Here is a 55303-nt window from a genome sequence, read left to right as displayed (position 1 = left end):
AAATACTTGATATTGAGCTCCGATGCATCCTGTTTCCATTGTTTCTACAACTTGGACTCCACATGTGGTAAATAAAATTGATCGAACATGATTTGGAAATGAGCACACACCTGTCTATATAAGGTCCTACAGTTGACAGTGCATGTCAGAGCAAAAACCAAGCCATGTGGTCGAAGGAATTGTCCGTAGAACTCAGACAGGATTGTGTCGAGGCACGGATTTTTCAGAAGGACCACCATCTCTGCAGCACTCCACCAATCAGGCCTTTTTGGTTGTGGCCAGAAGGAAACCACTCTAAAAGGCACATGACAGCCTGCTTGGAGTTTGCCAAAAGGCACCTGAAGGACTCAGACCATGAGAAACAAGATTCTCTGGTCTGATGAAAACAAAATTGAACTCTGGCCTGAATGCTAAGTGTCACGTCTGGGGGGGGGGAACAGGCAGTACCAATACCATTCTACGGTGAAGCGTGGTGGCAGCAGCTTGCTATGGGGATGTTAAGCGGCAGGGATGAGGAGACTAGTCCGGATCGAGGGAAAGATGAACGGAGTAAAGTACAAACAGCTAAAAGTTGACAAATTCATTTTCACACCGTCTGCTGCCTCAGTGTCCAGATATTTTTGTCAGATGTTACACTGAGGTATAATTACAAGCATTCCATAAGTGTCAGGCTTTTATTGACAATTACATGAAGTTGATGCAGAGTCAATATTTGCAGTGTTGACCCTTCAAGATCTCTGCAATCTGCCCTGGCATGCTGTCAATTAACTTCTGGGCCACATCCTGACTGATGGCAGCCCATTCTTGCATAATCAATGCTTGGAGCTTGTCAGAATTTGTGAGTTTTTGTTTGTCCACCTGCCTCTTGAGGATTGACCACAAGTTCTCAATGGGATTAAGGCCTGGGAGTGTCCTGGCCATGGACCCAAAATATCAATATTTTGTTCTCTGAGCCACTTAGTTATCACTTTTGCCTTATGGCAAGGTGCTCCATCATGCTAAAGGCATTGTTTGTCACAACTTTCTGGATGGTTGGGAGAAGTTGCTCTCGGAGGTGTTGGTACCATTCTTTATTCATGGCTGTGTTCTTAGGCAACATTGTGAGTGAGTCCAGTCCCTTGGCTGAGAAGCAACCTCAAACATGAATGGTCTCAGGATGCTTTACTGTTGGCATGACACAGGACTGATAGTAGCGCTCACCTTGTCTTCTCCGGACAAGCTTTTTCCGGATGCCACAAACAATCAGAAAGGGGATTCATCAGAGAAAATGACTTTACCCCAGTCCTCAGCAGTCCAATCCCTGTACCTTTTGCAGAATATCAGTCTTTCCCTGATGTTTTTCCTGGAGAGAAGTGGCTTTTTTTGCTGCCCTTCTTGACACCAGGCCATCCTCAAAGTCTTCACCTCACTGTGCGTGCAGATGCGCTCACACCTGCCTGCTGCCATTCCTGAGCAAGCTCTGTACTGGTGGTGCCCTGATCCAGCAGCTGAATAAACTTTAGGAGACGGTCCTGGCGCTTGCTGGACTTTCTTGGGCACCCTGAAGCCTTCACAACAATTGAACCATTCTCCTTGAAATTCTTGATCTGATAAATGGTTGATTTAGTTGCAATCTTACTGGCAGCAATAAAGCCCCTTGCCTGAAGCCCTTTTTGTGCAAAGCAATGATGACTGCACATGTTTCCTTGTAGGTAACCATGGTTGACAGAGGAAGAACAATGATTCCAAGTACCACCCTCCTTTTGAAGGTTCCAGTCTGTTATTCGAACTCAATCAGCATGACAGAGTGATCGCCAGCCTTGTCCTCGTCAACACTCACACCTGTGTTAGAGAGAATCACTGACATGATGTTAGTTGGTCCTTTTGTGGCAGGGCTGAAACGCAGTGGAAATGTTTTGGGGGGATTCAGTTCATTTGCATGACAAAGAGGGACTTTGCAATTAATTGCAATTCATCTGATCACTCTTCATATCATTCTGGAGGCAGCAGACTTTGTGAAAATTAATATTTGTGTTCATTCTCAAAACATTTGGCCACGACTGTACATGCCACCATTGACTGAGGCTGGCACTAAAACCACACTCAATGAGCTGTATTCCGCCGTAAGCAAACAGGAAAACGCTCATCCAGTGGCGGTGCTCCTAGTGGCCAGGGACTTAAATCAGTTTTACCTCATTTCTGTCAGCATGTTAAATGTGCAACCAGAGGGAAAACATTTCTAGACCACCTTTACTCCACATGTACAAAGCTCTCCCTCACCCTCCATTTGGCAAATCTGACCATAACTCTATCCTCCTGATTCCTGCTTACAAGCACAAATTAAAGCAGGAAGCACCAGTGACTCGGTCTATAAAAGAAATGGTCAGATGAAGCAGATGCTAAACTACAGGACTGTTTTGTTCCGGACGACTGTGTGATCACGCTCTCCGCAGCTGATGTGAGTAAGACCTTTAAACAGGACAACATTCACAAGCCCGATGGGCCAGACTGATTACCAGGACGTGTACTTCGAGCATGTGCTGACCAACTGGCTGAGTATGTAATACCAACATGTTTCAAGCAGACCACCATAGTCCCTGTGCCCAATAACACTAAGGTAACCTGCCTAAGTGACTACCGACCTGAAGCACTGACGTCTGAAGCCATGAAGTGCTTTGAAAGGCTGGCTCACATCAACACCATTATCCCAGAAACCCTAGACACACTCCAAATAGCATACCGCACCAACAGATCCACAGATGATGCAATCTCTATTGCACTCCACACTGCCTTTTCCCACTTGGACAAAAGGAACACCTATGTGAAAAATACTATTCATTGATAACAGCTCAGCATTCAACACCATAGTGCTCTCAAAGCTCATCACTAAACTAAGGACCCTGGGACTAAACACCACCTCCCTCTGAAACTGGATCCTGGACTTCCTGATGGGCCGCCCCCCAGGTGGTAAGGGTAGGTAACAACACATCCGCCACGCTGATCCTCAACACGGGGGCCCCTCAGGTTGTGCGTGCTCAGTCCCCTCCTGTACTCCCTGTTCACTCATGACTGCACGGCCAGGCATGACTCCAACACCATCATTAAGTTTGCTGATGACAACAATGGTGGCCTGATCACCGACAACAATGAGACAGCCTATAGGGAGGTCAGAGACCTGACCATGTGGTGCAAGGTCAACAACCTCTCCCTCAATGTGATCAAGACAAAGGAGATGATTGTGGACTACAGGAAAAGGAGGACTGAGCACGCTCCCCATTCTCATCAACGGGGCTGTAGTGGAGCAGGTTGAGAGCTTCAAGTTCCTTGGTGTCCACATCACCAACAAACTAACATGGTCCAAGCACACCAAGACCGTTGTGGAGAGGGCACAACAAAACCTATTCCCCCTCAAGAGACTTTAGACTTTAGTTCATGGGTCCTCAGAACATCAAAAGGTTTTACAGCTGCACCATCGAGAGCATCCTGACAGGTTGCATCATTGTCTGATATAGAAACTGCTCGGCCTCTGACCGCAAGGCACTACAGAGGGTAGTGCGTACAGCCCAGTTCATCACTGGGGCCAAGCTTCCTGCCATCCAGGACCTCTGTACCAGACGGCGGCAGAGGAAGGCCCTAATAATTGTCAAAGACTCCAGCCACCCTAGTCATAGACTATTGTCTATACTACCGAATGGGAAGCGGTACCGGAGCGCCAAGTCTAGGTCCAAGAGGCTTCTAAACAGCTTCTACCCCCAAGCCGTAAGACTCCTGAACACCTGATCAAATGGCTACCCAGACTATTTGCATTGCCCCCCCCCACGCTCTTCTGTTACTCTTTTATTATCTATGCATAGGTCACTTTAATAACTAACTACATGTACATCATTATCTCAATTACCTCAACGCCGGTCCCCCCCCGCACATTGACTCCGTACCGGTACCCCCTTTACATAGCCCCGTTATTGTTATTTACTGCTGCTCTTTAATTATTTGTTATTTTTATCTCTTACTTTTTGGGGGATTTTATTCTAAGTATGATTTTAGCCTTCTAAGTGAGATAATGGCGTTTCATATAAACCTGGGCCCAGTCAGTAACCATGCCCACGTGAGCCCAGACATTGTGTTGGCGTGATGGAACGTCCCAAAGACCAGAGTGCTTAAAAGGACTTGCTAACGAAATTTACATTAGACCAAAACATGCCGGGTTGCTGCCGGCGTGCAAAGTGATCCTAGCTGTACCCTGAATAATCAACCATTGAGACCAGAGAACGTGAGGCCGAGGTCCACACATTGAAATGGTTAGAACCTTTGTAAAACCAGACCAAAACATGAAACTTTGCATGTAAAGTAGCCTAGGACATTCAACCAAAGATGAGAGGGAAGGACAGATCCCTCTGAACACCATGTGCTACACCTGAAGTAACCATTCTACAGAACACTCCAGAACGGAAGAAAGCCTACAACTAGGAAGGACATTGTGACCTCTGGTGGACAACCAGAGACTTACATTGAAGCACTTCCCATAGACGGATCGAGTGGTTTCAACAGACGACAGAGAAAGACATCTACGTGTAAATACAGTGCCTTGCGAAAGTATTCGGCCCCCTTGAACTTTGCGACCTTTTGCCACATTTCAGGCTTCAAACATAAAGATATAAAACTGTATTTTTTTGTTAAGAATCAACAACAAGTGGGACACAATCATGAAGTGGAACAACATTTATTGGATATTTCAAACTTTTTTAACAAACCAAAAACGGAGAAATTGGGCGTGCAAAATTTTTTGTTAGTCCCCTAAGGACCTGTTTTCATTGTATTATGTATGTAATCAATAACCTATGCTGTGTGTGTTTACATATTCTGTGTGATTTAGTTAGTTAGTTAGTTAATAAATAATTAAGCCAATTTGTGTATCGTTGATTCGTCACTTAGGTTAGGGTTATGCAGATATCCAAGGATTATGCAACGTTCAGAATGAGACTGGTGAGGTAATAATTTATAATTGACTGTTATTTATGTAAGAGATCTTTAGAGTTTAAGTCGGGAGATAGTAACTTGGTAAACAACTGTTCCTGTGATGCCCCAAATTCCTAATGAGTTAATTGTTACATGATTAATTTAAACATGCTATGTAATTATTCGATAAAAAGCAGTCATCACATTAATGATAGTCACGCCAACAGACAGGTGTGCCTATACAAATAATGTCCAATCAATCAATTGTATTTACCAGAGGTGGACTCCAATAAAGTTGTAGAAACATCTCAAGGATGAGATCAATGGAAAAAAGGATGCACCTGAGCTCAATTTTGAGTCTCATAGCAAAGGGTCTGAATACTTATGTAAATAAGTTTTATTTTAATGCATGCCAATTATTGACTCATGAGCCAATGCACTTTGCGTCTAAAGGTCTATACCCAGAAAGCAACTAGCCAATAACAGCCCTGACTGACAGTTTGACTACCTTTCTAAAAGGGACATTTAGGTCAAAGTTTTGACCTTCTAACAGTTGTGGGCTCCGGTTACCTTTTGGCCCAAACAGCTTATACCAGTGTTTCTCAAACTACTATTTAGAGTACATCCAACTGTTCCAGTTAATAGTCCACTGACAGCAGTGGGATTCAAACCCACGCCCCCGAAGAGATTGGTGCCTTGATCCAGCGACTTAGACCGCTCGGCTGTCACACCCCCTAGGGATCTCTCACTCTCCCTCTCTCTGCCTCTGCCTCTCTGCCTCTCTGCACCTCTGCCTCTCTGCACCTCTGCACCTCTGCGCCTCTGCCTCTCTGCGCCTCTGCCTCTCTGCGCCTCTGCCTCTCTGCGCCTCTGCCTCTCTGCGCCTCTGCCTCTCTGCGCCTCTGCCTCTCTGCGCCTCTGCGCCTCTGCCTCTCTGCGCCTCTGCCTCTCTGCACCTCTGCCTCTCTCTGCCTCTCTGCGCCTCTGCCTCTCTGCGCCTCTGCCTCTCTGCACCTCTGCCTCTCTCTGCACCTCTGCACCTCTGCCTCTCTCTGCCTCTCTGCGCCTCTGCCTCTCTCTGCCTCTCTGCGCCTCTGCCTCTCTGCGCCTCTGCCTCTCTGCACCTCTGCCTCTCTGCACCTCTGCCTCTCTCTGCCTCTCTGCACCTCTGCCTCTCTCTGCCTCTCTGCACCTCTGCCTCTGCCTCTCTGCACCTCTGCCTCTCTCTGCCTCTCTGCGCCTCTGCCTCTCTGCACCTCTGCCTCTCTCTGCCTCTCTGCGCCTCTGCCTCTCTGCACCTCTGCCTCTCTCTGCCTCTCTGCGCCTCTGCCTCTCTGCACCTCTGCCTCTCTGCACCTCTGCCTCTCTCTGCCTCTCTGCGCCTCTGCCTCTGCTCCCTTGGATTCCCCTCCGGACCCGTTTACCCTGTCCCAACCCAGCACACTCCAACCTCAGCCTCCACATCTGGTTTCCTACAACTCATCCAAGCTTCCCTGGATCTGCACTCCATATCTCCCTGTGTTACATAAATACCTTGGTTCATTCATCTCTGTTTCCTCGTCTGAGTCTCCTCTTGGGTCCCCCTGTTCTGCTCCGCTTAACAGTGGCTTCTGCATTATGTCACATGGATGACGCTGGAGAGACGAAGAAGGTAGGGGGAGTAAAACATTTAATAAATAACGAACATGGAACAAAAAAGGAACAGCATCAGCAAACAGGTGACACAAAGAAAAGACAATCAATGCATCAGCAGGGAACAGAGCTGGGGAACTGACAAATACAGGGGAGGTAATAAACAGGTGATGAGTGAGTCCAGGAGAATACAATATCGCTGATGTGTGTAACAAGGGAAGGCAGGTGTGCGTAATTGATGATGGCAGGAGTGCGTGATGCAGGGCAGCCTGGCGCCATCGTGCGCCAGGGGGGAATAGCGGGAGCAGATGTGACAGTACCCCCCCCTCTAGAACAGCTAGATTCAGGCAAGAGTGTCACAGGGTGGTATTGAATGTGTCACTGTCAGTCACCTTGATTACACAAAATGATCTTTACACCTACGCTGTAAAATGTAATTCATAGGCTGGGTTGTAGCAACCTCATGATGGGTACAGGGAACATTTGAGTATCATTTAGTAGACTTAACCTATCGATGTTTCATTGCCCAGGGTGAATGGAATATGTATGACACTCATCCAATATCTGTAATAGAAATAAGGCCATGCTCATAAAAAATCATCATCCTCCCTCATCTTAAACGGCACTGACCGCCAATGAACCTGACCACAAAGTCACAAAAAATGCTGATCTCCAGAAGACACAGGTGTAGACAATATGAGAGCCAGTCATCCCTCTGAAGTTCTTTACCAGGTCTTATTCAGTCCTCTAGTCAGTTATCTACAGTACTTGACCCATAATATCACACCATTAAGCCCTTACAACCGCCAACCGCTACCGCCTGGACGGACGGACGGACGCACGCACACACGCACACACAGAGAGAGAACATTCAAGAATAGCAAAGCACCCTTTACTGGCTCAAACAGCCAACCAATCAACATGTTACCCAACCGTTGGGGGGGGTGGAATTGAAGATAGGGAACTGCAGTTGGCTTTGTGCCTCACGGATTGAGTGCCTCTCTCGGCGGGCATATGCTCACATGCCCCCCTCCGTGCAAAGCGAGCTAGCACAGGTAACAAAAGTTCATACAGGCGCTCTCTCCTACAGAGTTGCGCATACAGACCCAGCTGGCTCCTCCTGAGTCATTGCAGATAGCCTTGGAGATGGCTTTGGAGAGGGAGCTGGTGTGGGCTGGAGCTTCAGCTGGGGCTTTGATGGGGGTGCAGGGAGACAGACCCACTGTGCGGGCTGGGGGGCAGAGCAGCCCAGAGCTGGAAAAGCCTGCATGGGTGGCTGAAATGACTGAACTCATTCATGCTGTGTCACTACAGGCGGCACGAAACGCCCTGATCCCAGGGTCTGCTGGGGGTGTGGCCAGCCAGGCCATCTGCGCCGGGATTGCCCCATGTCCCCCAGAGCTCAGGGAAACGGCTCGGGGTCCGCATAGACCGGGTAGTGTGGACCCCTGGCTCTCTTTCCCAACCACCATCATCTTCAGGAGGAGCCCACCGGCACAGACGGGGAAGCAAGGCTCCACTTCCCCCAGAAGCAGATGAGGGCAAGCTGATGGAGCCTTTTGCTGTGGTGGGCTGGACCTGTGTTGGGGACATTTGTCATGCCCCTGTCACTGTGGAGGGGGGACACTGGGTCCACACTGCCCTGGTGGACACTGGGTCCACACTAACCCTGGTGAGGCCGGATATTATGCGAGGTTGGACTCAGTTTGAGTCCACAACTGTGCAGCTCCACACAGTCCACAGGTGAGCTGGCACCCATGAAAGGGAAGGGACTAATGACTCTGACAGTAGGGGGCAGGTCTGTGCATCATCCTGTGTGGGTGGCGGCTGTGCAGGACCCTTGTATCCTGGGGTTGGACTTTCTTAGGACACAGGCTGCCAGTTAGACCTGAATGGGGGCACACTAAGCTTCCAGGGAGGGCCGGTAGTCACCATGCCCCCTCCCCGAATGTCACATTCACTCAACCCAACAAACCCTTTACTCCAACAGTTAAAGCAGCAGAGACTCATGGCTGCCCCCCCCCCTCCCCCACATCTGTGTGTGACTTTCCCCAGCCCCTCTGTCACCTACGGCTGTGTGTTACATTCCCCCAGCTACCTCCACGACACATCCATTCGTGAGCCCGGGCCGCGCCCCCCCAGCCCAGCTACCCCAGATGGGAGAGTAGAGGACACTGTCTGCAGTGAGGGAGATATGGGGAGGAACTGTGTTGGTCTTGACCCCGAGCAGCAGGAACGATTGTGGCAGTTGTTGTTTGAATTCAGAGACAGCTTTGCGCTGAGTTAGGAAGAGGTGGGTCAGACTCATCTGGTGCAGCCTGAGATTGACACAGGTGATGCTCGGCCCATCAAGATGCGTCCCCGCCGTATCCCGCTGGCACGCCAGGAGGCGGCAGACAAGGCTGTGTTGGAGATGCAGCGGGCAGACTTCAACGAGCCCTCAGATAGCCCCCAGTCATCATGGTTCCTAAGAAAGCTGAGGTTCTGTGCAAACTACAGGCGGCTGACTGAGGTAACCAGGAAGGACTCATACCCCATACCCCGTATCGATGAGTCGCTGGACCTGGTTAGGGGGTCCTCCTGGTTCTCCTCACTAGACCTCAGCAGTGGCTACTGGCAGGTGCCCCTCTCCCCAGAGGCCAGAGCCAAAACTGTGTTCTCCACCAACAGAGGACACTGGCAGTTCCTGTGCTTCGGCCTGCGCAACGCTCCAGCTACTTTTGAGTGTTTGATTGACAGGGTGCTGGATGACATCCTCTGACAGCAGTGTCTGGTATACCTCGATGACATCCTGGCCCATGGCAGCTCCTTCCAATCAGCCCGGGGGGCGCTACGGCATGTGCTGGAGCGGGTGGCTGCCTCAGCTCTGAAGCTCCACCCCGAGAAGTGCCACTTCATGAGGAGAGAGGTGTCCTGCTTGGGCCACCGAGTGGGGAAGGAGGGTATCAGCACCATGGAGGACAAAGGTGGGGGCTATCCGAGACTGGCCCACCTCCACCGACCAGCATCAGCTGGAGAGATTCCTGGGCCTGCCCTCGTACTACAGGAGGTTTGTCCTAGGCCTGCCCTCGTACTACAGGAAGTTTGTCCTAGGCCTGCCCTCGTACTACAGGAGGTTTGTCCTAGGCCTGCCCTCGTACTACAGGAGGTTTGTCCTAGGCCTGCCCTCGTACTACAGGAGGTTTGTCCTAGGCCTGCCCTCGTACTACAGGAGGATTGTCCTAGGCCTGCCCTCGTACTACAGGAGGTTTGTCCTAGGCCTGCCCTCGTACTACAGGAGGTTTGTCCTAGGCCTGCCCTCGTACTACAGGAGGTTTGTCCTAGGCCTGCCCTCGTACTACAGGAGGTTTGTCCTAGGCCTGCCCTCGTACTACAGGAGGTTTGTCCTAGGCCTGCCCTCGTACTACAGGAGGATTGTCCTAGGCCTGCCCTCGTACTACAGGAGGTTTGTCCTAGGCCTGCCCTCGTACTACAGGAGGTTTGTCCTAGGCCTGCCCTCGTACTACAGGAGGTTTGTCCTAGGCCTGCCCTCGTACTACAGGAGGTTTGTCCTAGGCCTGCCCTCGTACTACAGGAGGTTTGTACGGGGCTTCTCAAGCGTCGCCCCTGAACCGCCTGCTGCCACAGGACAAGGCCTTAACTTGGACAGTGGAGTGTGAGGAGGCCTTCAACACCCTCAAACGTGCACTGATCGGGGCCCCCGTGCTCGCCCCCCTGACCTCACCTTGCCCTTATCCTGGACACAGACACAAGCAATGTGGGCATGGGTGGGGTGCTGGCTCAGGTGGGGCCAGAGGGGGAGAGAGTGGTGGCGTACTTCAGCAAAACATTTGACAAACATGAGCGCCGCTACTGTGTCACCTGGCGGGAGCTCTTGGCTGTTGTGGCTTCCATCAAACACTTCAAGTACTTCCTGGGTGGCCCGCCCTTTACTGTAAGGACTGACCACTCTGCTCTCCAGTGGCTCATGTCCTTCAGAGAGCCAGAGGGGCAGGTGGCATGCTGGTTGGAGGAGCTTCAGCCGTACGACTTCACAGTGGTGCACAGGGCAGGGGCACGCCACTCCAACGCCGACGCCATGTCCCGTCGGCCCTGTATTGCAGACGTGTTCCGTGAGCGGAGAGAGGGACGTGAGAGAGAGCTGTGTGCAGAGGGGGTCTGTGCCACAGTGTGTCGGGCGAGCGGGCCTGTCTGCTGTGAGCTGCAGACTGTCGATGTGGCTGAATGGGGGCAGCAGCAGGGACGGGACACTGACCTACAGCCAGTGTTAGAGTGGGTAGAGGCGCAGCTGAGGCCACCGTGGGAAGAGGTTGCAGCGCTCTCACTCGCGACCAAAGGGTTGTGGTCAAAGTTTGAGAGATGGCTGATGGCGTGCTACAGTGGGCATGGAAGGAGTCAGCTACAGGAGAGGAGAGGTGGCAGGTGGTGGTCTCAAAAGCACTGCGGGAGGCTGTGCTCCAGAGCACTCATGGGGGGGGTGGGGACTGGACACTTTGGGGTCACAAAAACACTCCGCCGCCTCCGTCAGGAGTTTTACTGGGGGCAGCACAAGAGGGATGTGGAGGACTTTTGCCGCCACTGTGACAACTGCACAGCGAGAAAGGATCCCCCAGGCTGCTCTCATGCTCAGCTCCAACAGTTCCCAGTGGGGGCTCCCATGGAGAGGGTGAGAGTGGATGTAGTTGGGCTGTTCCCCACCACAGACAGTGGAAACCCCTTGGTGCTCATAGCCATGGACTATTGGCCCCGAGGCCTATGCTCTGCCTGACCAGGAGGCAGAGACCATCGTCGACACTCAGCGGGGATGTAATGGAGCATTGGAAGTTAAGACCAGGTTTAGCCATTGTTCTCTCTCTTACGTCTGGCCTTCACAAGAGGTCACGGTGGTTTTATTGGGTGTCCATTTATTTGGCGTGGGCTACGGCCAAACAGCAGCCTGTGTGAAGTTGGGTTAATAAACCGTAAATTCGTAAACTCAAGCCTCTGTCTGGACAATTGTTCCTTTATGATCTAGCCAGGTCATTACAATACATAAAAAAGTTGTACTTTAAATGCAAATGTTTAATAGCATTCTTTTTCATAACAAACCAATGCATTTTTTATATACATTGTGGTTAAAGTAGAGTATGATTTAATTTAATAATTTAATGAGAATTGTTTTAACACCAGCCATAGTAAAACTATTGCAAACTGTTTGTCTTTAAAAAATACAAAACATTTTTTTTTTAAAGAGCCGTTTGGGAGCCAAAAGCTCTTTTTGTTGATCTGAACCGAACGAGCTGGCTCACTGAAAAGGGCCGGAATGCCCATCACTATTAAGGGGAAGTGTGTCTGCACTCGTGCGGCAGCGGCAGGTGCACGAGACAAAACTTTACTAGCATCATAGCATACATATCGGTGAATCGTTGTGACATATCGAATAGGATTTCTAGTGTAATCAATGTGTGATAACTACGTAAAAAATGTATCAACGTGTTAAATGATTATGTGACGTGCAGTCAGTCATATTCAGGTCCCGATTGGTGAACAAGCTTATTTGACATGTCAAATAGTGTTATTTGACGTATATCTTGTTTGACAAGCAAAGACCCAAATGGCGTTCCATATCCGAATGCACTCTGTGACTTGAGGAGTTATCAGGTTGGGGGTAACTATTGTGACAATTCCAAAATGTCTATTTTAACACTACTTCCTACCCCCATGGGCACTTATGAAGATCTGAGAGGATTGGTGTATACAGTGTTGCCAACTAATTTTCAGGGTAAGTTGCTAGAGGCAGGTTGATTTGTTGCTAAAAGTTGCTAAACGACGTTGTGATGTCTTTGCGTGATAACGTCAAATGCGTCATTACGTAGAATACACAATAACGTTACTCAAATTGACTGGCCATCTCTGCAAAAAATATGATTTGACATTTGTTCAGGTACAGACTCACACTCTTTTCTGTACTTCTGGCTGTACAGTTTTGATTGAGACATGGTGATTGATGTTGTAAGCTCTGTTCAAGATCAAACATTCGTGACCAACTATATTCCTTGGGTTTGGCTGTCAAATCCGTGCTGCTGCAGTCATCCAACAATGATTTGCAATTTGCTGAAATTGCTTCTGGCCTGCTGCTGCATGTGCACGAGCTGAGCGCCTGCTGCAAACGTCACTCACAATGCACTTTTGCAGCCAGGCACGTGTGTTGTGACTGAGTGTGTGACAGAGAATATCGTTTTTTGTGTCATTTAGAGGGAAAATGCATGCATTTGAGTCACTTTTCAAAAGTTGCTAAAAGTTCCAAATACATTTTTAAAAGTAGCTAAATTTGTTGCTAGGTGCTGTTTGAAAAAAGGTTGCCAGGGTAGTCTGAAAAGTTGCTAAATCTAGCAACAAATTTGCTAAATTGGCATCACTGGGTGTATATGTGAAAATCAACAAGCAGCCCAATAGTCAGTACATGTAAAACTTTGAAAAATTAAATAATTATGGGTGTCTCTCTTTTGTAATGGGCTCTTACACCCTCTAGTGGTACAACTCGTATTGTGCAGAAATTGCATTGATAGGATGCTTGATAGTACAACAAGCTTTTCCTTTGGAACAATTAAAATATTTGAACACCAGAATCGTTGATAAACAAGTATATGACTCGTTTGTCTGTGGTCCACAAAACAACGATGCATATCACACTTGTAATAATATGTTGTTGATGGAGGACATTTCATCAATGGGGACCTCCAGCCAAAGCCTCAAGCCCATGATGGCGTCACCGGTCTCAGGTGTTACCGGAAGCGCAGGTGAGTTGTTGCAAAATGCCTGCGAAATTTGCGCTACATTCAACTTTTTAGATTTATGAAATGAGATTCAGTAGTCTATTCGTTTCAAGTGGGGGTGCTTCAGTGGTTTGTTTGGAAAAGGAAGGAAGTTCGTAGCAGGAAAAGCGAAGGGAGGTCTATAATTATCTCAAGTCATTTATCAGAATTGACCGTCATTTTCCCAAGGACAGTAGTGAGGATTTTACGCGCCTTGGAATGTCCGGACTGTTTTAGAATTGCTTGAAAATATAAAAACAAAATAAAAAGTATTAAAGAGAAACTTCTACAGTAATTGATATATTTTAAGATGCTAGTGGAAACGTTGAGTTGAATCATTTTACACGACAGCACTACCAACCAGTAACGTTACGTAAGTTACTTCTAAACTTTCCAAACACCATTGCCTGCTATATAGGCCTCTGTTATTACGGAAAATGTGTAGACCAACTTCTGTACTGAATGGGACATGATCATGTGTGTGTGGGTTACGTTTACATGGTTCATATACAGGTAAATTGGAAAAAAAAGCCACATTGTCAAAAAAAGGGCTAAGGAAAATTCACTTTGAAATTGTATTGATGGGCTTGTATTTCTGTCACTCATATTGACCCTACAGTGGTAGACTCCAAAGTAGTCCAATATATCAGCCATTGATGTATTAGGCCAGGGTTCCCCAATGGGCGGTCGGAAATTTATTTGTACCCCCCCCCCAGATTAAAAAAACTGTTACCCAGTATTCCCATACATTAATGGCATATGTGATTGTATCCCAATGTAATCAATGTTTTAATTATTGTTTTTGCCAAATACTATATCTGTTTGGGATTCTTGCAGTAAATTTTCTGGCCCCATGACCATCAGCTCAAGTAAATATCATCCCATGGCTGAATGTAATTGGGGAGCCCTTTATTAGGATAATTCCAAAAAGCATCTGCTCTGTGTTCCAGGAAGATTTGTATAGCTACTGTAATTGTCCCTAGAGACAACAATTGTATACGTCAAAGCTGAACTTCAGCTCTTTCTCATGTTTATCACAGCATCAAATACCTCACTAATGTGTCGTTAACCCTGTAGCTACTCAACCAATAATTCGGAAGACAATATCTCACCCTTAGTTTTGTTAATCTGACGCAAACCCAACCCATTTAACACAACATACACTCTTAACAAATCAATTGCTGTTACATTGAATGGTGCAATCCTCACCTTTTTATGGTTTTATTCCATAAGAAAATCCTCTGCCTGTGGTCTAGTTTCCCAGACACAGATGAAGTCCAATTTAATCCGTGTCTAGGAAACCAGTGTCTATCGATACAATACTGAAAAGACAATGACATACTTTCATAGAGATCTGAAATGTATTGTGTTCTTCCCTGTCAATTCATTTGACTGTAGGACTCATCCACTCTATTTGTCTAGGCTACGATCTGAGTGATGGACAGAGACATTGAAGAGCAGGACCCCCTCGCTGTAGACCCTGTAGACAGAGATGGGAGACAGATGGGGGGTGCGGGAGGTGATGATGACGGGAATAGGAAGGTTGGATGCTGCGAGAGGTTCCATCGCTCCATCTCCAAGTGGATGCTTCCGGAAGAACTCCACGAACAGTACCGGGAGCGAGCCAACTGCTGCCCCCCTCCCATCTTCATCATCCTCATCAGCATCGGAGAGGTGAGGGTTAAAACGCATCATGGTTTATACGCATCCTACTAATGGCAGCGCAGCATTGACAACAAGTAGCCTCTTTTGCATCTGCATACGTTGTTATGATTGTGTTATACCTGAGTGAATTTTCGATTTCAGGAAATGCTCTGGACATGGTATTTAAAGAGAGAGGTGCAGCTGATATTATATCTCCACCATGGTTCATTGGACAAAGCCTATGGTGAAATGAATTTAAAAAAAATAAATGCCAGAAATAAGGTCTGTGGTAAACACAGGCTTAGGAGATCTTATATGTTTTGTTCTATGAGATAATCTTAATCAGCTAATGTCACTTTTTGTGAGTTTTGAAGCACATAAAGTACAAAGGCTTCATAATTCATAAAGGTCATTTTAACTGACCTATTATCTCTTGGAATACAACGTCTCTCCTTGGCCTGTGTTAACCTCAGACCTTATTTTCTATGTTTATCCCAAAACCCTATTCTTTCCCCATTAATTTCCCCCATAGGAATGGCTGAACGAACCAGAGGGAACTCATTTCCGTTTTTTAGGACTACAAGCTGGCGAGCTCGATTAAATGGCCAACCATTGGTATTTGTGTATTCACACTCTCTGAGTTTGGATGTGGCTAAGGTCCAAACTGAAGAGCTCTTGTACCAGACATTCCTCTCTCTCCTACTACTGTGGGAGGTCTCGGCCAGCTTATCCATCTCAATGTCTGAATTCATCCAAGATTCTTAGAGCAATCCCTAGACCTATGCGTTGGCTCAATGAAAATAGAGTTTGAGCACAATTAACATTGGGACCAGGGTTTAAGGCTATCCTCCCAAGGAATTGATTGTAATCATACACCACGTACACCGTGCCCATGACATTTCCCAGATATTTTAGTAGTATGGTGAGCTTGTTATGGCAAAATAATTGAGATGTGTGTTAGTTATTAAAGGTGAAATGAGTCTGTGAGTAGAAAAATGTGCGACGTCGACACAGTTTGTTAAAGGAATTTGTCTAGTGTTCTCTCTGCTCTTCTCATTAACTTTGTTGCCATTGTGTGTTATCACTTTGGAGTATGTTTGTATTCTGCTATAATGGTCTGCTCTGCCCATACTGCAACACAATGCAAAAGGCTGACTCATGGCTACATTTAAAGCAACTGTTTTAGCCTTTCAGGACCCCTCCTGTCATTATGTAGCTAGTCACTGATCTAACCTGTGTCTGTCTGGACAGCTAGCAGTGTTTATCTACTATGCGGTGTGGAAGCCCCAGAAGCAGTGGGTCACCCTGGGTGAGGGCATCTGGAACAGCCCTCTCACTTACAAGTCTGACCGGCGGGAGGAGGCGTGGCGCTTCGTCTCCTACATGTTTGTCCACGCTGGGTAAGGGTCACCCCACCTCACACAGATGCCCAAACCCACTGGAGATTTACCATTGACCAAACCTTTTAGTCCAGGACTAGGCGTAATCCACAGGAGGCTGCTGAAGGGAGGACGGCTCATAATAAGAGCGAATGGAATGGCATCAAACGCATGGAAGCCATGTGTTTGAAACCATTCCACTGATTCTGCTCCAGCCATTACCATGAGCCTGCCCTCCCCAATTAAGGTGCCACCAACCTCCTGTGGCTTAATCTGTGTCCAAAAGAGTAGAGCATTGCAGGTCATTCCTCTTGCCACATCTCACTGAAATGATTCACTCTCTCCCATATCATCTGTTTATATAACACTTGGCCACTGCTAAAGCAGTTCTGGGTTCTTCAGAGTTTGAGGTCACGATTCAATCCAAGTGAAAGGCTTTAAAAGGCCATTTCCCAAATGTTCACAGAGCTTGCATTCACTGTAAACACGTCGGCTCAAGCAAAAAGAACCTTTTAAAAGTAAATTGCAGTGTGCACGTTGTTTGTGTTTGTGAGTCTTTCCACAGGTTCTGATTCATTGGTAAGACATTCACTCGGCTATCCACTCAATCATACTCTCACACTGGCGGCGCTAGGGGGTAGCAAGATGGTGGTGGAAGCCCCCTCTAGAATAGGCCTGTTTTAAATTGTCAATATATAACCAAAGTTAAAATATTTCAATCAAATCAATCAAACGTAATTATAAAACCATTTTTACATCAGCTAATGTCACAAAGTGCTAAATCCACAGGATTTCTCTCTCAAAATCCTGTTCTCACGAACGTGCTCCGACTGCTCAGCAAGACGGCACAGCCTACATAACGCCGTGCCTCCTCATTTTCTAAGCCAGAATTTCATGAATTTGAATGGTTGTAAAATCCTGTTAATTGAGATTCTGTATCTTCGGACTATGTAAAAGTTGCTTATAGCTAGCTATACCCTATGAAAGTCTCGCCTACTTCCTGGTGCAAGTCTTGTGCTGTTTTTGAATGGGCTTCAATCTTATATTATCAAATTCAAGAAAATGTGGTCATTTAAGATATGTACAATTATATTCGTATTCATGGCTTAATTTACTTCTACCTGATGCCTTTTATGAAGATTTTAGATAGCATTTTTTCTCCAGAATTGTGGAATGTACCCTATAATGACTTTTTACCAGAAATAATTTAAGAGGATCTTCTCAGGCAAAATAATGTTTTTGAGGATGTGTTGAAATGTACTTTGCTTGCAAATACGTGCCAACCAAGCCGTCAGCTAAAAGCTAAACGTTTTGCAGTTAACATCAACTGTGTTGTTTCATATAGGCAGCCTGACCTTACGTATCCACGTAACATGATGTGGGTGATGAAACAATGGAGCCTCATTTCATTTTTAGTGAAGTGGGCGGGGGGGACAGTTGGGTGACGCGAGGGAGCGTGAACAGGGTGGGACCAAAGTTGTGGAAAGCTGAACTTTATGCATATACTCTGCGATATTGTGTCGATTTTGACCAATAAAAGCTGACTATAGCTTCTAGCCCCTACTGGATTGGCTGTTGACGCGTTCTAGTTTTTCTAGCAGCCACATAAGAAGCTGGTGGTTATCCGATTTAACGTTGATATTTCAACATCAACAAAAATATTTAACCTTTATTTAATTAGGCAAGTCAGTTAAGAACAAATTCTTATTTACAATGACGGCCTAGGAACAGTGGGTTAACTGCCTTGTTCAGGGGGGATTCGATCTAGCAACCTTTCGGTTACTGGCCCAATGCTCTAACCACTAGGCAACCTGCCGCCCTATTAGCTGGAAAATATTTAATGCTAGAATGCAAAGTTGTTTTCACTTTGGTTGCCAATTTTACCAGCTGACACTTCTGCTTATGATAGATTTTCTGTGGCTTCAATGTCAATGATTGATGAACTTCTCTTTGACAAGCACCCCTTTGCAATGACCAAGCTACCCCAGTGAAAATTTCCTGGCGCCACCACTACTCCTAAGTCTCAACTCCCATGTCTCCATCTCCTCTCTATGTCTTCCTTCCCCACAGCGTGGAGCACATCCTGGGCAACCTGGTGATGCAGCTACTGCTGGGCATCCCACTGGAGCTGGTCCACAAAGGCTTTGAAGTGGGCATGGTCTACATGGCAGGCGTCCTAGCAGGTGGGCATCCACATACACCCCCTTTTGTCCATTGACGCACAGTCAATTAGACACAGTTGTCTTCAAAGGTCTGTTACGACTGAATGAAGTTGCTTTGAAGTTGACTCTGTTTTAGCTAGTGACATGAATAGTATAGCATGTGATTGCTTAACCAACACAATGTGCGCGACAGGTTGCCTTAGTTATTATTAGCTCACTGGATTTTTGCTGATCATGACTGTACAATGCTAGCAACTCACAGCCACAGAGCTGTGTAGATGGTAATCACGTTTCACACTTAAGTCTCTGACATTCTTTCGCTTCTCAAAAGTTCAATTTTTCCTGTTTGGGTTTCATAGCTGAAATGTCTATAATGCTATAGATGACCTTCTCATGCATGTTGTCCTCAGGCTCCCTGGCCAGCTCCATATTTGATCCCCACAGTGCTCTGGTAGGGGCCTCTGGGGGGGTATATGCCCTCATAGGTGGATACTTCATGAACGCTGTTGTGGTGAGTTCTGGCTAACTGCTGATTCTATTATTTTTAGCAGTTGTTTTTTTTCTCTCTCTCATTATTTCCCTGTTCTTTCCTCTTGTGTAACTCCCTGGCCTACAGAACTTCAGAGAGATGATTCCTCTCCTTGGAGTGTTTCGTATTGGAGTGATTGTGATTATCGGTAGGTCCCTTCTAGATCCACTCGACTTATTTTCCCACCAGTGCCTCAAGGTTTACTGTTCCAGCAGCGCCCACGCCTCTGTGGTTGTATTTCAGTAACTAAACGTTCAATGTTTTTTTTCTCAAGTCGGGACAGATGTCGGATTCGCCCTTTACAGAAGATTTCTTACTCACGACGTTGGCTTGAAGGTAAGACATCTTTTTTTGTTTGTCCTGCATGCCCTTTCTCTTCTTAAAATGCATGGCATTGAAATAGTTCCCACAGACAGATAAGTATTGTTTCAGCAGAGAGCAAGGCTTTTTTAGAACAGTCTTTAGTTCACAACTGGAGAGCCTCTTACGCGAAGTCCAACCCTAGACCAATATAACAGTGAGTAGATCTGGCTTTTATCAGTGTGCCTAAATAGAAAACTAGAGAGAAAAAAACTGCAGTAGCAGTACCACCCAATTGCATTATACGGCATACAGTTACACAGGACTGACTAATCTCTAAACCAGATTGCCCTCTACATACTCTGTCACACACACATCCTGTCTGTTCCCCCTGAATTATTGCACCCAAGCCATTCCTGTCACTAGACTGTGATGAGTGTGATCCTTGATTTTGTTCTCTGCTTTAGGAGAAGAGGAGAGCAAGATAAGGGTTGCAGCTGTTTGTCTTTCCAGCAGCCTAACTGACTGGGCTATAAGCTACTAATCTATCACCTGCTTCCCCTCTTTCATCTTGCTTTTATTTCATGTTTTCTTGGTCTTTGTGAGAAGTGCGGTTTCAAATGCACTGTCTGCATTTAAATTGGTCCTGCTATTTTTACTGTCCACCCTTTGCATACTAACCACAGTGACAGGGCAGAGGATGCTAATTGTAAGGCTGTAGCACAGCATGACTTTGTTGGTTTGAAGGGAAAATTAGACTGAAATTAGACTTCTCCCTGGTCTCCCTCAGGTTTCGTTTGTGGCGCACATTGGAGGAGGAGTGGCTGGGATGACCATTGGATACGTGTTCTTCAGCGCCTACAACCAGAAGCTCCTGAAGGATCCGCGCTTCTGGCTTTGCATAGTCGGCTACGTAGTCTTCCTCTTGTTCGCTGTGCTCTTCAACTTCTTCCTTTCCCCTGCATAATTTCACACTATACAAATGAATGCGTTTTGAATAACGGAAATAGGACATTTCAGGGATTTGGTAGGTTATCTAAAAAAATGTAAACCTCTACTGCAGGAGAGAAGAGATTTAAATTGAGAGGGATTCCTAGTTGAAGTGTAGTATTTCACTCAGCGCAAATTATCTTTGTTACATGTTTTTTTTAGTGATGTTGATAATGAAATGCATTATTAATTTGATCTCTAGGTTTTGTACTGAACTCAATATACCTCAGTTAATTGGTGTTACGGGTATTTCTTTCCATATGATGTTTGTCCTGATTAGTCAGTGAGGTAGGACATTATTTCCCCAAGCAGGTCCTTTCCTCTAAGTTTTAGATTGGCCTACAAGTGTGTGTGTTTAGGTGTGTTTTGGGGGAATTTTCAAGCCATCAGGAGCAAGTGTGTCATCTGTTGGTTAACGGCATGTCAATTCGTAAACAAGCCATGAGAATGGCCCAATGCCAGGTTATTGTTTCACTTCCCCGTTGACAGGATGAGACACTGTCTGACAATAGCACATATCAATGTTAATCTGCTCACATATCCTTGGCTAAGCCTCTTTCAAGTATAATTTATTGAAGGCATGATATTAATTTGTGTTTCTCTTTAGCTTTTGCTACTTGCCAGCAGTTTTGAATTTCAGTCAGTCTGTTAATCCTTTGGTTGTTTAGGATGTTTGTGTACAGTGGAACAGTAGAGGGCAGCACTTTCCATTGTATATTAGTCTATATTGTCTATATCATTTCCATTGTGCCACTGTGTATTAGTCTACATAACTGTTTAGTATGACAGTCCATGAGGAAAATGAAAAGGTCATCGAAAAGGCCTCAGCTTATGCCATTTGTATGGCATATTTTTTTATTGGTGATATCTTCAAATGTTTTTCCTAAACTTATTTGTGGTGATATTTGTTAGTTGGTATGTGAAACCAAATGGCGGTTCAACAAACCTCTAAGAAACCAATACATACTTTAGGTATTTATTATGTATTTACAACTTGTACAATGTACTTTCAAAGTATATGTCAGGGTAGATAGCATAACATTCCAATTGTAAATGACTTGTTTTGTATTTGAAGCTCTTTTTTTTAATCTCCAGACTCAATCTTGTATCTTTTCATCACTTTTACATTAAATGTTATTTTACATTTCCAAAATTCCCTTCGGATCTTAGATCTGTGTTGACAAAGCCACGCATAATCCGATCTCTGAAAATGATTGGATTATGAGTTTTTTTGTGTGTAAACTCTATTTGGTGTTATACGACAAATAGTTCATCTTGGCAAAACATATCTTAATTCATCTGGTCTATAGCAAGCCAGACATGGGGGTTAGTGAATGGGTACGGAGCAGAATATTTGCTTGACTGATGTCTGACCTGACCTAGGGTGCCACGCTTCTATTATTAGCTAACAGTGGCTTCAACAAAAGACAATTGATCGTACCCCAATGGCAGCCACCACTCTAGCCAGTTTGTGGAACATTCCATAGTTCCAGACTCGGAACATCAATACAGTGCCATTATTTAATTGTGTGCTTGCTAGTCTGCTTTGTGGACACTTAAACCATTGGTTAAGAGGGATAATGAACTTCAGAAAGTACTGATAAATTAGTAATAGCCAAGTTGTCATAAATATTGGTTCTTAAATTCAACAAACTGCTGGAAAATCGGCTAAATAAAATCCTCAAACAAGGTTCACCTAATGTGAATCCCTGACTATAAATGTATTTGAATCCGACTCATTTGGAAAGTGAATCAATCCCCCTAGTGTTGCCAAATGATTTGACCAATATTCTAAAGAGAGACCATTTCAGGGCAGTACACAGGGTTCTCAGGTGAATGGTATAGTCAGTCTATATTGGGTACCAGTCTGTTTGGGATTGAACAATGGTAGCTCCTGTAGTAAAGCAGAACCAGACTGGCACACCATCTGCTCAGCAATAATCCACCCAGGATTTGGGGTTAAGGTTTTGTACTGAGAACCAATATTTTCACATTTTCCCTTTTGTGCAGGTCATTAGTTAGAGCATGACAATCTGCTTTACTCATCATGGGGAGATACTAGTAGAAAATGTTTGGATTTGGGCCAGTAGATATATAATTGATTCTTTAGCCAAATTTAAAATGAATGAGTGGGAGGTGCTTTGGAAAGTGTTCGAGATAGACATTAGGGATTGCATTTGAAAGAATGTGTTCGAGTACTCTCATGAAGAATTATTTTCAGTACGCTCATATTAGTTTGAAATGAAACGGGTTTGAAGGAAAAATGTATCCTGTATGCAATTGGTTGTTCCAATTACTGGTTGTTCTGAAACACAACTGAAAAGAAAGCGTCATGTATTTTCACTGCACTTGATGCACTCCACAAACTATAAACAGAGCTTGAAATTGTGGCAGTGCTTCTAAATTTAACCGGCTAAATATACAGAACAAAAATGGCCAGGACCTGCCAATCAGAATGGGTTTTTCCCCCACAAAAGGGCTTTATTACAGATGTAAATACTCCTCAGTTTCATCAGCTTTCCGGGTGGCTGGTCTCAAGACAATCCCGCAGGTGAAGAAGCCGGATGTGGGGGTCCTGGGCTAGCGTGGTAACAAGTGACCTGTGGTTGTGAGGCTGGTTGGACATACTGCCAGATTCTCTAAAACAAAGTCGAAGTGGCTTATGGTAAAGAAATGAACATGACATTTTCTGGCAACAGCTCTGATGGACAATCCTGCTGTCAGCATGCCAATTGCACACTACCTCAAAACTTCAGACATCTGTGGTATTGTGTTGTGTGACAAAACTGCACATTTTAGAGCGGCCTTTTATTGTCCCCAGCACAAAGTGCACCTCATACAGCTTAATATGCCACAACTGTCAGGTGGATGGATTATTGTGAAAAAGGAGAAATGCTCACAAACAAGGATGTAAAAAAAAATGTCTGCACAAAATGTGAGAGAAATAAGCTTTTTTTTTGTGCGTACGGAAACTTTCTGAGATCTTTTATTTCAGCTGATGAATCATGGGACCAACACTTGACATGTTGCATTTTCTAGTTACATTTCTAAATTTAGTGTACAGGAATTTGATTATTAGTAATAGAATATAAACTTTTAATCTAGTACTCGCACCCATCCCTAATAGACATCAATTGCACATCACACAGATTGGCAAACTCCTATTGGTGTTAGTCTACTTGTTGATAGACAAAATGACAGACCCATGTAACTGCACAGTGCATTGACCAAAGTCGATTATCAAAATCTCATCGAAAATCCATTCCTTTGGAAATAATGATAGTATGATCGATCTGGTTAAAGGAAAACCACAAAGAAAGTTGTGTTTTCTGGCCATCACATGACACTATATGTAGGTTAACACATACGATGATCAGAACTGCATTTCATTTTGTAACTGCTTTATAAACACGTTTGTAACTGATTTCAGGTCGAGTTACAGGACCCAGGATTATGCCAACTCCTGGACAAAAAAAAATCAGACAAAGTTTTGAATATACCCTTAACATCTGTGGTAATCAGGTTTAGGCTCAATTTGAATTGAGGCAGTCAATTTAGAAGTAAACTGAAATTCCAATTCAATGAAAAAGGGAATCTCTTTTCCACTACTTCTCAAACTGAAAAGGAGAAGCTATTTATGTAAAAAGTTGTCAAATGTTCTGATTTTAAATTCAACTCACTTCCTGAATTGACTGACTTCAATTGCAACAAGTCAGAGTAAATCGATTTCTTGTAAATTAATACAAATATTGTGTCAACTGCCAGAGACAACTTAATTACAGAGGGGAAGCACCGGAGTATGAAATCGGACATGACCCATTGATTGCATTACAAGAGTAAAAAACTATAGATCTGAAAGAGTTGTGGCACAGTCCCATAGCGTTATGTTGTTTGGGAGGGACACCAGAACCAGTAACTGATTTCAAAACAAACTCCCATCACATTGTCTATGTATACCATGATCATCAAACATCAGATAAACTGCACCAAACATCTCTCACCGGGGGCTATGGCGTATAGCCTATAGAATCTACAGACGCAGACAAGAGGGAGCCTAATAAGTAGGCCGTCTGTCCACTACAACACCTTTCCATGCTTCACTCTTATATTCCTAGCTATACATTCAAGACACACTGGACTGTTGAAATTTAAGTTCAGCTAGTCCTTTAGGAGAAGCCAAATATCTTTTTAACCAAGTAATTCCACTGTTTATTTTTAATTAAGGACATTATTTAACTAACCTATAACCCTGAATCAATAAATGGCAAGCATGAATAGGCTGAAACAATTGCTGTGTGGCTATGATTTATCTTGTACTGTATTGGTAGAACTCTGATTATTGATTTTATCTCGCTGACTGACCAGAATCTGGCACTGGCAGCTGTCTCAACTGTTCAGTCATACGTGGTGTACTGTCGGCACTGGAAACCCTGGTAAAATTTGGGTCACAGAAGTTCAGGTGATGCGCATCGACAGATGTGGAGGGGGCACAAACGATTTTCTTTTAAAGCTTTTTGGTGGCCTCATCGCGGCTGGATGACCCGTGGGGATTCAAATCACCGGCAGTCTGTCCATGCTGCTGCAAGGTAAATGGAAATGACTCTCTCATTGATTTCTCTCATTGTTTATAAGTTAAATCACAGAGGGGAATGGCTTTATTTTTGGCAAAACAGGACTACTGAAAGGAGCAAGAGAGGCAAATAATAAACATGATAATCGACAGCCTGCTTATTCATACATTTTGATATCTGCTTTACAAATATGTGATGCTCCATATTCATTGTAAATTTACATCTGTCTTCGATGTACATTGCCTTTTTTCCCCCTGATAAAGGTATGTTACAATTCATTATTTATATGTCAATGACTTAACCTTGTATTTAAATGGAAATAAATCAAATATACTTCAATTGTATTTATTGATATGAAAGGACTGATGCATTATTTTAATTGGTAAATCAACCTTTGTGGGATTAAAATAGTCTGTGGAATAATATATTTTCATAGAGTATTTGTTAATGAAATACAGGTTTTAAAACAAACTGCATAGAAAATAACATTTACATGTACTTTTTACGATGTATTTTTGAAGATACTAGTGTAAGAAAGTTCAGTTGCTTATTGTTACACACCAAATTGTGGCTTGAAAGTTGGTTGAATGGTTTATATATAGATATTAATATGAATAAATGTTGTATTTCACAAAACAAAAACAATGCTTTTGCTCATTATTGGGGAGGAATGCCCCTTTATGTCCAATTAGAATTTCTGAATAATATTTCTGTCCATTGAGGGGTCTTGGGCTCAAGAACCATCCAAAAGGGCAAAAGTTCCATATAGCCTCTTTAAATGACAAAATTGCCTCGATCCTCTCTCTGCCTCCTACTCACAGACACAACGATGCCCGTGTAAAGATGGGGGATTGGAATTTCCTAGGGGGGATATTGGAGGAGGTGCATATCCACTCCACTATGGTGGGAAAAATCTGGCTCACCATCCTATTCATCTTCCGCATGCTGGTGTTGGGTGTGGCGGCCGAGGACGTGTGGAACGATGAGCAGGCAGACTTCATTTGCAACACGGAGCAGCCCGGGTGCCGGAACGTCTGCTACGACCTGGCGTTCCCCATCTCCCTCATCCGCTTCTGGGTCCTTCAGGTCATCTTCGTCTCATCGCCCTCACTGGTGTACATGGGCCATGCTCTCTACCGCCTCCGAGCCCTGGAGAAGGAGCGGCAGAAAAAGAAGGTCCTGCTACGTCGCGAGCTGGAGTTGGTGGACGTGGACATGGTGGCTGCTCGGAAAACGATTGAGCGAGAGGTGAGGCAGCTGGAGCAAGGCAAGCTCAACAAGGCTCCGCTGTCGGGGTCCCTGCTGCGCACCTACGTGGCCCACATCATTACCCGCTCCGCCGTGGAGGTAGGCTTTATAACGGGCCAGTACATCCTCTATGGCTTCCAGCTCTCCCCTCTCTTCAAGTGCGAGCGTGAGCCTTGCCCCAACGCGGTGGACTGCTTCGTTTCCCGGCCCACAGAGAAGAGTGTCTTCATGGTCTTTATGCAATGCATCGCTGTAGTCTCCCTCTTCCTAAACATCTTGGAGATCATGCACCTGGGCTACAAGAAGGTCAAAAAGGGCATCCTGGACTACTATCCACACCTGCAAGATGAGCTTGACGACTTCTACTCAAGCAAAACCAAGAAAGACTCCATGGTGCATCAGACAGGCATTGCTTCCTCCGGCTGTAATCCTACTATGGCCTCCGCGCCCAGTGGCTACAACCTCCTACTGGAGCGGGCCCAGGAGGGTCACACCTACCCCCCCCTTATCAACCCCTCTGCCTTCCTCCCTGTTCAGGGTGAACTGGCTGGTAAACGGAGCGTGGAAGAACTCAAAGATGCTGCACATAGCCCGACGGAGCACAACTCCAACTCCAATAACACCAGCAGTGACAGCCGCTCACCGCCCTGTGACTCAGTGACCCCGCCAAAGCAGGAGGAGCCAGAGGAGTCTGCACACCTTCCCCCTCACAGCGAGGAAGAGAAGAGGGGGAGCCCAGACTCTCCCAGGCGCCCAAGGGATGCATCTCACGCCTCCTCCTGCCCGACATTGCTAGTAGGCGCCGGAAGGAAAACATGGAGGGTCAACGCTCCCTCAAATTGTTCCACAGTGGTGGAGGGCAAAAGCTCAGACACAGATTCTTATGGGGGTGCTAAGGCCAGTGGTGGGTACCAAGCCCGGACTGCGTCGAAATCGGAACCCAAAATGCGTCCCTCCACCCCAGACTCACTGGGGGACTCAAGTTCAGGGTCACAGCACAGTCCGAGAACACCCTCTTCCAATCGCCGACCATCATCCACAAGCAACGCAAGTAGTAGGCGAGCCCCTACAGACTTACAAGTCTGAATGCTAAGAGTAAAACCTTATCGCTTGTCCCTCAGACAAAAAATACTTTATTTCAAACACAGGGATCAGAAGAACATGACATGAGTTGTGACATTGTTGCGAACTGCTTCGGAGGGAAATCTGTTGCAGTAGTCCAGCAAAATGGATAGATGTGTTTTATAAGATGTCACCTCTGTTTCTGTTGATCTGTATGTGGTAGTTTATTTTTGTATTCACCAGCTTCAAAGCCTCCGTCATACTTTGTGATGACATAAGACACAGTAGATCAAACATTGGGTGTGGGGACTAGCTATTGGGAATATTGACCTGCTTTTAAATGTATTGTGGCTAAGAGAGAAAAACACTGGAACAGTACAGATCACACAGCAGTGACAACGTTAATGCTTTCTGTAGGTTTCAGTTCATTTTAAACACCATTGTTTAGAGAGAAACCATGAAAATATGTCCTCATGGCAGCCCAATTCAGAATTTTGTTTCACTAATTGGTCTTTTGACCAATCAGACCAGCTCTGAAAAATATCTGATATGAAAAGATCTGATTGATCAAAAGACCAATTAGTGGAAAAAGATCAGAATTGGGCTGCCTGTCTAAACGCAGCCAAAGTAGCTTTTGACCACTGAAAATAGAGTATGTAGACTAAATGATGTATATTGCATGAAAGAATGACCTAATTTCCTATTTATAAAAGCGTATGTCTTGGTTTTTATTTTGCATTAACTACTATATGTCCATACTATCATCGTAAAACCATGTATGACGGTTACAATGGCCCTCCACGTTCTTTTAGGCACAGCTTTTCTTTTAAGGGTTGTGGGGTATTTCAGTTTCTTATGCATTTCAAGTAACGCCAGCAGAGCCTCTGTGTGCACACAGTACAAAAGTGATATCATGAGGTAAGATTTCTCTATTGTAACAAATATGTGAACGTGATTAAAAAGGAAAACACCATTTTGTTAATGTTTGTTTACTAGATACAAAGCATTGGTGTACAGTAGGTTAAGTACACTGAAAGCAGAAAAAGGGGGTTTGCTTTTATGAGGGGGAGATAGTCAAAGGACAAAAGCTATTATATTTCAATATATCAAATATACAAATTAAGTTAAATACTTAAACCTAGTAGAAAGAAAAGAACAGAGGTGAATAAAATCCCTTGCCTCCAGTTGTTGGTTTCGACTTGCCATAAAAATCTTGAGTTTCTAACAAAATTACTTCAATAAAGCCGAGGCACATCCTAGTCGGCAGCTCCATCCTCTTGTGTAGGCTCATAGCGTTGAAGCTAAGGAAGTGTGTAAAAACAGAGATTCTATTATTTTGTTAGTTTTGAAAAGTTCAAGCCTACCATGTGTACAGATCATCACACTCAATGAAAAATAATCATAGGCAGGCCTACCCTGTTCTTGAGTCGTTTGTTCTCCTCGGCCAGCAGCTCACACCTCTGCCTCATGTCTCTTAGGTCCTGCTGGAGTGCCTCAGTGTCTGCAGACTCCTGGCCAGCCACACCCAAGTGCTGCTTGAGGAAACTGGATCTTATTAAAGAAATGAGTGTGCTGAGGGAGGAATTCAACTCATTCTCAACCTTATTGTCATTGAAAATGAGTAATTTTTATATTTTAGAAAAGCATCCCATCGTGAGCTGTGACAGTCAACACTTGTTCTGTCATCTGTGTGAGCACGCCGGGTTGCTATACCACTAAAGGCAACAGAAAGGTCAGACTCAATGTGAGGGGCCTCAGTGGAGTTCCATCACCTTCCAAAAACATAGCTATACATGTCTACATTATGTAGGAAATATTCATTACAAAAACAGAGCAAACATTTTTAAAAGGATACTCAAGCGCATTGTTGGGTTTCTCCGTCTCTTCATACAATGCCAACAGCACTGTAATAAGGAAAGGCACAAGCCGTTTTCGTAATTTGCGTAGGTCAAATAAAATTAACAATTAAAGTTAATTAAATATTCGAAATAAACACACCACTGGTGAGGCTGTCAAGGACACCAGCCTTCTCCAGGTATCTTTGAAACTGCTCTCGTTTGGACTCTGAAGCCTGTAGACACATTGGCATTGAGACAAATGATACTTGATTACCTGATTAACAACAAGACGGTCTTATATGGAGGAGGTGAGGGCCCTCGGAGAGTGGTGTCAGGAAAATAACCTCTCACTCAATGTCAACAAAACAAAGGAGATGATCGTGGACTACAGGAAACAGCAGAGGGAGCACACCCCTATCCACATCAACGGGACATAAGTTGAGGAAGGTAGAAAGTTAAGTTCCTCTGCGTACACATTACTGACAAACTGAAATGGTCCACCCACACAGACAGCGTGGTGAAGAAGGCGCAACAGTGCCTCTTCAACCTCAGGAGGCTGAAGAAATTTGGCTTGTCATCTAAAACACTCACAAACTTTTACAGATGCACAATCGAGAGCATCCTGTCGGCCTGTATCACTGCCTGGTACGGCAAATGCACCGCCCTCAACCGCAAGGCTCCCCAGAGGGTAGTGCAGTCTGCACAACGCATCACCGGGGGCAAACTACCTGCCCTCCAGGACACCTACAGCACCCGATGTCACAGGAAGGCCAAAAAGATCATCAATGACAACAACCACATGAGCCACTGCCTGTTCACCCAGCTATCATCCAGAAGGCGAGGCCAGTACAGGTGCATCAAAGCTGGGACCAAGAGAGTGAAAAACAGCTTCTATCTCAAGGTCATCTGACTGTTAAACAGCCATCACTAACATGGAGAGGCTGCTGCCAACATACAGACTCAAATCTCTGGCCACTTAAATAAATGGATTTAATAAAAGGTGTCACTAGTCACTTTAAATAACACCACTTTAATAATGTTCACATATCCTACATTACTAATCTCATATGTATATACTGTATTCTATACCATTTACAGCATCTTGCCTACGCTGCACACCATCACTCATCCATATATTTACATGTACATATTCTACTCATCCCTTTACATTTGTGTGTATAAGGTACTTGTTGTGAATTTGTTAGTTTACTTGTTAGATATTACTGCATCGTCGGAACTAGAAGCACAATCATTTCGCTACACTCACATTAACATCTGCTTACCATGTGTATGTGACCAAAAAAATGTGATTTGATTTTTTACTTCCAATTTATTCAGGGTTCAGTAATTAGCTAGTTCATCCATGATGCTGCTAGATGTTTGCTGGCACCATTTTGCCCAAGAAAGGGAAGGAACAAGATCCTGTGCATTCATACCTCCCTTGATGTAATCACTGTTGATAAAACATGATTGAACAGGTGAACTCAAGGGCTTCACCACATAGCTTTCACCTGTCCAGTAATTTCTAATCAATGACTCCACCAAGGAACCTAATTCAAGCTTAAATGGGACTAGTATGATTGCTATAAATATTATAGCCTTCTTTACTGTGTACTGAAGAGAAAAAAAAACATCCAAACTGAGTATTGTACCTCGGTAATAAACTATCTTAGCCAGCCAGTAATGGACTAACCTCCATGGTGAAGTTTGTTGCTTTGTGGTAATCTAGCTCAGACTACATCGATTCGCCCAAGGTCAATACTTTAAATTATAAAACGTGTACTCATGTTAGCGTGGCTTTGTTTGCTTTAAATCCATACTTTTCAATATACGTTCATTCAAATACAACAACCGACTGTTTGCTCATTGCTCTATGATGGCAACTCATCGCAAATGCGCATGTGCTAATTGAATCCCAACACAGAAACAGTCCGTGGTGGTATCAATATTACCCCAAAGGCAGTACAATATGAAGATAAGCTAAACACTGCTCCGTCAATTGAAATCTCCATACACTGTAGGCGACTTCATGGTGACGTTAGCGCATGCGTAGAAATACGTCGGTTCGAACGGTCGTCTCACGCTGAACTGCGCATGTGCAGGCCATCAACCCAAAGGCAGTCCTTTGATATAAAGTTGTTTTTGACGAAAATTAAAACGTGCCAGTTTGTGACTTTCACGAAATTGGACTAATAACATGGTCAACTACTTACGATATTGGCTCGAATCTAGCTTGTGCCTTTAGATTTCAAGAAAATTAACTACGGAAAACATTTTCACTCATCTCATTTACATCCCAAACCCCGACCTGCCCGGTTTGGTCTGTTTCGCAAGCTTTCTTGGAAGTCTCGCGATGTTGTGACTCGATTTGGAAACTGACTGACTGTACCTGTGGTATTTGATTACCGTTTATTGAAAAAGTATGATTTTAGCACACAAAGAAAGTCACGCAACTACAGAGGACAAACATAGGTACAAGGTGGGCGTTTCATAATTTTTTTTTTTTTAAAGTATTGACCTTGAGCGAATCGGTGTAGTTGAGACTACATTCCACAAAGCCTGGTCTCGGCTCCACTCAGTTGGTGAAATTCATCAGAAAATTCCTTCACCGTGGATTGGAGTTTAGTCCGCTAAATTAGCACACTAACGCGTGGGAAAACTTTAAACTCTCCTGGTTGTTTTACAATGCCATTGTTGTATTTTACACACTACATCGTTACTCACGCCAATGTAAAACATTATTATGCAGTCCACTTACTCTGTAGTGTGCCATTATAAAGTTAAACTTTACTGCTTAACTGAGGTTCTTACGACCCTCACTGCCTGCAACACACAGGTTTCTCTGTTAGCCTTGACGTCAACACAAGCACGCTCGGGTTTAGAGCATGCGCAGTGTAGTTTATTGAAATAGTTTCTGTACTGTCTTTTTCTGCCCTCTGCTGGTGATTTTGTAGGCTTCACACAGACAGTTCTCACTTTTTATTTAATTTTAATTTTATTTATTTCACCTTTATTTAACCAGGTAGAACAAGTTCTCATTTGCAGCTGTGACCTGGCCAAGATAAAGCAAAGCAGTTTGACACATACAACAACACAGAGTTACACATGGAATAAACAAACATACAATCAATAATACAGTAGAAAAATCTATATACAGCATGTGCAAATGAAGTAGGATGAGAGAGGTAAGGCAATAAATAGGCCGTGGTGGCGAAGTAAATACAATATAGCAATTAAACACTGGAATGGTAGGGTGTGCAGAAGATGAATGTGCAAGTAGAGATACTGGGGTGCAAAGGAGCAAGATAAATAAATAAATACAGTATGGGGATGAGGTAGTTGGAAGGGCTGTTTATGGAAAACAATACTGGAAATACTGGAATAACATTGATTGTACAATTTTACTATGATTCAAAGAGATACATCCATCGTGAATTGAACCCCCCCAGTCAAAACAAAATAAATCAGTCAAACTATAACTTTCCAGCCAAAATAACTCCAGGTGAAAGGTCACAAAACAAACCTGTGCACTAGCAGAGATACTCTATATAATAACGAGATGCTCTTGTCTCCGCACTAACTGGCGCGAAGGCAGACGGTCTGCTTATCTGTCTCATTTTTGATCGTGTTTAAATTAAGTTCGGTCTGCTTATCTCTGTATTCCCGCGGGGACATATTTTGACGGGAATTGACCCTCTCGCTTCGTTTCTTCCTCTCTGGCACTAGTCTACTTGGTCAGCTGACTGCAAAACATCTGACAAGGGTAGGACCAGTCTCGACAGATTGACACCCTGCTTATCCAATTATTATTCGCATCCTATGTACATCATCCAATTAGATTCGGAGGTGGTTCAAGAGCAGGGTTTTCGGCGAAAGGGAAACATAGGGGACCCGAAGATCTAAAGGATAAGGGAGAATATTACAACACACTCTGGATTTGCAAGTAACATTGGCATAATTGATGCATTTAAACTGTATTTTAAGTTTTATCGGCGGTGTGGAAGGATCTGTCGGTAAAACTGCAGGCAGGACTGCGTACAACTATTAGGGTGAGGGGGGATTGGGGAAGCGAGAGTTGTTGGGTCAAAATGTCGATTCAGTACGAAGTGGAACCGTTGGCAGACAGCTACGGGGTTGCGGACTCGTTCCCCAAAGATTTTGGATATGGAGAAGAGGAGGCCGACATCGAGGATAGCCCAACTCCATCTGACAGCAAACCTAGAATTCTGTTAATGGGTTTGCGAAGAAGTGGCAAGTCGTCAATACAGAAGGTAGGAAGCGATGTCGGCGGACATGATTAATCTGTCTTTACATAACGCCTTATTTGAGTTCAATCAGCAACTATAGCTATCATCACCAGTTATTGTGATAGCTTGCTAACATTGCCACAACTTCTAAACATTCCTGAGGTTAATATAGTAACATGCATCCATTCTGAACGCCAGACTTTACTTCTATGTGTAAGACCAGATGTCATCCTGGTCTGAATAGCAAGTTACTGCTACATGACATGCAAGCAAACACTTCAGTATAGCTAGCATCTACAGAGATGGTCTGGTTTAAAACCTCCGTGGTGTTGCATTCTTTCTTCTAGGCAGTGGTGTAAAGTACTTAAGTAAAACTAATTTGTTTCTAAAGTATTTTTTTGTGGTATCTGTACTTTACTATTTATATGCTGGAGAACTTTTACCTTACTACATTCCTAAAGAAAATAATTAATTTTTACTCCATACATTTTCCCTGACACCCAGAAGTACTCGTTACATTTTGCATGGCTAGCGTGACAGGAAAATGGTCCAATTAAAGGTACTTATCAAGAGAACATCCTTGGTCATCCCTATTGCCTCTGATCTGGCGGACTCACTAAACGCACCAGCTTCATTTGTAAATGTTGTCTCAGTGTTGGCATGTGCTCCGTAAATAAAAATAAATACAAAATGGTGCGGTCTGGTTTGTTTAATATAGGGAATTTGAAATTATGTATACTTTTACTTTCAATACTTACGTATATTTTAGCAATTACATTTACTTTTGATACTTAAGTATATTTAAAACCAAATACTTTCAGACTTTTACTCAAGTAATATTTTACTGGGTGACTTTCACTTAACGTTACTTGAGTCATTGTTTCGTTACAATATCTTTTACTCAAGTATGACAATTGGGTACTTTTTCCACCACTGTTTCTAGGGAGGTTCAGCCAACTATTTCAATTGATGTTAGCCAGTGAGCTGGCTAGTTGGTTCAGCTAACGAGTGCAAACAACATACAATTAATTCAACCGTATGTAAAATAAACGTTTGCTAGGTTACTTGTTGATCATTTATCAGGTGAAAACATGTTTCTTGATCGGCACTCGTGCGCGGTGTGATCACTTGTATGGATTGGGCACGTGACTGCCTGTCTAAAATCTCTTCTCTGGCGTTCCAGATCTTGTGAGACACTCGCAATCAGCATTATATTGCTAAACAACCTCACTCATGACAGCAGAGCTACAGCCACACATTTTACAAGTCATATTATCACTTTTATGGTTCAATAACTATGCTCTTTCCAGGGAAATGCAATTAATTCTAGATGCACCAAATAACTTCACTCATTAGAATAAACATTTTCCATCCCTGTTTGCTAGTTTTAGATGTAGTTGTTTTGTAGCAGACTTTTTTGCATTCTTGTTAAGATGTTGGGGGCAATGCCTTCACCCATTTGATACAAGGAGGAAGAAATCATGTAACCTGAAATCTGAAGGTAATCTGAAGGTATTTCTGCTTCAGTAGTAGAAGATGCAAGACTTACAACACGTAACGTATTAAAGAGACTTTCTGGTACTTTTTCCTACTTTTTAGCCAGTAGTTCTGAAAGTAACCCACATGTGGTGGCAAATTGAGGTAAAACAGTAATTCTGCTCATATATTATGCATGTATGAACTACACATTGACACATCCAGCCCAAGACGAGAGGTTTAAAAAATAAAATTCTTCTAGTCTCAAAGTACCAGAGCGTGTTTTTCTAAGGGCGCCAAACTATTTAGTTATGTGTTTTTCTCATATTTTCATTCATAGGCTATAGTTGTGCAGAGCTACACTGTTGTTGAAGGCCCATCTAAATCCATGACCCTAAATACTGAGCCGCAGAGTACGTTCTTCCCTTAAGCCTCTTGCTAGTTCCAAAACATGTGATTTGGCTTTTTCCTCTGGTATTAGTGACCCCGGTTACTATTACAAACTCTCAAAATGGAGTGTCTCTCTTTGGTCTTTTGAGAAGGAAGCAGTAGGTCTAGGTGTTGTCATTTTGTCTTTACAGCACGGTCTAATTTCCTGTTTCAGGTGGTATTCCACAAAATGTCTCCTAACGAGACGTTGTTCCTGGAGAGCACCAACAAGATCTACAAGGACGACATCTCCAGTAGCTCATTTGTCAACTTCCAGATCTGGGACTTCCCGGGTCAAGTGGACTTCTTTGACCCCACCTTTGACTACGAGATGATCTTCAGAGGCACGGGTGCTTTGATATTCGTCATTGACGCACAGGTGAAAAGATTGTGTTTTTAATACACATTTTCACTCAATGGTTGACTGACTTACTGACATGTTGAACACCATAATTGATAAATTATGAAATAGAATTACTAGAAAGGGAAAAAGCCCTTCAGACCACAGCATTTTAACAGAATACTCATGTCATGGGTAATGTCTGAACCTGTTCTATGGTCTTTAAATGAAATGTATTCAAACTGACTAAACTGTATAGTTTATACATGTAATTTGTGTTTATAGAGAAGTGGATGATATAAGTGTGGGCTAGACTACTTCTACTCTGCAGCACAGGATAAGCTTCTCATGTTGAAACGTTGAATGACCCAACACTTCAAAGACAATTGATTGTCACAGACGTTTTCTGAAGACAGTGCACATTGTTATCCTAACTGCTAGAACAAAGTGATCTTAACCATGATCTAAATCAAAGCTAATTCAATCAGGGAGGCCATTTATCTCAATTTAATGATCACATTGAAAGGAGTTACCAGTGTCACTACATTTTTTTATTTTTCTGGTTTGTGTTTAGTAGAGCAGGCAAAGAAAAATGCTTTCAAACATTTTTCATTGGAATACGAAATTGAGCGTTTCTCATTGGACGTGTCCAGGTAGTCCCACCCTTTTCACTCCATTTTCTTCCGTTTGGTGCCTAATGAACTAGGGGTGTGAACGTTAAAACGTTTAAAGGAAATTGGCATCCTTAACGTTAACACGGAACCCAAATCGGCTGCGTCCGTGCGCTATCGTGCATACATTTATTTTGTCCCCCTACACCAAACGCGATCACGACACACAGGTTAAAATATCAAAACAAACTCTGAACCAATGTCATTAATTTGGGGACAGGTCGAAAAGCATTAAACATGTATGGCAATTTAGCTAGTTAGCTTGCACTTGCTAGCTAATTTGTCCTATTTAGCTAGCTTGCTGTTGCTAGTTAATTTGTCCTGGGATATAAACATTGAGTTGTTATTTTACCTGATATGCACAAGGTCCTCTACTCCGACAATTAATCCACACACAGAACGGCCAACCGACTCGTTTCTAGTCATCTCTCCTCCTTCCAGCCCTTTTCATCTTTGAACTTATGGTGATCGGCATCTACACTTTCATAGTATTACCACGACCACCGGCAAAACAGTTAGTCTTACAATCACCCACTTGGGTATAACCAATGAGGAGATGGCACGTGGGTACCTGCTTCTATAAACCAATGAGGAGATGGGAGAGGCAGGCCTTTCAGCGCGATCTGTGTCAGAAATAGAAATGAGTTCTATTTTAGCCCTTGGCATCGCAGACGCTTGTTGTGCAATAATTGAATAACATGGATTTCAAAATGCATTTTGCGACGTATCTGGTCAGCATGTAAGAAAAATCCCTAACCGAAAATCGGTGTATTTATTTATTTTTTACTTAGATGAACAAAGTAACAGCATAGTAGGGCAGTTTAGGTCAACCCTAGGAGGGTTGAAACGCGAGGATCAACTTCTCTGCTGTTTTGGTGCCCTTGCTACCTCGCTGTGAACAGCGTGAAGTGAACCCTGTGTGTGACTGTGAGAGCGAACTGTTGCATCTGGCTCAATATCATAGCCTTTTCATTGATGATAGGCCCTGCTTTACTGAAGCTGTGAGACATTGCAAGCTAAGAAATTGTGAGGTACAGCATTCCATTCTGAGATACAGCTTTTAATTACCGATAGATCGGCCAAGTGCACAGTTCTGCTTGTCTGTCTGGTGGCCAACCTGCCTATATTGTGCCCTTCTCTCCGTCCCTTCGCTATCACGCAAGTGTTTGTAGCTGAATCTAATCTTGACACTCAGAAATGGGAGTCGACGTGGAAGGAATCAAGGAATAAATTATTTTGGTGTCAACTATCCACCACTACGCCATAGTAACAGTTTGTAAAAAAGGCAAGGGACAACAATGTCCTGTATGGCAACACTTTGAGAAGGAAATGCAAACTTTGCATGGTGGAATTGAGGTACAGTTTAAATTATTATTACTATTTTTTTAATTGCATTAATGGATTTTTTTGTCCATTTGTCACATTCCTATAACCCGCAACAGGACACCGTGTCCACATTGCTGGTGTTTTCGCACAACCTTAATGATAAGGTTGTTAATCCAGGAATTGGTCTTAAATAACCTTTTTTTTTTTTTTGTGAACAAATGTTTAATTTAGTCATTTATAAGGTTGGTAGCAATGTGAAAATTGTTGCGCAAGTCTGTTGCAGTTCTTGTCAACTACAAAACCCACAATGCAATACTCCCTCTGGGCAGGCTGGCTGGCTAGCTAGCAAACATAGCTACACACAATAATACCAAAGTCAATATCAGCATGTGAAGTAGCCAGCTGTAAAATTGCCTAAAACGGCACTATCAATTTAGGCGTCTCACCGAGTTTGCCTCTCCCCAAAGTGAGTACAGAGTACGTTGCTATAGCAATAACGGCCCTTTCCCACATTTCCAACAGACACACAGGGCACATTGCAATATAGTACTTGAAGGAGAAACTGAGTTGAATGAATTTGGTTCACTGTTTAGATTGAGAACATCTAAGGGGGAAAAAAACAGTATATACTTTGTCATGATGATTTTTAAATGGATGTATGTGTTCTAGACAAGTATGCCCATACCATCTATTGACTGATTTGGAGATCTGGAGTGCAGGTAGGCCTAATTGTTATAAAAGCGTAATGAAGTGTCATATTGTGTTATCCCATATCTCCAGTGACGAGAACCATGTAGCTATGACGTGTTCCTACAAGATTTCCTGATTTCAGACGGACCACTTAGAAGTTAAATCATGAGGGAAATTGTTATTTTACCCACTGATAGAACCTAGGCTATTACCAAATTGTCAGGAGTTTCATGATTTTTCTTTCTGTGGGTGGATTATCCCGTTACTGTTGTCAATTATCTGTGCGCTATAACTAGGTTGTAACCACTTAACGTGTCCTAGGTGTTGTATGTCCAACAAACCTACTGTATCCTTTTGCCAGTTTATTAAGACTTTTCCAGCTGAGTTAAATTTAGTAAGTGTTTGTACAAGCCACTGTACTGAGGCAGAGTGGCACTCCATATCTCACTAGCGTTCAGTATCTCTCAGTGCAGATGCAGAATTCGCAGGGAAATAAATTGACAAGCTTGCTCAACACATCCAATGTCACTCACTTTTGCAGTCAGATTTCGCAATCTGTAGTTTTATGATGGTTATGTTGAAATCTTCGATTGCTTTAATCTAAAAAGTAGCCTAATTCTCCAGGAATTCTGGCAAACTCTCCCCACCACAGGGATTGTGTCAAGTAGGATATATGAGCGTAGGGGATTGTGTTATGCGTGTTGGATAGTATGGACGTGGAAATGTGCATGCAGGCAGCAAGATGCATGTAGTCTACTTTTTAGGCACACTTGTACACTACTTTGTTTTAAGCCACTTGTTCTGTGTGTGTCTCTCTGTTTGTGCTTGTGTTCTTCTTTGATCTTCTTTCTGCCCAGGATGACTATGTGGAGGCGTTGGGCAGACTCCACCTCACCGTGTCGCGGGCCTACAGGGTCAACCCTGAGATTAACTTTGAGGTGTTCATCCACAAAGTGGACGGCCTCTCCGACGACCACAAGATCGAGACCCAGAGGGACATCCACCAGAGAGCCAACGACGACCTGGCAGACGCCAGCTTAGAGAAGCTTCACCTCAGGTAGATCCGCAGACACTCACCCTCAAAGGGATAGTTCAGAAAATCTAACCGTCCCTTTAATCCTCCCCTTTTGAGTTTACAGTATGCCAAGGGAAAAGCATTGAAAGCCTACAGAAAGAGCAGCTACACTAAACTAATTAGCCTTCTCAGCTTATTACCTTGCTATTGTTGGTTAGTATTCTATTGTAGGCCTAATTCTCTTTTTTTTCTACTGTTCAACCCAGCAATGACTTCATGGGAGTTCAGGTGATGTGCATTTGACTAAAATGTTAGCAGTTTTAGCATTGGTCAGCTATCTTTTTTTCACAACATAAGCTAGTCATCTGTGCAGCCAAGTAATTTCTTGTGGCCTCTTGTCACTTTGATTATTTTTTATATATCATGATTGGTTTTGGAATATGGCTGAAATCTGAGTGAATCAGATCACACTTGCGATTCCACTGATGTTGATACATTGAAAATAGATCCAGGTAGTTTTGTGTTAGTGTTAGCCTAGCTGTTAAAGCTCTCTCACTCTGCATAAGGAATGTTGGCTTGTAAGATTGGTTTCCCAGAAATTACTTGCCTTACACAACACATGGATGAAAATATTTGCCGCGATGTGGGGCAAAACACGTCCCTTCTTTTGGTCCAACATTTGACTGTGAGTGGGGCAGTAACATATTAATGAAAAGCATACTTGTCAGTGTGTGGTCCTGGATCATAGGGTTTGCTTGTATACTTCCAGCACATGGTTGTCATACTCTGAGCATTACTGTCAGATTCCACCCCGGCCTCTTAATGAACAAACACCACAGCGAGTGTTCATGGTGCAAACTGTCTATGTTAAAGGATCAGAAGGATTACATGTCGCCTATATATCATGTACCGTTACGCTTATACTGCCTTCAATGTTTCCCATTTTCTCTTCTGAAATTGAAACCATAGCCTCAAATTTGAATTCTGCTGAAATGGTTGTTTTCAATGGGGGATATCATCACATGCCCTGATGATCATTTCCCAGATATTGGCCTAGGCCCTTTATACATTAATGATACTGAGCCTAGCGAGTAGTTTTATGAAAAGACAAACCGGTTCAAACACGCTCTGCAGCTTTCCAGTACTAGGTTTTTCAATTGGGCTGTGCGCTTTTCCTTTCTTGAGATGTAGGCCTATTTTATGAAAGGTGAGATTGCTGTTGGTGCACGCCAGACAGTTGGATCAATGGTGGATTTATAGTGAAGCTGGGAGGAGGGATGTTGAGTTGAGTTGTTGTGTTCTGTCCTCTGCACTGCAAAGACATCTCTGTGCGAAGTCTTTGGATCTGTTGGTTAGAACTGCGTCTCTAAAGTTTCCCAATTTTCAATTTGGGACAATGAAGTTACAATCACTACTGTTTTTATAGAATTCTTTAAAATGTTATGCTACCTTAATGCTTTTGTAATACGTTGCTAATATTTTCAATTCTGCAGTTGGACTGTCCCAAAATGTAGCATCATGGTCATTATTAAGTGATGGCTTATCTTTGTGTGTTTTTAAAGCTGAGAAATGCTTTCTGTTTCATGTTCCCTACTGTTTTGTGATATGATCCAGTCTCACTCTGTGTTTTTACTTGAATTACAGCGCACAAGGAACTAAGTCATCAACTCCTAACCTGTGCAAGCCTATAGCTACAGTGAGGGGGGAAAAGTATTTGATCCCCTGCTGATTTTGTACATTTGCCCACTGACAAAGAAATGATCTGTCTATAATTTTAATGGTAGGTTTATTTGAACAGTGAGAGACAGAACCAAAAACAGAAAAACGCTTGTCAAAATTTTTATAAATTGATTAGCATTTTAATGAGGGAAATAAGTATTTAACCCCCTCTCAATTAGAAAGATTTCTGGCTCCCAGGTGTCTTTTATACAGGTAACGAGCTGAGATTGGGCCTCCCGGGTGGCGCAGTGTTTAAGGGCATGGCACTGCACTGCAGCGCTAGCTGTGCCACCAGAGACTCTGGTGGCTCTGTCGCAACCGGCCGCGACCGGGAGGTCCGTGGGGCGACGCACAATTGGCCTAGCGTCGTCCGGGTTAGGGAGGGTTTGGCCGGTAGGGATATCCTTGTCTCACCGCGCACCAGCGACTCCTGTGGCGGGCTGGTCGCAGTGCACGCTAACCAAGGTCGCCAGGTGCACGGTGTTTCCTCCGACACATTGGAGCGGCTGGCTTCCGGGTTGGATGCGCGCTGAGTTAAGAAGCAGTGCGGCTTGGTTGGGTTGTGTTTCGGAGGACACATGGCTTTCGACCTTCGTCTCTCCCGAGCGAGCCCGTACGGGAGTTGTAGCGATGAGACAAGGTAGTAGCTACTAACAATTAGATACCACATTTTTTTAAACACACTCTTAAAGGGAGTGCTCCTAATCTGTTTGTTACCTGTATAAAAGACACCTGTCCAGAAGCAATCAATTAATCAGATTCCAAACTCTCCACCATGGCCAAGACCAAAGAGCTCTCCAAGGATGTCAGGGACAAGATTGTAGACTTACAAGGCTGGAATGGGCTACAAGACCATCGCCAAGCAGCTTGGTGAGAAGGTGACAACAGTTGGTGCGATTATTCGCAAATGGTAGAAACACAAAATAACTGTCAATCTCCCTCGGCCTGGGGCTCCATGCAAGATCTCACCTCGTGGAGTTGCAATGATCATGAGAACGGTGAGGAATCAGCCCAGAACTACACGGGAGGATCTTGTCAATGATCTCGAGGCAGCTGGGACCATAGTCACCAAGAAAATAATTGGTAACACACTACGCCGTGAATGACTGAAATCCTGCAGCGCCCGCAAGGTCCCCCTGCTCAAGAAAGCACATATACATGCCCGTCTTAAGTTTGCCAATGAACATCTGAATGATTCAGATGACAACTGGGTGAAAGTGTTGTGGTCAGATGAGACCAAAATGGAGCTCTTTGGCATCAACTCAACTCTCCGTGTTTGGAGGAGGAGGAATGCTGCCTATGACCCCAAGAACACCATCCCTACCGTTAAACATGGAGGTGGAAACATTATGCTTTGGGGGTGTTTTTCTGCTAAGGGGACAGGACAACTTCACCGCATCAAAGTGACGATGGATGGGCTCATGTACCGTCAAATCTTGGGTGAGAACCTTCATCCCTCAGCCAGGGCATTGAAAATAGGTCGTGGATGGGTATTCCAGCATGACAATGACCCAAAACACAGCCACGGCAACAAAAGGAGTGGCTCAAGAAGAAGCACATGAAGGTCCTGGAGTGGCCTAGCCAGTCTCCAGACCTTAATCCCATAGAAAATCTGTGGAAGGAACTGAAGGTTTGAGTTGCCAAACGTCATCCTCGAAACCTTAATGACTTGGAGAAGATCTGCAAAGAGGAGTGGGACAACATCCCTCCTGAGATGTGTGCAAACCTGGTGGCCAACTACAAGAAACGTCTGACCTCTGTGATTGCCAACAAGGGTTTTGCCACTAAGTCATGTTTTGCAGAGAGGGAAATAAGTATTTGACCCCATTAAAATGCAAACCAATTTATAACATTTTTCACATCCGTTTTTCTGGATTTTATTGTTGTTATTCTGTCTCTCACTGTTCAAATAAACCTACCATTAAAATGATACTGATAATTTCTTTGTCAGTGGGAAAATGTACAAAATCAGCAGGGGATCAAATACTTTTTCCCTCACTAACTTCCCATTCTTTTCTCTATCTTTCAGTTTCTATTTGACAAGTATCTATGACCATTCAATATTTGAGGCCTTCAGTAAAGTGGTTCAGAAGCTTATCCCACAGCTGCCAACACTGGAAAACCTTCTAAACATCTTTATATCCGTAAGTACCAAATTCCCTCTTGATTTAGTTCTCGCTGTTTTGATTTGAATGCTTTTTTGCATTTCTTTCATTTGTTTTACCTGGGTTGTGTTCATTCGTGTACACCATAACATAACATTCTTTCAACGGAAAATGCAAAGTAATGTTTCTCATTGGATGAGTTCAGCTAGTCCCTCCCTGCTACTTGGCTGTACCTGCACCAAAACTCCAGTATTTTTCATAGCTTGTTCTGTCTTCTTTTTAAATAGGGAGACAAATGTTTTCAGCACTTTTATTTCTATGTCTGATCAAAACTTGACCACAGTCAAATTCCACGTGACCGTTGAGTCACGGTAATCTCCACTTATGCACTGTGGACATGCGTTGGTACGTAGTACCCAACTCGCTAATGACCATCAGGTCCTAATGGCCTGGTACTCAGGGCTCTGTTGACCCTCCAACCACTCTGATATCAATGCAAATGCCATTGAAAATCACATCAAACACTTTTCATCAAAACAGTATCATGCTTTTAGAATGCACCTCATTGTAATTGATCAATTTTGAAGGAAGAAGTTCAACAACAGGTTGGAACTGAGTGGAAAACATGGTCATTGTAGATGTTGTTCAAAGCCTGAACACAATGATTTGGACAGCGCTTTCTACGACGACGATGAATTCAAAACACCCATATTAAATATGAGCCCGACAACCCCGAGAAATAAAATGTTTGCCGTTCTACAATACATAGCCCGCCGCATATTATGCACTGCAAAAAAACATGAAAAAGAAATTTAAGAACTCTTTGGTACCCAATTGGTTTGGCCTATACTCTAGTAATCACCTTTTGAGTGTGGACTGTATTATTATGCATACTGGATGGACTGGTTACCTTATGCTGCGCTCCAAACTAGAGGTCGACCGATTATGATTTTTTTCAACGCCGATACAGATTGGAGGACCAAAAAAGCCGATACTGATTGGAGGACCAAAAAAGCCGATACTGATTAATCGGATGATTTAAAAGAAATAAATAAAAATATATATAGATATATTTTTTAAATATATTTGTAATAATGACAATTACAACAATACTGAATGAACACTTACTTTAACTTAATATAATACATCAAATAAAATCAATTTGGACTCAAATAAATAATGAAACATGTTCAATTTGGTTTAAATAATGCAAAAACAAAGTGTTGGCGAAGAAAGTAAAAGTGCAATATGTGTCATGTAAAAAAGCTAACGTTTCAGTTCCTTGCTCAGAACATGAGAACATATGAAAGCTGTTAATGAGTCTTCAATATTCCCAGGTAAGAAGTTTTAGGTTGTAGTTATAATAGGACTATTTCTCTCTATACGATTTGTATTTCATAACCACTGCGCCACCCGGGAGGCCTGCAAAACGTATTTTGACCGGGATCGAAGAGACTTTGGACTCTGGAACGTTGGTATTAGACAACAACCATAAAAGCAGTGTATGAAAGTGTCATCAGGGCTGACTATGACACACGTCACAATGTAAGTCACACACCAGACACCATTTCTGCTAGGGCTGGGAATTGCCAGGGACCTCATGGTTAGGGCTGTGGCGTGCATGAATTTTTGTCAGACGGTTATTGTCATGCACAAGACTTCCAGTACCACGGTAATTGACTGTTAATGAACAGAAACACGTTTAGCATCTCCAGGCCTGCACACATACAAGCCGCTGATGAGCACCTTTGGAACATCTACATTTTAAAAAGTCTAATAAATCAATTTAATACAGACCCTCACAATAAATCCATTATTTATTTTAGGCAGGTCTAAAGAAACATAACGATATGAAGAAAATGCATTTCAGAAGAACAGAATGCGAGTTGGCCTACTGTATGTTATCTGGCTATGTGCCATGCCATTGGCAGTAGACTTGTTCATTTAGCAGACAAGATATGCTTATAAGTCCAGTGCCATTATTTGATTTAATACTAAAAATATTATAATTGAACTTAGCTGAATAAAACGAAGGATATTTTTTTCCCCATTCCAATGTGAGTACACATATGAAGTGGCTACGTTGAGCGTAAAAGAGAGTGATCATTTGGAACAGGTCTTATATGCTAGATTCAGAGTTATTTGGCAACTTTAGTTGTGAATGTATACAAACCTTAGAATGTCTTAGAAATCAAAACATATATATGAGCTGCATGATGCCCCATTATCAAATGGGTAGGAACAGGGGAATAACGAACGGAGGCCGCTTTCCCGCCAGTTCTTTAAAAAAAAAAACTATGCCGGGTAGGTTACTCTGGTTATTACACACTGCATCAACCGCTTTTTGAGGAGCATGCAGCCTCTGTATGCCATGGGCTCTCCAACCCTGTTACTGCAGCTACCCAGTGCTTAATTTGGGAAACCCAAGTGAAATCTGTTCGGGATCATCGGTAGTAAGTTGTTTTCAAAACATATTTCATTAAGCTGACAGTCACTCTGGAGAAAGGAATGAAGGAGAGAGGGGAGGAGATGGAAATGCACAGTGGTGAGATATTCTGTACCGTAAGGTAGTGTCAGCCTATTGATTTGGAAAATATAAAAACAATTCCCTATTACTAGGCTATACAAATATGCACTATAAATTGTAGGCGAACTCTGTAAACCACCCTGCAAATTCAACGAACAGCATCGCCTGAACCTATACGTTCTCTCCCAGACTCAACAGCAGTTTGGAGTAGAGGTCGACCTATTAATCGGAATGGCCGATTAATTAGGGCCATATAGGTTCATTAGGAACGTATAGGTTCAGGCGATGCTGTTCGTTGAATGTGCAGGGCGGCTTACAGAGTTCGCCTACAATGCCTGCCTTACATTGCACTCCATGAGGAGCCTGCGTGGCAGGTTGACTACCTGTTACGTGAGGGCAGCAAGAAGCCAAGGTAAGTTGCTAGCTAGCATTAAACTTATAAAAAACAATCAATCGTAACATAATCACTAGTTAACTCCACATGGTTGATGATATTACTAGTTTACCTAGCGTGTCCTGCGTTGCATATAATCGATGTGGTGCCTGTTATTTCCGATTGAATCACAGCCTACTTCGACAAACGGGTGATGATTTAACAAGCGCATTTGTGAAAAAAAGCATGGTCGTTGCACCAATGTACCTAACCATAAACATCAATGCCTTTCTTTAAAATCAATACACAAGTATATATTTTTAAACCTGCATATTTAGTTAATATTGCCTGCTAACATGAATTTCTTATAACTAGGGAAATTGTGTCATTTCTCTTGTGTGCCGTGCAAGCAGTCAGGGTATATGCAGCAGTTTGGGCCGCCTGGCTCATTGCGAAATGTGTGATGTCCATTTATTCCTAACAAAGGCTGTAGTTAATTTGCCAGAATTGTACATAATTATGACATTGAAGTTTGTACAATGTAACAGCAATATTTAGACTTAGGGATGCCACCTGTTTGATAACACACGGAACGGTTCCGTATTTCACTGAAAGAATAAACGTTTTGATTTGGAAATTATAGTTTCCTTGATTGGACCATTTTAATGACCAAAGACTCGTATTTCTGTGTGTTATTATGTTATAATTAAGTCTATGATTTGATAGAGCAGTCTGACTGAGCGATGGTAGGCACCAGCAGGCTCGTAAGCATTCATTCAAACAGCACTTTTGTGTGTTTGCCAGCAGCTCTTCGCTGTGATTCAAGCATTGAGCTGTTTATGACTTCAAGCCTATCAACTCCCGAGATTAGGCTGGTGTAACCGATGTGATATGGCTAGCTAGTTAGCGGGGTGCGCGCTAATAGCGTTTCAAACGTCACTCGCTCTGAGACTTGGAGTAGTTGTTCCCCTTGCTCTGCAAAGGCATATGAAATGCATGAAAACGGGGTAAAAAAATAAATAATAATAATAATAATAAAATTTGAAAAATATGTTTTGCATTGGTAAATAAAATGTATTTTCTTTACTTAGTAAACCCTTGCTGTTGACATGAACTGAAAGATAGCTCTGAGAGATTTCTGCCAAGCTTGCTTTTAGAAGAACCAAATGGGCACTCATGGTGTTTCTGTCCCTCCTCCTTCCCTTCCTCCCCTATAACCCTATTCCCCTCCTTCCATCCTCAGAACTCCGGCATAGAGAAGGCCTTTCTGTTCGACGTGGTCAGTAAGATCTACATCGCCACAGACAGCAGTCCGGTGGACATGCAGTCTTATGAGCTGTGCTGTGACATGATCGACGTGGTTATAGATGTCTCCTGCATCTATGGGTAAGTCCCCTAGAACTGAATTCCTATCAGATATGTATGGTTTACAGCTGCATGTGTTTGTGGTCATTTCTGTGACAACACTTTACTTCAAGCTGAACGGTATAAAATCACACTTTTACCCCTTGTTATAAGCGTGTATGAGACATTTAACGTCTTATTATAAAGTTTGAAATGTTAGGTCCCTGTATCGAACACACTTTCAATTTGAATTAGTTCCCTTACGTGTGTTGATCCAGTCTGAAGGAGGATGGCAGTGGTAGTGCCTACGACAAGGAGTCCATGGCCATCATCAAGCTGAACAACACCACAGTCCTCTACCTGAAAGAGGTCACCAAGTTCCTGGCGTTGGTCTGCATCCTCCGAGAGGAGAGCTTTGAGCGCAAAGGCAAGCCATCCACCCCAGCACTTCCTCATTACTGCATTAAGCAGTCTCTCGATCAAGTGTGACTTCACGCCCACAAGCGCGACATTCAGACCGATGCCAATGGAGGAGTGGCACAGTCTTATTTAAGGAAGTGATCATGTCTTGAGTCTCTTGAATTTCAAGCTTCTCAGGCAGTAGCGCTCATATAAGTGGCTAGTTTGTCTGCCACTGTAGATGTTCTTCACACGGGGCATTATTGGTTTATCTTGATAGGGGTTTGTTCACGTCTTATTCTTTGTTTCAACAATACGTGACTCATGGAGTAATCGACTGAGTGATGTTCAGAGTCTCTAAGATCACAAAGTGAAAATATATTCAGACCCTTCTCTCATTGACACGTATCTCTCCCCAGGCTTGATAGACTACAACTTCCACTGTTTCCGGAAGGCCATCCACGAGGTGTTTGAGGTGGGTGTTTCCACACCGTGGACGGGCTCCCAGGCGGCCGGCACGCCCTGCACCAAGGCTGTGACACTCAACGGCACGCCCCGGAGCACTGTCTAAACACAAATGGACAGACGGAGAGAGGATAGGAAAGGACAGAAAGATAGAAAAGAAAGATGGGGAGGGATCGTGCGGAAAAGACTAATGGATTGGGGTTTTCAGTAAACCAATCATAACTCTCGCACCCAGATCCTAAAAATCACAGGAAGAGGACTAGAGCTAAAAATTCAAATGAAGGGTCAGGGCTGAACCCGAAGCTCAGAGGGTAAGGAGGACTGCGAGCTTACAAAGCTAGGATGAAAGGGAAACTGAATGCAGAGATACTAGGAACATTCGTACATTTCGTGTGAATGCAAGGCATTGTTTTCCGCTGTTTGGCACTCTGCCACGAGTAAAAACGGCTAAATGAAAGTCCAACAGGACTGGTATACGTAAGCAAAAGCGTATGTGTTATTTGGGAACTTTCAGTGAGAGAGGCCTCACGTGCTTCAAGTCCCAGGAGACCTGAGGAAGCTTGGTAATATCGTTGTCTGTTTTAGCTGCTGGTTCATCCATGTGAAGAAGTACTTTTTAAAAAATGTAAACGTTGCTGTAACCCTCGATAAGGAGAAGAAACTGCATAGGCTGTAACGGGGATCAGTATAGTTGTGTAACCCTGTGCAGACTTATGGGTCGAAGTCTCTAAGAAATGCTTGGTGTTTATCCAAAACGCACATGGTAACACTTTCTCAAGGCCTTATTTAGATAGAAAGCTTGCAGCAGGCAAGCTCAATCACTACTCACCCGCCTGTATGCTGCCCAAGACTTTGCTTCTGGTTTCATTCATTCTGAAGAAAACAGGGTTACTCAGAGTGCAAAAGGGATTGTAGTGTCCACTTTTTCTGCTTCTGTTCTGCGTGTGTGTCTGAAAAAGAGGATAGTTGGGGATTATGGATTCATGACTGCCCCATGTTGATTTGCCAGTGCAGGACCTATGCTCAAAGTTGCTGTAGTGTCATACTGTATAATGCTATGCCATGTTGGAAAATTGAGCTAAAGAATAAACCTGTTACCAGTGGTTTGATCAGTGATGCTTCTAGATTCTAACTAGGATTTGTTGCAGTTGGATATCTGGTTCATTAGAATCTTGCACAGATGAAACATTCTACCTTTTGTCTTCTGGAAATAATCCATTGCATTGGCTTATTCTCTTGGTTTGGCTATCAAATGATGCATGCAGTACAAGCACATTCTAGATATATCTATCTCCCTTATGCATAAAGTAGTCAGTTTGGCCATATTTTCTGACACTCCATTGTAATACTGCCCCGCATGGATGCTTGCCATAGACCAAATGCTACTAACAGCCAACCAACTATACCAATCTTCAACTAATGTGTGCAACTCATACATTTATGACATCACAAGTTCTTTGAGCATGACCCTTCTCTTTACTGAAGCAGGTGGAGTCCGATGCCATTAGGAATGAGCTAATCTGGTCCCAGATCTGTTTGTGCGGTCTTGCCAAGGCGTGACAATGAATAAAAGAGTTGGCGAGACTGCACAAACAGATCACGGACCAGCCTAACTAGGAAAGGTCTCTGATGGGACCTATACATTCCGGTTGTGTGGCACCAATTGACATTATATCATTTAATGTTGGTTATGATCATGATAAACAGAATGGTGGCAATGAAACGCCGGTCACCACTTCAAACCCTGCCTTACGTGACTAGTTGTTTCATTCACTCATCCCCCATCGCACAGGAGCGGCAGGTAGCCTAGTGGTTAGAGCGTTGGGCTAGTAACAGAATGGTTGCAAGATCGAATCCCCGAGTTGACAAGGTAAAAATCTGTCGTTCTGCCCCTGAACAAGGCAGTTAACCCACTGTTCCTAGGCCGTCATTGAAAATAAGAATTTGTTCTTAACTGACATGCCAAGTTAAATAAAGGTACAATTAAAAACATATTTGTTTTTAAATCGCGCCGTCTGGCGCATATAGGACAGCAACAACGGCTTTCCACTTCTGGCACTTTGGAAGTCTTCTCCACTGTGCTTTAGCTTTGCTGATGTTGATCAGCATTTCGGTGTCTATTAGGTTTGTCTCAGAGCCTCAAGGAGTTGGGCAATTGCTTGTTTGTCTGAGGAGGTTGGCGTTTAATGCATTAGGCCAACAGATGTGGAGTATTCTTCGCAGACAAGTTGCGTGTAAGGTGAATTGTTTGTTCTGGTCAGTCACTTTCCAGCACTCTGTACCATACAGCACAACACTGGTGGATTTAGAATTTGATCTTTGTGCTGTTATCTATCATCTTGACTTACAAATCTGTTGGAACTTTAAGAAGGTTTCACTTTAGCTGAGGGTTCTGCTCAAGGACTTTTATCACAGCAATCCACACACAAAAAAACAAACACAGCATGAAGCCAATATGAAAACCCATTCCAAGCATGTATGCAATAACGTGTCGTCAAGCTAAATTATTCTCAACATAACATTGCTCATTGTATTTCACTGTCGGTAAGGGAGACCAGGTCTAACCATGAAAATGAATCCTGGGAAAAAATGACCAAATTGCATTATTCTGCCCTGAATGCAAGAAAGGTTGTTTTTTTTGTTGCCTGTGTTTGGTTTGTTCATTTGTTTTTGCAAATAGACATTTGGAACTATAGTAAATCCACTGTTGTCAGTTCTGCCAAAGGTTTTATCATTCACATGAAATAAACACTTGCACATCAAAAGCAAATGTTTCTGGTTTTACTTGATGTTTTAGTACATTAGTTCTTTGGCAGACTAGGGCACAATGATGTATCGTATGAAATCTGGTATCTGGCACAGTATCATAGGCTCGTGCTGGCTTGCCAAATCTGCAGGCTCTTTTGACACCTGGAAATGAACACTAGATGGTGCCAAATGACTGTTCTCATTTCTTCATTGTGTATTGCAATTCAGTTGTTTGCCAAACTACCTGAATAATTTCACTGCATTTCAGGGATTACTACATTGGCTATGATCGACTCGATGCAAATGTTTTTAACCCTAGCCACAACCACAGGGATCGAAGCAGAAACACTTGGAGGTGAGATGTCCAGCCAGAGATGACTGAGAGCGGCCTCCACTGGTTCGCTGTGAAAGCTCTTGCCCCGAACCCCGAGAGATGGAGAACAATGGCCTTCGTCAATGGCCTGTGCTGAAGGTAAAGTATATAAATACGACAACCACTTTTTTCAAAAAACAACAACTTCCCTAAAAACATCTGTATTTGATGTATATATTTTCCATTTATAATAACATAGGCTAATCAAATCATAGGCTGAATACATAGGCCTATATTTTCAACAATGCTATTATTTGAAACCTTAGCCCAAAAAAATGGCAAATTTTGTTGAGTTGCTGTAGTTCAATATTGTAGTCTTAAAAAAAAAAAATGTACCAAACTATAAACCCCCACTGGTTTACTGTGCAAAATATCAGTTGAATGGCTCTGCTATGAAAGTGCCTTGCCAGTTAAAATAATCCTCACAGCCACTGATGACCCATTATGTGCAGAGGTAGGCAAGGCAACTAAACACCACTTCCCCACAATTTAGATGCAATAAAACACTGACATCTTTTTTTGATCCACTTCATTAAGCCTCTAATTTGTTATAAAAATCCTGCATTAATCTTGGCGACGGCTTCCCCGCGGTTCTTTAAACTCTACTCCAACCTTCCCGTGTTGGTTTGATGGCTCCTCAAATAGGCTCTAATTTAAGATAAATAATGCATTCCCACTAGTAACCATGCCAAGGAATCTACAATGTGACTTTGACATAGTAAAATCATAAATTAACAGTCAAAGTATAAGGTCTCTCAAACCCCACATCCTAAACTGAGTACACCATTCTGCCACCTCTGGTGTCTTGGCCATCCCACCCCTACGGAAGGGCAGCTCCCACTCAGCCCAGTCATTGCTCTTTTCTGTCCTGGCACCCCAATGGTGGAACCAGCTTTTCCTTGACAGTAGAGTCCCTGCCCATCTTCCCAAAAACATCTGAAACCCTCCGTCTTCAAAGCGTGTCCTAAATAATCCCACAGCACCCCCTGACTTTGTTGATAGTAAGTACATTTTTATTTAAAACTCAGCTATGACTGAGGTATGTGGTTGTCCCACCTAGCTATTTTAAGATGAATGCATTCACTGTAAGTCACTCTGGATAAGAGGGCCTGCTATATGACTATAATGTAAATGTCTCAAATTGTAGACGAATCACATTCTCTGATAGACCGCCTGCCAGCCTGATGTTATGTGAATACTTAAGGTATTGCTCTGCAGTTTTAAGATGTTTTTATTTTTTTCACAAGTTGAAATAGGTTTGACCTTTTCGGTATGGTGCGAATAAAGACTTGAGGTCCTGGCTTACTATGCTAAAGTTGAAGTCAATGTTTTTGGGCTCTACTGCCAACATTGGTCATAGACCTAAAGTCATTGTGATCTGATGATGGTACACAATATACAGTGCATTCAGAAAGTATTCAGACCCCTTGATGTTTTCCACATTTTATACAAAAATGTATGATTTCCCCCCCCATCAATCTACACACAATACCCCATAATGACAAAGCAAAAACAGGTTTTTAGAAATTGTAGCAAATTTATTTACAAATAAAACAACTTAAATATCACATTTGCATTTAGTATTCAGATCCTTTACTAGATCCTAGTACTTTCTTGAAGCGCCTTTGGAATCGATTGCAGCCTCGAGTCTTCTTGGGTATGACGCTACAAGCTTGGCACACCTGTATTTGGGGAGTTTCTCCCATTCTTCTCTGCAGATCCTCTCCAGCTCAGTCAGGTTGGATGGCATTGCTTCACAGCTATTTTCAGGTCTCCAGATATGTTTGATTAGGTTCAAGTCCGGGCTCTGGCTGGGCCACTCAAGGACATTCAGAGACTTGTACTGAAGCCACTGCTATGTTTTCTTGGCTGTGTGCTTAAGGTCGTTGTCCTGTTGGAAGGTGAACCTTCACCCCAGTCTGAGGTCCTGGGGCAAGTTTTCATCAAGGATCTCTCTCTATACTTTTGTGTTCCTTTTACCCCTCAATCCTGACTAGTCTCCCAGTCCCTGCTGCTGAAAAACATCCACACAGCATGATGCTGCCACCACAATCCTTCACTGTAGGGATGGTGCCAGGTTTCCTCCAAACGTGACACATGACATTCAGGCCAAAGACTTTAATCTTGGTTACACCAGAGCATCTTATTTCTCATGGTCTGAGATTCCTTTCGGTGCCTTTTGGCAAACTCCAAGTGGGCTGTCGTGCCTTTTACTGAGGAGTGGCTTCTGTCTAGCCACTCTACCATAAAGGCCTGATTGGTGGAGTGCTGCAGAGATGGTTGTCCTTCTGGAAGTTTCTCCCTTCTCCACAGAGGAACTCTGGCTCTCTGTCAGAGTTACTAACAGGTTCTTGGTCACCTCCTTGACCTCCTGATTTTTTTTTATTTTTTAAATCACACCTTTTATTTAGGTAGGCTAGTTGAGAACAAGTTCTCATTTACAACTGCAACCTGGCTAAGATAAAGCAAAGCAGTTCGACACATACAACAATACAGAGTTACACATGGACTAAACAAACATACAGTCCATATACAGTGTGCAAATGAGGTAAGATAAGGGAAGTAAGGCAATAAATAAGCCATGGTGGTGAAATAATTACAATATACCAATTAAACACTGGAGTGATGGATGTGCAGAAGATGAATGTGCAAGTTGAGATACTGGGGTGCAAAGGAGCAAATAAATAAATACAGTATGGGGAGGAGGTAGTTGGATGGGCTATTTACAGATGGGCTATGTACAGGTGCAGTGATCTGTGAGTTGCTCTGACAGCTGGTGCTTAAAGCTAGTGAGGGAGATATGAGTCTCCAGTTTGATTTTTTTTTTTGCAGTTCATTCCAGTCATTGGCAGCAGAGAACTGGAAGGAAAGGCGGCCAAAAGAATAATTGGCTTTGGGGGTGACCAGTGAGAGATACCTGCTGGAGCGTGTGCTATGGGTGGGTGCTGCTATGGTGACCAGTGAGCTGAGAAGGTGCGGCTTTACCTAGCAAAGACTTATAGATGACCTGGAGCCAGTGGGTGTGGTGACGTTGGCTGGCCCTCGCCTCATACTCGAGAGCTTACAGGTCGCAGTGGTGGGTAGTATATGGGGCTTTGGTGACAAAACGAATGGCACTGTGATAGACTGCATCCAATTTGTTGAGTATGTGTTGGAGGCTATTTTGTAAATGACATCGTCGAGGATCGGTAGGATGGTCAGTTTTATGAGGGTATGTTTGGCAGCATGAGTGAAGGAGGCTTTGTTGCGAAATAGGAAGCCGATTCTAGATTTCATTTTGTATTGGAGATGCTTAATGTGAGTCTGGAATGAGAGTTTACAGTCTAACCAGTCACCTAGGTATTTGTAGTGATCCACATATTCTAAGTCCGAACCGTCCAGAGTAGTGATGCTGGATGGGCGAGCAGGTGCGGGCAGCAATCGATTGAAGAGCATGCATTTAGTTTTACTTGCATTTAAGAGCAGTTGGAGGCCACAGAAGGAGAGTTGTATGACACTGAAGCTCGTCTGGAGGTTAGTTAACACGGTGTCCAAAGAAGGGCCAGAAGTATACAGAATGGTGTCGTCTGCGTAGAGGTGGATCAGAGAATCACCAGCAGCAAGAGCGACATCATTGATGTATACAGAGAAGAGAGTCAGCCCAAGAATTGAACCCTGTGGCACCCCAATAGAGAACTGATTGCTCAGTTTGGCCAGGCGGACAGCTCTAGGAAGAGTCTTGGTGGTTCCAAACTTCATCCATTTAAAAATGGAGGCCACTGTGTTCTTGGGGGCCTTCAATGCTGCAGAAATGTTTTGGTGCCCTTCCCCAGATCTGTGCCTCGACAAAATCCTGTGTCGGAGCTCTACAGACTATTTCTTCAACTTCATGGCTTGGTTTTTGATCTGACATTCACTGTCAACTGTGGGACCTTTATATAGACAGGTGTGTGTGTGCTTTTCCAAATCATGTCCAATCAATTTAATTTACCA

At 43.4% G+C, this 55303-nt stretch overlaps 4 protein-coding genes across 9 annotated transcripts; 3 read left to right on the top strand and 1 right to left on the bottom strand.

The window, feature by feature from the left end:
• The first annotated feature begins 13255 nt into the window (after positions 1 to 13255).
• On the top strand, positions 13256 to 21518 carry LOC112223062 (rhomboid-related protein 2). 3 transcript variants are annotated; one of them, XM_024386016.2, is made up of 8 exons: positions 13256 to 13346; positions 14784 to 15035; positions 16257 to 16405; positions 18455 to 18567; positions 18957 to 19057; positions 19163 to 19223; positions 19350 to 19411; positions 20166 to 21518. In XM_024386016.2, exons 2-8 carry the CDS (start codon positions 14799 to 14801, stop codon positions 20340 to 20342), a joined length of 900 nt encoding a protein of 299 aa, XP_024241784.1. In that variant the 5' UTR covers positions 13256 to 13346; positions 14784 to 14798; the 3' UTR covers positions 20343 to 21518. The 3 variants fall into 3 exon arrangements, with proteins under 3 accessions (XP_024241784.1, XP_024241781.1, XP_024241782.1); XM_024386013.2 differs by lacking the exon at positions 13256 to 13346 and adding an exon at positions 13353 to 13734; XM_024386014.2 differs by lacking the exon at positions 13256 to 13346 and adding an exon at positions 13353 to 13734 and having other exon boundaries at positions 14760 to 15035.
• A 3210-nt stretch (positions 21519 to 24728) lies between these two features.
• Positions 24729 to 28219, top strand: LOC112223063 (gap junction alpha-9 protein-like). The gene is made up of 2 exons (XM_024386017.2): positions 24729 to 25199; positions 25758 to 28219. Exon 2 carries the CDS (start codon positions 25780 to 25782, stop codon positions 27268 to 27270), a length of 1491 nt encoding a protein of 496 aa, XP_024241785.1. The 5' UTR covers positions 24729 to 25199; positions 25758 to 25779; the 3' UTR covers positions 27271 to 28219.
• A 24-nt stretch (positions 28220 to 28243) lies between these two features.
• On the bottom strand, positions 28244 to 31979 carry LOC112223064 (c-Myc-binding protein). Of its 4 annotated transcripts, none has more exons than XM_024386020.2 (5): positions 30778 to 31287; positions 29245 to 29317; positions 29102 to 29150; positions 28662 to 28797; positions 28244 to 28547 (listed from the first exon to the last, which is right to left on the bottom strand). In XM_024386020.2, exons 1-5 carry the CDS (start codon positions 30781 to 30783, stop codon positions 28503 to 28505), a joined length of 309 nt encoding a protein of 102 aa, XP_024241788.1. In that variant the 5' UTR covers positions 30784 to 31287; the 3' UTR covers positions 28244 to 28502. The 4 variants fall into 4 exon arrangements, with proteins under 4 accessions (XP_024241788.1, XP_024241786.1, XP_042160442.1 ...); XM_024386018.2 differs by lacking the exon at positions 30778 to 31287 and adding an exon at positions 31843 to 31979 and having other exon boundaries at positions 28248 to 28547; XM_042304508.1 differs by having other exon boundaries at positions 28260 to 28547; positions 28662 to 28791; positions 30778 to 31279.
• A 950-nt stretch (positions 31980 to 32929) lies between these two features.
• On the top strand, positions 32930 to 50975 carry LOC112223065 (ras-related GTP-binding protein C). The gene is made up of 7 exons (XM_024386021.2): positions 32930 to 33355; positions 35412 to 35615; positions 39121 to 39320; positions 43027 to 43141; positions 47246 to 47388; positions 47625 to 47773; positions 48165 to 50975. Exons 1-7 carry the CDS (start codon positions 33173 to 33175, stop codon positions 48314 to 48316), a joined length of 1146 nt encoding a protein of 381 aa, XP_024241789.1. The 5' UTR covers positions 32930 to 33172; the 3' UTR covers positions 48317 to 50975.
• The last annotated feature ends 4328 nt before the right edge of the window (positions 50976 to 55303 follow it).

This window comes from Oncorhynchus tshawytscha, linkage group LG23 (genome assembly GCF_018296145.1).
Source record: "Oncorhynchus tshawytscha isolate Ot180627B linkage group LG23, Otsh_v2.0, whole genome shotgun sequence".
Taxonomy (NCBI): Eukaryota; Metazoa; Chordata; class Actinopteri; order Salmoniformes; family Salmonidae; genus Oncorhynchus; species Oncorhynchus tshawytscha.
The sequence above is the reverse complement of the archived record's forward strand: the minus strand, read 5'-3'. Positions and strand labels throughout refer to the sequence as shown.

What these genes read in the sequence shown, in the direction of transcription:
- LOC112223062 (XM_024386016.2), top strand. Translation starts at nt 14,799, where the DNA reads ATGGACAGAGACATTGAAGAGCAGGACCCCCTCGCTGTAGACCCTGTA. An exon ending in TCCTCATCAGCATCGGAGAG is followed by an intron (nt 15,036 to 16,256) that starts GTGAGGGTTAAA and finishes CTGTCTGGACAG; the next exon opens with CTAGCAGTGTTTATCTACTA. An exon ending in CATGGCAGGCGTCCTAGCAG is followed by an intron (nt 18,568 to 18,956) that starts GTGGGCATCCAC and finishes TGTTGTCCTCAG; the next exon opens with GCTCCCTGGCCAGCTCCATA.
- LOC112223064 (XM_024386018.2), bottom strand. An exon ending in AAACCCAACAATGCGCTTGA is followed by an intron (nt 28,798 to 29,101) that starts GTATCCTTTTAA and finishes TTCTTTAATAAG; the next exon opens with ATCCAGTTTCCTCAAGCAGC. An exon ending in ACAAACGACTCAAGAACAGG is followed by an intron (nt 28,548 to 28,661) that starts GTAGGCCTGCCT and finishes ACACTTCCTTAG; the next exon opens with CTTCAACGCTATGAGCCTAC.
- LOC112223063 (XM_024386017.2), top strand. Translation starts at nt 25,780, where the DNA reads ATGGGGGATTGGAATTTCCTAGGGGGGATATTGGAGGAGGTGCATATC.
- LOC112223065 (XM_024386021.2), top strand. Translation starts at nt 33,173, where the DNA reads ATGTCGATTCAGTACGAAGTGGAACCGTTGGCAGACAGCTACGGGGTT. An exon ending in TTCTAAACATCTTTATATCC is followed by an intron (nt 43,142 to 47,245) that starts GTAAGTACCAAA and finishes TTCCATCCTCAG; the next exon opens with AACTCCGGCATAGAGAAGGC. An exon ending in GGAGAGCTTTGAGCGCAAAG is followed by an intron (nt 47,774 to 48,164) that starts GCAAGCCATCCA and finishes ATCTCTCCCCAG; the next exon opens with GCTTGATAGACTACAACTTC.